This window comes from Argopecten irradians, chromosome 3, assembly GCF_041381155.1.
Source record: "Argopecten irradians isolate NY chromosome 3, Ai_NY, whole genome shotgun sequence".
NCBI lineage: Eukaryota > Metazoa > Mollusca > Bivalvia > Pectinida > Pectinidae > Argopecten > Argopecten irradians.
Window position 1 is genome coordinate 2837754 of NC_091136.1, and position 72089 is coordinate 2909842.

General features: G+C 34.9%; 1 protein-coding gene across 1 annotated transcript; it reads left to right on the forward strand.

Moving 5' to 3' along the window:
- Window positions 1-8638: 8638 nt before the first annotated feature.
- On the forward strand, window positions 8639-48144 carry LOC138317151 (hypoxia-inducible factor 1-alpha-like). The gene is made up of 14 exons (XM_069258710.1): window positions 8639-8802; window positions 22336-22532; window positions 23168-23307; window positions 23769-23959; window positions 29165-29292; window positions 38701-38848; window positions 40432-40616; window positions 40964-41047; window positions 41845-41984; window positions 42335-42469; window positions 42771-42886; window positions 43441-43685; window positions 44211-44332; window positions 44965-48144. The coding sequence occupies exons 1-14, from the start codon at window positions 8780-8782 to the stop codon at window positions 45121-45123; spliced, it is 2013 nt and encodes a 670-aa protein (XP_069114811.1). The 5' UTR covers window positions 8639-8779; the 3' UTR covers window positions 45124-48144.
- The last annotated feature ends 23945 nt before the right edge of the window (window positions 48145-72089 follow it).

Consider the following 72089-nt stretch of genomic DNA (forward strand, 5'->3'; position numbering starts at 1 on the left):
TCTGTACACTTTAACATGGTGGGAACACAGCCGCTTGCGATGTTTGTTTACATTTTATTGTAATAAATAGTACGGCAAACCGAGAACTATTGCGTTATTTTAATTTCAAAAAGTGTAAATAAAAATATTTTACAATAATATACTAATTTAAACATATGGTATTCATATATTTTACTCTGTTTATACTCCATTTTCGACCGCTACGAGAAAACACGGTCGCCATTACGTATAACATTGACAGACATATTGCAAATATCAACTTGAAATTACAAATTAAATTCAAAGTCCACCAAAATATTATTATAAGTTATTACTGTTTTCGAAGTGTTACTTGATAAAACACCTTACAATGTATGATTAGTGCAAAATTAGTCATTTGCTTTCGTCAAGGACGTATATCTCACTTATAAATCCTTGCTTTCGTAGATTACCCCAAGCCACGGCAGCCATTACAGTACAGCCGAGAACCCGAATTTCGTCCATTTTCAGTGTCAAAAAAATACGTATTCTGGTTAATTTTTTTGTCATCAATTTTGGGAATTAGTTTATAACATACAAATGAGTCAGTTTGCAGGTTCATTTTATCACATTTTTTAAACAAAACTAGAGTATTTATGATTCTCGAAGTCGTGCGCAATGTATCCTGGTCGGCATTTATATATAAATTACAGTACTACGATCTGTAATTTATATGAATTTAAATGAAGTTTAACTAATATGTATTCAAATTTTCTATAAGTAATATCACTTCAATTTGAGATTTAACATAGCAGTCTATGGGATAAAAGCGGCTGAAAATGAAATATTAAAAATGAAATCTGCAGCATTAAAACTGAACGATTTCACCATTTTATTTTTCGGCAGCCATACGTGCACGTGTAACACAGTAGTTTAATTACTATTCGTCATTTTGTTACGATTCAAGAGCATTCCATTAAAACAACATGTACATATTAAATAACAATATATATATATCTTAAACAAATCCTTATTGAGATAAAAGTGTTGGTAATTATTAATATGATTTATTTTCCAAACAATGCTGTGGCTTGCGGTGATCTACCAGCGACGAAGCCATGCACGAGCGGCCGTTGTCTAGCCAGATATGGTCCACCTTTCGTTATGTTATATAGTGTTGTGAGCAGCTTTTTCATGTACAACAGAAACATGACACAATAAAATCAATTATCTATTCATAACTTTTTCACAACATGGATTTCTACGTGTGAACAAAAAACGGGTACGTGTGATGTGACGACCCGGCACCGCTTCGCAAGCTGGCTTCAACACTAAATCTACAGAAATATATTTAGCAATTAACAATTGTAAATATCAAAATATAAATGTCTGTAGCCTCTTAAACAATAAGAAACCATTTTAAAATCAGAATTTGCAAGTATGAAAGTGTATACTTTTGCCACAGTATCGATTGTGTTGCAGGGCTGTACGTATCTGTTATTGTTTTCATTAGTCACATACAGTGTTTGTACCTTTGAGGACCCGGATGTAAATTTTCTGTGACGTCACGCCATCTTTTCTGAAATCTCCTATAACTGCAATTGGAAAACGATCCAAAGAAGACAGGACTTAAACAAAGGCTGAAAAACTAATACAAGTAATTGTTTTTTATTTGGTCGTAATAATTTATCACATTGATTTATTTTCTCACATTTTGTGCAGGTCCAGTTATTCTAAATACACATAATGCATTTCAGTGCAGAACCTTCAATCAAAGAGGAAGTATTTATGTTGTCAAGTTTATATAAAGAAAAGTTTCAGCATTATGGTGACTTGTAATGTCAAATTAATTTTTTTTGTTAAAAACTAAACAGACATATATGTTAAGTGTAGGATCAGAGATTCTTCATCTATCAAGAAAAGACCTACTGGTTATATTATATAAAATCTCATATAATGTTTAAGCAATACCATACACGTATTTGACCTTTAATGACTAATATGAATGACTTCAAGGATTTCCTTTTTAACAAAAATGTATCTAGCAAATTTAAGAACACCATACTATCTACATGTATAACTACAAAAATTAATGGTGGTCAGACCGTGTAACATATATAACTAACGTATATTGTCATAAAGGATGACCTTCATGCTTCATAACTTCACTAATACTACTTTGGCAACATATCAGGGAGAGAGAGGGGGAAGAGAGGGGAAAGAGAGGAAAAGAAAGAAAAAAAATTCTGTCAGCTATCAGCTGTTTATCGGTTATATGCTTTATCAAGTTTCAAGTACATGAATGTATATCTATTAACTATAAAACTAAATAACCTGAGTTAAGTAACTAAACGACATGTAAATGACACGAAGGATGATTTTTGTCAAAAATGTTAAGCATTTTTTCTCTATGTCTATGAAGTTTGTAGTACATCACAACATATATTCTAACAAACGGTAACGGCACGAGTTAACTAAATGACAGATATTGTCATCAGTGTCCTTTTCAAACTTCAATTAGTAAAAGTTGTTCAGCAAAATTCGGAGCAAGGATAGGTCCGAAATTCTGATCGCAAATTCACTCAGAAATTTTACTTTGACATGATAATTTACTTTGAAATTTGACTATTGGTTCCAAAACTGTTTTTATAAGGCTTGGTTCAAGAAAAACAAAATTGTGGTATATGATTTAATGAGGGATAGTGACACGCTTACTTTTTACTTGATGAATTGATACAAATCTATCAGATTAGTACTAATTTTGTGGAATATCACGGTTTTATTATCTGCTATCAGAGAACACCTGAATTAAGCTGACTCTGAAATATGTCAAATTTTATTCCTACTAACATTAAATATTTCATATTGATCTGTACAATGTCACGGCTTTATTATCTGCTATCAGAGAACACCTGAATTAAGCTGACTCTGAAATATGTCAAATTTTATTCCTACTAACATTAAATATTTCATATTGATCTGTACAATGTAATAAAAAATAACATAACTCCTACCGGGAGGAGAAGATGGGAAGACTTAGTTCAGTCGAATCATTTGAAATGGGTTGGTATATCTAAAATTTCCTTTACAGTAACGAAAATTGTAAGCTTCAGTGGTTTCAATATAAATTATAGCAGATTCACTCAGCAATTTTACTTTGACATGATAATCTACTTTCAAAAGAACAATGTGTTACAAATTCTATAAGTACATTTACCTAGTGCAGAATATTACGTACATGTATTACAATTTCATTTATATTTTAGACACCTCCGATTTTTTTCATTTAATTTGCATAAACAACCAAACGATAAGATTTCGTTATAAAATGAAACTTAATCCTCTAAACAATAGAACAGCCAACTTTAGATCACTGCTTATTGTTTTGATGTTGTCATGATCAATGTAACACATCTTCACGCTTGGCAACACACTGTTACAGATACGAAGAGATGTATATATGGGTTCACGTGGTTATCTATCCTATAATCTTTGAAATATTTTTCTTGAAAACACAGCTTCCTACCGCTCCGAACCGCTGTAAATGAAAATGTGTATGAGCAAGGGACGTCAGAAACATTATATAACATGTGTTGAGAATATGTATAACAGTATTTACATTAAAACCTATCTATTAAAACCACCCAGTGGTCTGAGTAAAAGTGGTCTTAATAGCGAGGTGGTCTTAATTCTGAGGTGGACCAGGTTTCATCTATGATCATGACGATCAAGAACAACAACTCTGTATTCTAGCTGACCGGTACAATACGTATACGTGTACTGTAATTTTGTTTCAAAATTGAAATTTTATGAAAAATGTAATATACATGTATATGTATATTATATATACATGTATATTACATTTTTCATAATTTTTATAATAAATGTATATTATATATATATATTTTATATTTTTTTGTTCCATTTTTTGCATATAACACATTTACAAATCAACATAAACTTGACATGACATATACATTACATTTCTATAAAAAAAAAACCCATAAGAAACATAACATAGCATGCTGAGTATGTACATATACGTGTGGGGAAAAACCCAGTTTGATATATTTTGGTTAAGATTAATGTGCAAATTACTATATTTGATCAATTAGTTTTGTCGGCCATTAAAATCTTAATTATATCATATTTCAACAAAAGCCCTGGGTCAGATGGATTTACCGTAGATTCATTTTTTATTTTTCTGGAAGCAGTTAGGAACATTTGTGGTTAGATCAATAAATTATGGTTTTGAAAATGGAAATTTATCTTCAACACAAAGACAAGGAATCATTACTTGCTTACCCAAGGGAGATAAGCCAAGACAATTTTTGAAAAACTGGAGACCCATCTGTCTTCTTAACATTGTATATAAAATTGCTTCAGGTTCAATCGCATATAGACTAAAATCAGTATGAGATAAATTAATAAATTCAGATCAGACAGGTTTCTGGCAGATTCATTGAAAATAGAAAATTCTAGATTAGTATATGACGTCATGCATTATGCTGAGGAACATTACATACCAGGCATGCTTTTAATTGTAGATTTTGAAAAGGCATTCGATTCAGTGAGTTGGACTTTTATTGATAATGTACTGAATTTTTTAAATTTTGGTCAAGATATTAGAAATTGTGTGAAAACTTTTCATAATAATGCAATATCTGTCATAAATCAAGGCGGCAATCTATCCACATTTTTCGATATCAATAGAGGCTGTAGACAAGGAGATCCCATAGCCCCATATATATTCATTTTGTGTGCAGAGGTTTTGGCCATTAGATTAAGAAATAACGTAGATATTTGTGGTATAAATGTAAATAACTGTCCCTTATTAGTTTCTCAATATGCAGATGATACTACTCTCATCTTAGATGGTACAAGAAAATCTTTGAAGGGGTCCATAGATGAACTCACTAGGTTTGCCAAAATATCAGGTCTAAAAATTAATGTCAATAAAACTCAGGTAATATGGATTGGCGACAAGAAATATAGTGAAGATATTTACTTTCCCGATTTAAATTTGCAATGGGGAAATAATTCTTTTCTCCTTCTTGGAATACAATTTCATGTGGATTTGCACCAAATCCCTTAATTAAACTATGACAAAAAACTTGTAAAGCTCAAGGCACTTATTAAGATATGGAACAGAAGAATTTTAACACCAATAGGAAAAATAAATATAATAAAATCACTACTCATATCACAGTTTAACCACCTTTTTATATCCTTGCCAAATCCAGATGAAGTTTTTATCAAACAAATGAATTTTGAGTTGTATAATTATCTATGGAACAGCAAAACAGACAAAATTAAAAGAGATATTATAACTAGAAATTATCCAGATGGAGGACTAAAAATGATAAACATAAAATCTTTCATTGATGCATTGAAACTTACTTGGATCCGTAGACTTTACACAACAGAAAGCAAGTGGCAAATATTTTTAAGTTTATATGCTAATAAAGATAAACTGATTAATTGTGGAACTGAATACATTTCCAACTGTCAACAAAAATGTTCAAATTTATTCTGGAAAGATGTCTTCTTGGCCTGGAAGAAATTAAATTCTCAAGAGTCTATTATCAATGACCAGTCTGATGTTATATTAAAAACTCCTATCTGGTATAACAATAAGATAAAGATAGGAAATAAGGCAGTTTTTTACAAAGATTGGTATCAAAAGGGTGTTATTATCATTAATGACATGATTAAAAATTATTCTTCTAATACACTATTCACTTACGAGGAATTTATACAAAAATTCAACATAAGAACAGACTTTCTTAAATGTCAAGGCATCACCACAGTAATAAGAAATTACCTCACTCCAGTTATATCCAATACATTGCTAAGCTATCGATACATACCTAAAAATTTAGAAATGTTTTTGAAGCATAAAAATGGTACGAAAGATTTTTACAACCTCTTAAATAAAAATGCTACAATCTCTACCGGGAAATCCAAATGGAATAATTTATTTAACTTTGATGATGATGTTTGGAGACAAATATATAACAATCCTTTTGGTGCAACTAAAAACTCCAAACTACATTGGTTACAATATAGAGTCAACCAACATATTTTAACATCCAATTCTTTCTTGTCTAAAATTGTGCTTGCTGAAAGTGCTAATTGTTATCGTTGTAAAATGGAAATAGAGACAATAGTACATATGTTATGGGAATGTATAGAGGTGCAGAATTTTTTAATTAATTTTGAATCCCTATTAGATAGATTACTTATCCCATTCGCCTTTAACAAAGAAACATTCATTTTTTGATTATTTAATCAACCAATACTACATAATAGGGTAGACAATATGATTATTTTAGTATTAAAACAATACATATATAGCACAAGATGTTATCAAGAGAATTTATCAGTATGTGCCTTAACTAAACTTATAAAGGAAGCATACTTTTCACAGAAAAATATACTGCAGTCAGCAAAGGTGACATTCATATTTACAAATTAGACAATGATTGGAATAAATGGAATAGCTTAATCAATATGTAACCCTGGTTCAATAATTTCAAAAAGGAATATTAACCAGTAAATCATAATTAAAAATTCACATACACATGTAACATTAGCTGTATCTTCTGAGATCTTTCTTACCATAACTCTCTCTCTCTCTCCTTTCTCTACCCTCTTATCTATCCACTATACAAATCCTTTCGCTTTCTCTCTTCTTTCTCTTCTACTTTAGAAAAACAACAACACTGTATTTTCCTTTTAAAAATAACTGATTTAATATGATGTCTCATCACGTAATCTCAAGATAACATATATATAATGCATGTCAGGTTTATATTGTATATTAGACTGACTATGAAAGAATATAAAAGTATGTATGAATCGATAGCAAGAGTGTGAATGTTTGGATGAAAGAGAGTCATTATGATGTCATACTTAATATATATATATATATATATATATATGATATCAACCAATAGTAATGCTTGTACAAGAGGCAAAACTGAAATTGAAGATGAATGGGTCATATGAATGATTACTAGTAGCACAAACCAGGGTGATTGAAATCGGTGATGAAAGAATGAGATGAATGATGTATAATATGTATTTAAAAATGATTATGTACAACGTGTTGTTTCTAAAAATAAAAAAATAAAGATACAAAAAAAGATCAATGTGCAAATTACTATATTTGATCAATTAGTTTTGTCGGCCATTAAAATCTTAATCATATCATATTTCAATGCATGCGTATCTAATCAAAACCAATAATTTACAAATATTTTTTAAAGTTTGATTAATTAGGGTCATATAATGACTATACCAATTATTTCTAGAGCATAAATATATTTTTTCATTAAATAAAGTTAATGGTGTGTGCTTATTTAAATCTTAAACTGAATTTCACTGAAGTAATTGTTGACAATCTAAATGAAAATACTTTTTCTAGACATTATTTTCTATTATGTTTTAATCATAATTCAAATACATATCGTAAGTTTAATCAGAGATTTAGATAGTAATTAAATTATTTATGTCTCTGGTTTAATTATCACATAGTATCACCTGAGGTAAATGAGAAACTATGTGTTTTAAAATTGGTATTGATCTGTGTAAATTATCATTAAATATTTACGTTAATCGATTTTAATTATCCCGCCACGTGCAATGATTGGTCAAATAATAAATTACGATCACAATCGGTAAAGTGTTTGAAAGACTACTGTGCAATAGTCAAGCGTACTTTTTTAACTAATGCAAAACACCGATTGTTAGACATATGTTTACCGCAACAAAATAAATGACACATCTATTGAAATGAGATGATTGACGAACGGTACTTCATAAATATCTGAAATAAGATAAATATATCTCATACATTCAGAGATTTATATAGTAGGGATAAGAAGGTAGCTCATAGCCTTACTTAACGACGCCCGCAGCGGAAGCTATCCCAGAGTGCATCGCGTGTCTAAATTACAGTCGAGTACAGTCTAACGACGCCATATTGAAACTACGCTTCGTCCGATGAAGCGATCTAGGCTATAATTCAGGAGATGAACAGGAAAAACCCCGAATAGCTTCAACTTTGCTCTTTATTGAAAATGTAATTTATTTGAATAATCCATCACATTTTCATAAATGTAGAGGTGTTACACTTAATAAACGTACTGTTAACTGTGAATGTCCTCATCCCGGCATGATTACTTCCTCGATCGGTACGATCTATCGCCCCGTGAAATATTAATATAATAAAACCCACGTACTCTGATTTCAATAGTTGACCGATTTCCATTTAGTTTTCAAATATTTGTTGCTTGGTAAATTTTAAATGTAATATATTAAATTGATCTAATTTGAACATATTGAACTTTTTGAATTTTCAGAGGTAAAACTGTACACAAATTATCGAAGCTACCCTAAATTTATAATGCTATACATGTTTCTGTTTGGAATAAACTTATGGAAAATAAAAAAAAAAAGACAAAATAAAAGAATATTTTCAAGCATGGTGAAATAACAACAAATAAAAATATGAAATAAAATTAAAAATGATGTGCAGACGATAAGGGTTGTATTTAGGTTCCTAAATAGCTAGTTCCGGAATTGCGATCACAAGAGCTGGTAAAACCAGTTTTACCGCTAAAAACCAAAAGACTTATTCATGGGATATTCCGATTACTTCCCCTTGCAAGGGAGTGTTCATTAATCGGAAGCCAAACCGGAACCGCACACGCAATATACAAGTTTATGCACACTACTGATTGTGATCGAAAAACATTGACTTGAGAGAGAAACAACATTTTCTAAGGAGTTATAACGGATCTACATGTGCTAAGCAATGACTGCCTCAGGAAAGCGGAGGTGAGTTAAAGTTTATTAAGGTAGATTTTTTCTGAAAATATGACTGAAATGGAGGCCATGTTGTCAATACTGATAATCTGAGGTCATGGTCGTAAGAAATTACTGTTTACAGACTGTTTCTACAAAACAATCACACACAAAACTAAATCAATGATTAATTCTGTTAAATACTCCCAAGTTTGATCTCATTTGTACATCATTGTTTACGTTATATTCACTAAACACTTCACTTCCTTGAACAATTATTTACCTTATTTTCAACCGATGTTACACAGACCATAACACATATGTAATTCAGGTAACAGTGAATTGATTGTTGATCTAAACCTTGACCGAGATATTACTTGCAACATATGTTTTCCTTTATATAGGCTTATGTGATAAACAAGAAAATAAATCCCTTCTGTCCCCTCGTATACATGGAAACATTTTTATAACAGGACAAAAAACTAGTCATATATTTTTTATTGAGGCAGGCAATCTGCCTTAGGGTCTAGTGAGGGATATGTTTATAAGTTGTCAAACACACTTGGCTTGCTAACAAAATGTTCTCCCTAGAGTTGAGATATCCTTAAGCTACAATATATGTATAGCTGTCTTATCCCGAATAGGTGGAAACATTTGTTTTCTCTTACCCTGTGTGCACCACATTGTGTACCTGATTTAGATGTGTCAGCAGTCTTTGTGCTGTCCCTACACTTTTGTTGTGGTATGTTATGTTACTGCTGCCGAAGATCTCACGAAGCTAATTGTCTTGAGCATAGATAGGATGAGATTACAGTAATTATAGCCTCTTTCCCTACCTTGATTATAGGACAGAACTAAATCTCTAGCTATCTGAGGAGGAGACTCATGACTATGTTTAACCTGAGGTTTTCCCCGTCCTTCTCTCTAGGTACAATCAGGGATCAATCTAGGTTTTGGGGGAAACTACTTTTTTTTAAAATAGGGGAAAAGTTTGGCAAAATATAGGGGAATTTGAATCTTCTTATTTTGGTCCAAAATTACATTCATTTTGACAAAAAAGTACTGTAAAACAACTAATTTTATATTTAGATTTAGTAAAACAAGATTTTAAGCTCAATAATGAAAAATTTGAGTTTATCATAAAATATGCAGTAGTTGTATGATAAATATGAAGAAATTTGCAAATAAAAGTCTAAAAAAAATTAATGAATATTAAGTCACAGGGGAAATTTAGTTACAAAAGGGTAATTTTTTTGCTTCAAATGGGGAATTTTTAAATCTTCAGGGGAAATTTAGGCCAGAGGGGAAGTCATTCCTTGAGGGGAAATTTACCCATAAACGGTAATAAATCAGAGCTAGGTTGATCCCTGACAATGTAGATTGGAATGATCCTTTTACTGTACCTGTAATTTCCAAAACTCAATGACAAAAAACTACAGATACACCAATCAAAAAAGAGTAATACATTATATGTTAATTAATTAAACTGTGTATCAAATGGGTTTTTACTTTAATTTATTGTCTAACATTAACTGATATAATATCAGTTAAACCGATGCACTGTGAAAAACAAGATTAAATCATTTTGAAATAATAAAAAAAATATTAACAAATATTGTATCAAAACCAGTCTTTTCTTCGGATAAACATCAAACAAAATGTGAGAAGGCAGGTTGACATCGACCTTGTCTAGAGTGTGAAAAATGGAGGTTTCCCAACAAGTGAATGTTTATTTTCATGTTTGTCTAATACTAGTTTGTCAATTTTGAAATTTTGAAAATGCACAAGCTCTAGCAGGTGTCTCTTTTTAAAATTTGAAAATTGTCCAACAAGCTCGATAAGCTTGATAAAGAAATAATTTGTTTGGGAACTTATTTACCACATAACTTGAACTTTATTTTATACTGTGATTGATGATGTGTATAGTTGTTTCGCATCTACGTATACGTTAAGGAAGCTAATTCCTATTGCATCATGCATATCTTTCCGGCAAGTTTTCGCTGTAAACTATATAGTGCCTAAATAGAGGCCAATATTTTTTTCTTGATACTTTAGAGAAACAACAATACCTCTTAATTTTTTAAGTACAGTTTAAAAGAAAATAAAACCATGAAAAGGAGCCCAAGACAATTTAAAAGCCATGCACAAGGTATTGGAATCAAAAGAAGACGAAAATACCAATTGATACAATGTGTGACATGCATGAGATGTAAATAGTTTTACGTACGTCCTATCAACAGCCAGGGTCATGTAAGGACTTGCCAGGTTTAATGTAGGGTGGCGGAAACCTGGAGTACTCAGAGAAAAACTATCTACCAGCGGTCAGTACATGGTAACTACCCCACATGGGATTCTAACTCGCATTCCAGAGGTGGAGGGCTTAAGCTTATGTTTAGTAATATATCGGGACATCTTAATAAATTCGGTCACTAAGGCCCCCGAAATACTAATAAGAGACACTGAAGTTGTTTATGCAGGAGTGTGTGTAATGTATTTAAACATTCCATTGTGAAACTTGCATGTTTGTACATGTGTTGTAATGTACAGATAAATACTTGAATTTTCAGAATATGGGTAAATGGTGAAGTGCACGTGGTATATTCCTCTTCCTATTATGTTGAATATTAAGAAAGTTTAAAGCAAAGTAATTCTTAAAATAAGAAGGAATAAAAAGTTTCATTATCAATATAGTATGAATTGAAGTTAGTTATGATAGAAAATCTTTAATTAATACAGAGAATGAATTCATTTCAGCACACTGTTTATAGATCATTATGGTGGGATGTCACACTGATTTTCCTATATATATATGATGAGCGCTGACAGTGCTAAGTAATTTTTACTTATTTGAAGTGATCATTACCCAAGATTCCAAATATGCTTCCCCTTCATCTGTACTTTGACTAATTATACAAATTAGTTAATGGGTTCGACATGTACAGTGGGTTTGGTCTCAGTAGACTGTCCTGTTCTACATGTATATAGTTAACTGTTAGGTCATTTAAGGACAGCCAATCCTGTATGAAATTGAAATAATGTGCGCATATTTGTGTGAATGTCTATAAGTTTGGGTTTTTCGGAGGCTAATCTGCAGCTGTTTGTGTTGAGTCTCCAAGGCTTTGTAGTGTAACTATGGTAAACTTGTTCTAGTGCTATCTCACTGAACCACACAGCTGATCAGGGTAGCAAATGTGTGTACAGCCCCCACCCCCAAACATGTACAGCCCCCACCCCAAACATGTACAGCCCCCCCCCAAACATGTACAGCCCCCACCCCAAACATGTACAGCCCCCACCCCCAAACATGTACAGCCCCCACCCCCAAACATGTACAGCCCCAACGTTAACCCCCAAACATGTACAGCCCCCACCCCCAAACATGTACAGCCCCCACCCCCAAACATGTACAGCCCCCACTTCAAACATGTACAGCCCCAACGTTAACCCCCAAACATGTACAGCCCCCACCCCCAAACATGTACAGCCCCCACCCCAAACATGTACAGCCCCCACCCCAAACATGTACAGCCCCAACGTTAACCCCCAAACATGTACAGCCCCCACCCCCAAACATGTACAGCCCCAACGTTAACCCCCAAACATGTACAGCCCCCGACCCCAAACATGTACAGCCCCCACCCCCAAACATGTACAGCCCCCACCCCCAAACATGTACAGCCCCCACCCCCAAACATGTACAGCCCCCACCCCCCACTCCAATCTGGTCACATTATACAGTTGTTGAGGGCAACAGTTTGTTTGAGGGCCCAACAAATCATCTAGATCTGTTTGCCCAACCCAGTCAATAACTGTTTTGTTATACCCCTTTGTGACATCACTCTGGTCCAACAGCACATTTTAGAAGTCGATTTTAACAGTTCCTTGGACTGCTTGACGGAACAGTTCATATATTGGCATTTTTGTCAATAAAGTCTACATAGAAACTATCTTATAAGAGTATTACAATTTATTCTGACATCAGGCATATTTCCAGAAATTTTATGAGTTCCTTGAACTTCTTTCAGAATTCTATGCATAGAGGAGTCGGAAGAAGGTTTTTCAATGCATAATTGGTATATTGTGAGTTGGAGGTTTTATAAATCAAAACAAGCTTTTGTTTATTAGATTGAAGTACATGTACATCATATTATCATAAGAAGATAAAAAGATATCAAAACATGTTTACTGTAACGATGTTTCATTGATCAGGGCAATTTTAACAGTGTCTGGTATTTTTCACTAATAAAGGAATGATGCAATGATAAACTGTGTGACTTAATTAAAGTGACTGGTGCATTTTGATTTAGTTCGACCGCAGTGTCATATCAAGATTGGCATCAGCGTTATACCATGAGCGGTGTTGTTTTGACTGGATAGCGGACATGTATGAACAAAGATATCACTTTACTGATGACGTTCTTGTATTGTCCGTTGTCATTATGTGTATAATTACAGGCCAAATTATCTGATTTTTAAAACTTATTTACATAGAACAGTTCTTTCATTATATATGAACTTGGTGCATGCTATTAATATCTGCTCGTCTCATTCAAAGGTGAAAGTTCAAGGTTGTTATGCAAACAAACAACTCTACTTCCTTTTTCATACTGCTATGCAAGTGCAATTCACCTATTCGTATGAAATTCAAGCTAAATCTTAATTTATGATTAGTTTAAGTTTTTTAAATACGATTTTACCCTAAAGTGCAATTTTTATTCTCATCAAGGCCCACTATCTCCCCGAAACGACTATTGAATTTTAAAACAGGAAAAGAAATTGATGATTTTGTAAAGTCGCAAAATTTATATCGATCGTCGCAGATAATATTGATGGCAACGATCAATTAACGATCATTCAACACGTAATTAATCATTTCAATACTACAGATAGTTTTAAATTCCATGATTATCCGTAAAGAGACTTCAGCAACAGAAAATAAACTAATTGGACGGTGGATGGTCCAAAATTTCTAATCTACATGCATATGTATGTTGATCTGGGGTCTCAACCGTGAATGTGTTGGGCTTTATGACATACCTCTAGATCTATAAAAGACATTTATTACAAAGAAGTTACGCCTATTTTGTTTTGTTGTAAACAATATTTAATGCAAATTTTGAGCCTCCAGGAAGATGAATTGTGTATTGTCAGATCTTAATTGAGCAAAACAATTTTTTTGCGTGTACATGTATATACACATCTATAGGAAAATCCTCACCCAAGAATGTTATAAGGTGATCTAGATGTTGGACAGAATGTCTATAGCTATGCCTGTCTGCGTGTATTAAAACCACCATTGAGGTATTGTATTTGACTGCTTAAGTTGTTTACTGACCTTGGGGGAACTTACTATTGAAGATATTTATAGCTTTATTATTCAAAAGGGCCTAGATGTACTTATCTGCCTGTAGTCATGTTCACTGGACTGGAACGGGATCACATTCAGTGTTACTTTATAAGCTAGGGGTGTAGCAATACATCAAACTATCAATGTCTTACGACTGTATGCCTCAACTCATCAATTGATGCAACTTCGCTAGCCAAGGGTATTAGTCCGATTCTCTTTCTATTACCCTTGGCATATCTCACTTCAGAATGGGTGGTCCCGCACTGCGCCACCTGCTGGATCACCGCAGTTGCTCCCCTTCCATTTACGTAATAAGCAACCAATTAAAAAGCTCGTATCATTGTTGTATGGTTGAAAAAATGGCAGCGCCCTATGAAACAAGCGTGTTGTTTGCGACAGATTCAAAATACCAAAGATGAACATGTGTGTGAGTCATTTGTTTATTAGTGAGTTCGGACACCAGTTTTTGCGTTTCATGCAGAAGTTCTGCAGTGTCCAATTTTGTAACGAGATCGTAGTACATATGTATATCTTTTAATTGTTTAATTTGTGAAACATGAACCACGCACATACTTTCCAATCTGTTTGGAGAGCAACGTCTCCAAGACGTTCATTTAGCTGGTATAAAACATCTAATTGATTAAATAGATAGTAATATAATTTCGCTAGGAGTTGATGTTGACAGACATGCCTGATGCCTCATTATACAAATGTAGGTCACTATACTACCGCTTCAGTTCAGTTTTGTTGACAAATCAAAGCTGCGTTTTCATTGGTCGCCTGAACCTAGCCGCATCCAATCAGAATTTGAAAGCAAAAACACCTGTTCTGAAGTGAGATATGCCAAGGGTAATAGAAAGAGAAACGGACTAATACCCTTGGCTAGCGAAGTTGCAATCGATGGCAATTTCAAAAAGTCGATAACAATCGCTGATAGTGCGCCAAACTATCGATAAACATCTAGTTTCAATTGTCAGATATTTTTCTGTAACTTGGACTAAAATCATATGTACTCACAGAGGATTGATAACCAGACTAACAGTCACGATAAAATGTCACTTTTTCCATGCAATTTAATCAAAACACAAACACCGACGTTGCTCTCAATCACAATCTTCATTGCATTTGAGTTGGTACTGACGCTAGCAAGTAAAGGGAAGTAACTCTAAACCAATGCTGCACTAGATGTACTTCATGGCGGCCAATTCATTGACCGGATTTTAATATAACTTATAATGCAATACTATCACAATACTGTTGCAATTGTAGTCTGCAATAGTTAAGTTATCGCAATAGTGTTTTCCCTGATAGCAATAGTACTGTAATAGTTAAAATTGTAGGCGATAGTCAGCCCTACTTTAAACCATAAGGTTCATTAAAATCATGACCAGTGGATCTCAATGTCTACTATAAATATTGATTGTTGATTATGATCAAACAGCTGCAGCTGAAGTTCTGATGCATCAATTAATTTAGTTCTCAATTATTATTTCAATTGCTACTGTATCAGTGTTTTTCCAGGGTATTTTTTGGAAATTGCCACCTGGTGAAAATTGGGAAATTTTGTGTGATAAAAGTAGGAAATGAAAAATTTAAACAGTGTTTATGGAAATTTTGGAAAAGGTTAAAATAGACAATTATGCTTTTCTAAGAATCAAGTGTAAGAATGGCTACTAAAATACGATGTTCAGACTTGGGATTTTTCGGAATTTTTTAGTTTCGTCGCACAAAATACGTCTCGTGATCACTGATTTGGGAAATTTAGACATAGATTTGGAAAAAAAACAAACAAGAAATACAATTGGGAATGAGACCTTAGCTCGGTCACAAATATATAGGCACGAAAAACACTATGTATATATATATACGTAGTCATATTAAAGTTGTCCATTTTGTCAAAAACATCCTTGGTGAAGGGGAACTTACAAATGTTAACTCTGAACTGTTCATTAGTTACATATTGACAAAACGCAGGAGATGTCCTGTTGTTAAAACATTGTCCATTTCTCGTCATTGTAACACACATATGTTTATATTAGGGTGCTGGACTGACCACTGGTCCTCTTTAAGGCCTGACCGCTTCTCTTATCACTCTGGGTCCACTAACGTACTTTCTTTTCCTATATCTTTCCTTTAGCTCTCTGTTTCTTCTCTCATTCTTTAAACTATCATACAGGTCCTCGACTGGGTTTTAGACAGAGATTATAGGATAATCTGATACAATCACATATCTATCACTAAATCTTCAGGATTATATAAGTTCTCCTCGGGTTATGGCTGTAAACAGGGTTATGGCTGTAAACAGCTGAAACATGTACTGCATGAGCCTTGAGCTACAATAGCCACTATTAATACTATTAATTAGTTAAATTACCTTATTCTACATAATGAGAGCCCAGGGCGCTTAAAAATTAAAGCAACTCAGGGGAGCTTAATAGAAAGTAGAAACAAATTTGGACTTACATGCCTTTCATAAAATTATTCTACAAAGTAAGCCATTAATCAATTTGTAAAAGAAATTGGTATTTAGAAAACCATTGCAACAAAGTTTTCATATTTTCAGTCTACATTTAATTCAAATTTAGTGAAATTGAAGCCTAAAAAAAGGAGAGGGGCACTTATAGGGATAGGGGCTCTTATTGGGTCTAATACAGTAGTAGGTTCTGAAGAGATCTCTATAGGTGTTGTTTTCATAGGTGTCATTTCAGTTGACACTTCGCCTTTAACATTGATTACATCATTGTTGTTCCGTTAATTTAAACGTTTATTGCATAATTCCAGTGAACCGTGGCCACCTGTCTGAGATAAACAACTAATCCTATACTGTAATTAACGTGTAATTAATCTCTTTTGCCTCACAGGTTAATCAGACCTAACTAATGCAACACAGGTATCTTATGACTTTTAAGCACTACTTTTAATTAACATCGTATTCGACCCAAAAAGTGCCCATTCATATAGTCCAGATCTACATGACTGAAAGATATTTAGCCAGCAATAGCATATGTAGGATAAAGGACCCTCATGCATTCTTACAGAAAAATAATGTTTGTACAAGGCATTGCAAGGGCAAAGGGAGCTTATTCTGCTCTGGATTCCGGAATTCAAAAGTTAATGATATATAATAGACATTTAATCCATTCATGTGGATCTGGACTATGAATGTTATTTTTTCCAATCTCTACTGTTGGTTGCTGTGTTATATGAGAATAATCAGGAGCGTAGTGGAGTTTAGACACTTGGTTTCTGAGGGTGATACTGCCCTTGAATGGTTCTTCCTCTATTTATAATATACACTGGTAAGCCAAAAACTAATAAGAAAATAAGAAAAATGTCGTAATCTAACTGGCAAAACTCGTAATTTAACTGAAAATTCGTAAAAAAAAATTATGTGTTTCCGGTAATTTTACAAATAAGAAAGTTATTTTAAGAGATGTAAAGTTAAATTATGAGTTTTCTATAAAATTACAACTTTTTTCTTATTTTACGAGTTTTTAGCTTACCAGTGATATCAGGCTTTGATTTTAGACCTCTAGCATTTTCCAATGTTATAAAATGTTCACATGATTAAAAAAAAAAAAAAAAAAAGGAGAAAAGATCTGTCAATTTGGGTGCACTATCATTGAGTCATTGACCAACGTTCATCTGCGATCTCTTTCTCTTCTATCTACAATGGAATGAAGTTATCTCCCTTTTATGATTACACCATGCATATAAATATATTGTATATATATGGTATATATAAGTACTAAAAAGTTAAGGGAGTGTTTTAGTCTCTTGCATTGGCATCTGACAATAGTTGTTTCGTCTACGCACGTCTACTCATTTTACAAAATGTACATATGCAAGGGAGTTGATATATATCAACAGTATTGTGGATTTGAATGAATTAGGCCAAAAAAGTAATATTTTACTGTAACAGTTACATTGTACTCTGGGTAATTGGATGCTCATTTAGATTGAGGCCACACAGAGACAGATATCCAATATTACGTGGAGTATCTTATGCAAATCGTGGGTTACATTCAGTTCAGTTCTTATTCCATTGGAGTGACACAGATATGTATTATTGTCCGTTTCCATGGAAACATGGTATTTATATCCATCATGTTTCACAGTGAATGAAAAAGTGTGATAATATCTGCTAACTGTATTATTGGGCTGCTTATGTTACATGAAAGAGCACATGGTTTGGCTTTTCTGCTGAAAATTTGAATCTATATAGCACACCAGCTATACATCACCACAAAAGAAAACTTGATGACAAAGAAATACAGTTTAATGTTTGAATTGAGATATAGCTATTCTAAAAAGCTAGATTCCTTGAGAAACTGACTACAGGTGTAAATTATAACAGGATTTCTCTGGACTGCTAATGAAGATCGAGTATGGACCTATATATTAGATATACGGGTGACAAAGCATGGATTGTGCCCAGCACATTGGCGGGAGTGCTCTAATATTTTCATGTGTATAACAGCTCCTATCTATTTCATGCTCGAGTTGGTGGCTGCAGGTCGGCAAATGGAGAGAAAATTTCAAATACTTGAATGGGATTTTATTTCAAAGTTTTGATTTAAAGTAGACTGAGAATAAAGCCATATTTATAGTGGATGTATCGGTGAATGTTGGAAGCAGTTATTTGGGAAATATTAAATAGCAAAGTGGAAGCTGTCTTTCAACCAATGTACACGATTTTTAGTTCTGTTGACTTGTGCTACTTGTGGAATTAAAGTTTGGATGTTCGCTGTATTTCCGAAGACAGTTTGTTATTTCGTTTAAAAGATAGACATTGATATTTTCATCAAGCTAAATTGTATTTGGTATTGTAAATTTTACCAGATTTTTGTAGTATATATGTTTGATTTCAACATTGGAGATAATTGTTATATTTCCTGAACATTCTATAAAGTTTATATATATTTATACATTTGGTATCATCAAACTTATGGTGTAGCCTTCGTGTGTTACATGGGAATAGACTAGTTATCTTGTGATCGCCAGCCATGCCATACAAGTAAGTATCAAGTTTACAGTCGTTGATTTAAGTTGCTTTCCGTTTTAATAAAGCAGCAATTTCCTGCCGGTCTTTTTTTGTAAGGTATTCTAATCATTAGTACTATATTCAGTTACAAAAATGTGATGTAGCCATTATTTCAGTTATAATTAATAATAACAGCTTTTTATAAGATCATGGTCCCCCAAAAAACTAATCTAGGCAACTGTATATATATATACAGTATTTTCTAGGTGTATACATTTTATCATATCATTAGTAGAAATTGCATGAATGGATATATTTGTGTGTATAAGATTTGTAACAAACACTTCGGTTTGAACACGACCACTTCACATGGAGACTGTTAATTGCACCCTACGTCTGTCGATTAACATTTAAGTTAAAATAATGTCATATTTTTGTCTCGAGTATGATCAAGAAAAGTTCTCTTTTTATACCGATCAAGAAAAGTTCACTTTTTATACCGAATGAAAAATTGTGCAGATTAAAGTATCAAATTTGATTTTAATCTATTGAACTCTTAATGTGCTTAGAATTATACATAGGTGATCACTGACCCATATCCCATCGTGCAATTCTTATAAGTACATCCTGCATAAAAAGTATCAAATTCTGAGTAAATGAGGGTACCAATACATATCATATGGTGTATATTACCTTAACATACCATCTCCGCTCACCTATGTAAAAAATGTCTGGCGTCCAAAAGAATTTGAATTTCTACTTGCTTACATGTAAAATGGTTGAATTATGTATGCATGTTCAGTCGACTGGGGTGTCACTTACAAGTGGCGGTGTCACTCAAACCGTGCTCAAGGACAATAAAAATAGGTAAAAAGAATCAAACATAAGGACTAGTTTGACTTTAATAAACATATGAAACATTAATTTTATTAAGAATTGATGTTTAATATTTTGAATTTTATAACTGGGGTATGATAAAAATGACCTGATGAAATTAAAAAATAGTGACATCATTTCTTATACTAAATATATCCGACTACATGATAAAATGAAATATGTTTTAATGTACGATTACTGTGATTTATCATGAGATTATTTTTCCCACATGATGTATATCAATACTCATTGTCAATATCTATAATTCAATGTCACAATAACGGTTTTTCATGCCTAAAAGGTTGATGTTGTATGGGAAAAATATACCTTGAATCTGTATTTTATTCTCTACACCCTGGGGGAACATTTAATCTGCATAAAAAATACACTCTGAATTAGGTAAGAAACTTATTAAGTTAGTTAACTAGAATGGTAGAGGTTAGCGAACTAACTAGAATAGAATGGAAGAGGCTAGCGAACTAGAATGGTAGAGTCTATAGCTAATTAGAATGGTAGAGGCTAGCGAACTAGAATGGTAGAGGTCTATAGCTAATTAGAATGGTAGAGGCTAGCGAACTAGAATGGTAGAGTCTATAGCTAATTAGAATGGTAGAGGCTAGCGAACTAGAATGGTAGAGTCTATAGCTAATTAGAATGGTAGAGGCTAGCGAACTAGAATAGTTAAGTTTAGCTTACTAGAATTACAGATTGCTAGCTAACTAGAATGGTAGAGAATAAATTAACTATACAATGGTAAAGGTTAGCTAACTAGATTGGTATAGGCTAGTGTACAAGAATGGTAGATGTTAGCAAACTAGAATGACAGAGGTTAGCTTACTAGAATGGAAGGGGTTGGCTAACTAGATTGGTAGAGGTTGGCTAACTAGATTGGTAGAGGTTGGCTAACTAGATTGGTAGAGGTTGGCTAACTAGATTGGTAGAGGTTAGCTAACTAGATTGGTAGAGGTTAGCTAACTAGATTGGTAGAGGTTAGCTAACTAGATTGGTAGAGGTTAGCTAACTAGATTGGTAGAGGTTAGCTAACTAGATTGGTAGAGGTTAGCTAACTAGATTGGTAGAGGTTGACTAGCTAGAATGGTAGAGGTTAGCTAACTAGATTGGTAGAGGTTAGCTAACTAGATTGGTAGAGGTTGACTAGCTAGAATGGTAGAGGTTAGCTAACTAGATTGGTAGAGGTTAGCTAACTAGATTGGTAGATGTTTTACCATAGTTTTATTCTTAATGTTATACTGGTTCACCATAACAGTATTATGAAGTGACCACTACATATGTAAATCAAAGGTGGAAAATCTATATACATATATGTCAAGCTAATAAATCTGATGAAAGTTTACTTGACTTTGTAGACATTTTGATTATTATCAGTATTAGGAAAGATTTGTGCAGGCTCTCTCCAGATTCTGTCATCATCCTTCAAATATATGCCAGCGTTTTGGCTGTGAGCCATAATAAGATTGGCTTCTAACAGTAAAGGTCATTATGTGGAAACACAATCTGTGTTGTGCTCATTGACCTTTGGTAACTACGGTATCAGATGTATATCTAGTATAATCCTAATCTGTAAGCTCGATACTGTCCGTTGACCTAGTGATGGAGTCCTTGTAAGGTGGCTGGGGCCACGGTTACCTATCAATCGTTTGAGGTGTTTACATGAGGTATAAAGAATTTATTTTACAATATACTGTGGTATCTTTCTTTGCGCTCAAATTTTGTCTGTTGTTGTCTGTCATAAACATATTTTATCTTCAAGTTGTAAAACAAAACTTGCGATACTAGTCTGTAGCATGCTTTGACAAAATTTAAGGCTGCAAAGTTTTTTTTTTCTTCAATTGAATGATCTTCACCTTCATTCAAGGTCATAAGTTCATATAAGCTAAAATGTGTATAATTTACTTTCCAGTAACTAGCATGACTATGTATATACGTAGAGACATGATATTGGACCTGTAACATGCTGGTATGAAGGGCTACAAAGTTTGTTCATTTGAATGACCTTGACCTTCATATAAGTTTACAAGGTTTAAATAGGCCAAAATGTTTAAACAATGTCTTGTCAATTGCTTTTATAAGTATGAGTAGAAATCAGATATTGGGGTGGTACCATGCATGCTGACAGAGGTATATCAAATCAATGTAAATATAAATATATATAAATAATCTTGATCTTCATTCAAGGTCACATAATGAGGTGAAATAGATTTGTTATAAGAAAAGTTCTTATGAATATGCACACCCCTCTCCCCCATATATTCATGATCATATTCTTAAATAAACTTTGTCATTTATAGAACATTGAACAAAACGAAACCTTAAACGTTAATTCTGTTGTTTTTCTCAGGAATTCAGAGAAAAGAAAGGAGAAGTCTCGCGATGCTGCACGGTGTCGTCGTGGGAAGGAGACCGAGGTGTTTTCAGAACTTGCTAAAGAGCTGCCTCTCCCACCATGTCTCAACCAGCTGGACAAAGCATCTGTGATGAGAGTGGCTATAAGCCATCTCAAGATACGCCAGATCATGCAAAATCTTGAAATCCAAGGTCAGTTTCAGATTATAATGCCCCCACCATGAAACGTTGATCTCATCGATCTCATGGTTTCTTCTAATTGCAGTACATTTATTGAGTTGCATCCTACAGAGGTAGGGTAAAAAAAAATCAGATTGCAAATACAGTTCTTTGACTAAAATATAATACAGTTTCTGGTCATAGGACTTTCACGCTATCAAGTTTCCCTAAAACTCTTAAAACATTCCTGTGCACTATACACAGTTACGTGCTATACGCTCAAAAATACGGTGTACCTGAGCTGTATTCATATATGATGGATTCTAAACAAATTGGCATACTTTTAGAAAATTGTCTACTCTTGCAGCTCATGATGATAGTATTTTTATATACAGGTATTTTAGAAATGAAACATACTGGAAATTTATGCAAGTATTATTTTAAAATAAGCTGGGATGACGGACAATTTTCTATATGGTTAAAATTTGTCTATAAAAAAAGTCAAGTACATTAAACGAAAAATTGTAATATGCTAACCAGTAACTTAAGTACTTAAAAGAATGAAATGCTTATGGCCAGGATGACAATTATATTCATAGGTATAAAATGCTAATGGCCAGGATGACAATTATATTTATATGATTGTATGTCTAGAATTATTTTTACAGATTTGGGTTCGCATGAAATGCTGGACGATGTTGACAACCTGCATGGAAAAGCATTAGATGGATTTGTCGTCATCATCTCAGAGCATTGTGACATGGTATATGTCTCAGAGAGCGTGGCCAAATATCTCGGCATCCCACAGGTACAGAATTTATCATCTATCTCAGTTTGAAGAACCAGATGACATTCTGTAAACGTTTAATTTTAAGCAAAGGGGAATTCACAATACATGTTATTAGGCAAAGAATTTATAGGCTATAAATTCATGAAAATACCAAACACTTTCTTACCATTTCCATATTTACATGTATACATATAATGTGACTTGGGTGGGGATGCTCTAGATATTTTATATATGTGTTTCAGGGCATTGACAATGTTAGGTAGACAATACTATATGTAACCCCTATCACAAGGAGACACAATAAAAACATGCAGCAGTCCCAAAAAACATTAACACATTCACTGTGTGTGCCTCCATGAACAGCATTTACAGGGAAGGCTGTCTTTCGATGACCTTTATAATTTTGATAAAATAAGTAAAAAATTAAAAACAAAACAATACAGAGAAATATGACATTTTAAAGTCTTTGATCTTTCCAGATTGAGATGATTGGCCAAAGTCTCTATGACTTTACCCATCCCTGTGATCATGATGAGCTCACAGACATGATGTCAGCCAGGGCCCACAACAAACACGACACCCAAGAAAACGGGGTCTTCTTGAGGATGAAGTGTACACTGACCAGCAAGGGAAGGAGTGTCAACCTAAAATCAGCCTCGTACAAGGTATAGTCCTGCAGCTTATTTCTCTTGTTACAATTGTGTGAACCTAAAATCCACCTTGCACAAGGTATAGCACTGTAACTTATTTCTCTGGTTACAATTGTGTGAACCTCAAATCAGCCTTGTACAAGGTATATAGCACTGCATCTTATTTCTTTGATTACAATTGTGTGAACCTCAAATCCACCTAGCACAAGGTATAGCACTGCAGCTAATTTCTTCGGTTACAATTGTGTGAACCTCAAATCCACCTTGCACAAGGTATAGCACTGCAGCTAATTTCTTCGGTTACAATTGTGTGAACCTCAAATCCACCTTGCACAAGGTATAGCACTGCAGCTAATTTCTTCGGTTACAATTGTGTGAACCTCAAATCCACCTTGCACAAGGTATAGCACTGCAGCTAATTTCTTCGTTACAATTGTGTGAACCTCAAATCCACCTTGCACAAGGTATAGCACTGCAGCTAATTTCTTCGGTTACAATTGTGTGAACCTCAAATCCACCTTCACAGGTATAGCATTGCAGTATAGCACTGCAGCTAATTTCTTCGGTTACAATTGTGTGAACCTCAAATCCACCTTGCACAAGTATTAGCCTTGTACAGGTTACAATTGTGTGTATATCAGCACTGCAGCACTGCTTATTTCTCTGGTTACAATCATGTAAACCTCAAATCAGCCTTATACAAGGTTTAGTACTGCAACTTATTTCTTTGGTTACAATTGTAAATAAGCTCTGTTTGAATTCTTGTAATCTCTGGGTTTATTAAAGCCCACTGACAATGTGAATTTTAAAATTCTTGTTCAATGCATACAAAATATAAATACATCATACCTGGACAGTTTTATCATTTGGTTTTCTTTACAAATGGATTTGTGGATCGTTTTGTGCAATAGTTCTGTGACAGACCCAAACATTTGCTCAATTTAATCATGATTTAAGTGCTGTGAAAACTTATTAGGCCTAATCAGGTCATCTTAATGCTTACTGAATTATACAATTACTAATGGTTTGCTAAATTTGTGTGATGGCCAATTAACATGTGACTAGCTGTGATCATTTTGTTTGGCTTTCTGACTTCAATCAGAGAATAAATACGAGATAATGCGTGGATTGATTAAGCTCGTATAGAAAGCATTTAACAACTTGTGTTATCATTCATATGAAGGAAAACCTTTCGAAGGTATTGGAATGTTTTTATGGTAATCTCTGTCTTTTAATGGGTTTTATGTGTCATTACTCATGACCTGTCTCCGATAGAAACAGGATGAGCGAAAACACCTCATTAGGGTGCTAATTGCATTGTTGATAAAAAGCCATTTGTTACCATAGACACGGGTCTCTCTGATTGATCTGTTAAGTGAAGATGTACAAATTGGCATTTCTGTGTGAATATTTTTTTCTGTAACACCTATTTCTATAAGAATTAAATTCATATCAAGGGACTTCCCCTTAATATATATACACATATAAATTTTTCCACATTTTTAGCCCACCATCATCAGATGGTGGGCTATTCAAATCGCCTTTCGTCCGTGGTCCGTCGTCCGTCCGTCCTTCCTTCCGTCCGTCCGTTAACAAGAAGTTTTTCTTGGATTTTGATAGTTAAAGTTTTTTACCGCTAATTTCTCTAAAAGTACTGAAGGGATTCTTTCTCAAATTTCAATGTAGGTTCCCCCTTTAATCATGGCCGCCAGGTGCATCTTGGATTTTGATAAGTTTGTTTGCATTTTTTCTTGAAAGCACTGAAGGGATTGTTCTCAAATTTCATAAGGTTCCCTAGGAAGTTGTGTTGTCAACAAGATACCTTTGGATTTTGATATAAAGGTTCTTTGTTACGGCATTCTCAGAAAGTACTGCGAAGGGTGCATATTGCATTTTGGGAACTGATCGTGTCAACAAGATGGCCGTGGTAATTTTGGATTTTGAAGAAGTTTGTTACCGCAAACTGGATCTTTCTTCAAATTTCTGTAGGACCCTAAGATCTTGGATTTTTGATAGTTAAAGTTTGTTAGTGCTATTTTTAAAGTTTTAATCATCGGTCAACAAGATCGGGCCGAACAAGGCCGCCATCTTGATTTTAATTTTGTTACCGCTAATTCTCAGAAAAGTTGAAGGGATCTTTCTCAATTTCATATGTAGGTTCCCCTAGGACCACTAGTTTTTAGTTAATGTTAGCGTATTTTAGTATAATCAGAAATATCATATTGCAAGTTGGATTAGTATCGGTCCAATCTATCATATATAGGTTACTCAGAAAGCACCATTTATTGAGTTATTCGCCATTTATTGATTGAGTGTTTGCTGAGTTGTATCATTAATAACCTGAATTGTATACAATCTATACCTTAACCCATATCACAAAAAAATCAGGTGGGTGCTACAGGCCCTCTTGGTCTCTTGTACAGAATGAAAAAATATTTAAGCAACTTCCACAGTGAAAATTACCAGAGGAGTTCTAAAATCTAGAAATTTTAAATAAGACAAATTATTTTGCACAGTTGAAGACTGTTTAAGATAATTCAAATGCACCATGCGAGTTATTCTATTTAAAAAATCACACATAAGAATTTAGATTTAATTTGCGATATCCATTTAAATGGTAAATAGTTTTGTTCGTAAACCAATATTTTATAACACCTGTTTACAGGTATAGCTATTCAAGTAACAAAATATCATGCTAATTTGTCGTTGAACGGTTTACAGCTGGTTTGAAAATTAACTCCTTATATGGATATGCCTATATCAGTTGTCAAGTTTATGGCATTGTATAGGTCTTGTTAACTCGCTCACCATAGGGGCTCACCATAGGGGTTCATACAGGGGAAGGGGTCCCAATAGGGTAAATGTAAGAAAATCTTTAAATTCTTCTTCAGCAGGAGTTGGAGGATTTGATTCCTGTCTGGTCTGAGTTATCTTTTTATAAGGTTTTTGAATGATGTGATTTATGTGTACATCCCCGCGTGTCATAGGTAACACTTTATGTGCATTTATCATTTTACATATGGTTAGGATAACCCTCGGAGGGGCGGGGCTAAATTTTCTGTAGTTGTATCATATAACTCTGTGTAACTAATCCATGGATATATTGCTCATATTTTATTACATGTATTCTTCCATGGGAAAGGGTTTTTTACATTTTACAAATAGTTTCCGCTGACCCCTATATATACTGTAAATGTACGTTTTTTTGGTGGTAGTTTATTTTACCGCTTTTCGCACTGTCTTTGAAGCACTAATTCATGTACAGGGCTAAATTTTGTAATAGAGTGTTTCCGGTATTGAACAGCCGAATTGCACAAATTTATATGATCGTTAATCGATTATACTTGACATTTTTTCGCATTAGGGCTAAAATTTGACCACACTAAAATAACTACATTTACAGTATGTGGGTCTGAGAGATATGTAGGTCCAAAAAGGATCAGTTTGGCTACATTCATGGAAGCAGTTGTAGCAGATTCAATACTAAAAACAAAAATTTGTTTTCCATAATTTTTGGCAGTGAGCGATGCAGGCACTGTTGGCCTCTTGTAGCCACCTTTAAATTAAAAATCTAATCCGTGAAAATTTGTGAATTTGCATAAAACATGCCTACAAATTAAAACAAGCTAACAGTTGAGTTGCTTCATTATGTAGAAGATTTTAAAATCATCGCACATTTTCCACTTGTTTGAAGACAAAGATATGGTAGTCTTTGAATTTGACATAACAGGAATGAAACTCAGATCACTGTCTCAAAAATCTCTACCTTGCTTCCTGATCTACAGTACTGTATACATCATTTGTTACAAGCTCTGAGACAGAGATTATATCTAACATATATTTACATGCTACACAAACAGATTCTTAATACAGTATTTGCCGTAATTAGCGCACCTCCCCTATTAACGCCCCTCCCCTTTTATTGAGAAGGAGTTATATAACCACTCCATCCCATGGAAATAACCCTGTTTTACAACATTCAATACCACTCCATCCCATGGAAATAACCCTGTTTTACAACATTCAATACCACTCCATCCCATGGAAATAACCCTGTTTTACAACATTCAATACCACTCCATCCCTTGGAAATAACCCTGTTTTACAACATTCGATACCACTCCATCCCTTGGAAATAACCCTGTTTTACAACATTCGATACCACTCCATCCCATGGAAATAACTCTGTTTTACAACATTCGATACCACAGGCTCCATCCCATGGAAATAACCCTGTTTTTTACAACATTCAATACCACTCCATCCCATGGAAATAACCCTGTTTTACAACATTCAATACCACTCCATCCCTTGGAAATAACCCTGTTTTACAACATTCGATACCACTCCACCCATGGAAATAACCCTGTTTTACAACATTCAATACCACTCCATCCCATGGAAATAAACCCTGTTTTTACAACATTCGATACCACTCCATCCCATGGAAATAACCCTGTTTTACAACATTCGATACCACTCCATCCCATGGAAATAACCCTGTTTTACAACATTCGATACCTACTCCATCCCATGGAAATAACCCTGTTTTTACAACATTCGATACCACTTGACCCACTCCAACCCATGGAAATAACCCCTGTGGTTTTTACAACATTCAAGATACCCACTCCATCCCATGGAAATAACCCTGTTTTACAACATTTCAATACCACTCCATCCCTTGGAAATAACCCTGTTTTACAACAATCAATACCACTCCCATCCCATAGGAAATAACCCTGTTTTACAACATTCAATACCACTCCATCCCTTGGAAATAACCCTGTTTTTACAACATTCGATACCACTCCATCCACATGGAAATAACCCTGTTTTACAACATTCGATACCACTCCATTCCCATGGAAATAACCCTGTTTTACAACATTCGATACCACTCCATCCCATGGAAATAACCCTGTTTTACAACATTCGATACCACGACCAAGGTCATAGTGACATGTATTCAAGGTCATATGATCTGTGATTAAATTCAATACCACTCTCATATTATCGGTGTCAAACGTCATAGTGACATGTGTCCAAGGTCATAGTGGCAATGGCATTTATGAATTAGTTGACATTCATAGCCAATATGAATGCCAGATGGACAGAGGCAAATTCTATGAAGCACGCTAGCACATCATGTTGACATTTTCATTGACGGAGTAGTTTTCATATGTGTGTTTCTCTTTGATGTTAGTGTAACTGTAACATTCTAATTGTTGTTACATTTGTGACAGGATGAAGGAATTGGTTGGATATAGCAGTGACGAGTTGATTGGTAAATCTATCTTCTCCTACCACCACGCCCAGGACAGTGGCGTCATAGACAAGGCCTACAAGGACTGTAAGTATAGCTCAACTGGCATCATCAGGGGATTAGCGTCCATCCTTGTATATACATATGCATCCATTTGTCTTTCCATCTCTATATATGTTCACTCATCCATTTCTGTATTCATCCATCCTTGCATCTGTCCATTAAATGTTAAGTACTTTATATATATACCTAATGCGTCTGACTGTCTAAGAGGTACATCTGAAATTGACAGACTTAATGATGTATATCTAATGCGTCTGACAAGTACTATGTGTGACTAAGAGGTACATCTGAAATTGACAGTTTGATGTATATCTAATGCGTCTGACAAGTACTATGTGTGACTAAGAGGTACATCTGAAATTGACAGTTTGATGTATACCTAATGCGTCTGAGAAGTACTATGTGTGGCTAAGAGGTACATCTGAAATTGACAGTTTGATGTATACCTAATGTCTGAGAAGTACTATGTGTGGCTAAGAGGTACATCTGAAATTGACAGTTTGATGTATACCTAATGTGTCTGACAAGTACATGTGTGACTAAGAGGTACATCTGAAATTGATGTCAGTTTGACTGTGAAATTGACAGTTTGATGTATACCTAATGTGTCTGAGAAGTACTATGTGTGGCTAAGAGGTACATCTGAATTGACAGTTTGATGTATACCTAATGTGTCTGACAAGTACAATGGGTGACTAAGAGGTACATCTGAAATTGACAGTTTGATGTATACCTAATGCGTCTGAGAAGTACTATGTGTGGCTAAGAGGTACATCTGAAATTGACAGTTTGATGTATACCTAATGCGTCTGAGAAGTACTATGTGTGACTAAGAGGTACATCTGAAATTGACAGTTTGATGTATACCTAATGTGTCTGACAAGTACTATGTGTGGCTAAGAGGTACATCTGAAATTGACAGTTTGATGTATACCTAATGCGTCTGAGAAGTACTATGTGTGACTAAGATGTACATCTGAAATTGACAGTTTGATGTATACCTAATGCGTCTGAAAGTACTATGTGTGGCTAAGATGTACATCTGAAATTGACAGTTTGATGTATACCTAATGCGTCTGAGAAGTACTATGTGTGACTAAGAGGTACATCTGAAATTGACAGTTTGATGTATACCTAATGCGTCTGAGAAGTACTATGTGTGGCTAAGAGGACATCTGAAATTGACAGTTTGATGTATACCTAATGCGTCTGAGAAGTACTATGTGTGACTAAGAGGTACATCTGAAATTGACAGTTTGATGTATACCTAATGTGTCTGACAAGTACTATGTGTGACTAAGAGGTACATCTGAAATTGACAGTTTGATGTATACCTAATGCGTCTGACAAGTACTATGTGTGGCTAAGAGGTACATCTGAAATTGACAGTTTGATGTATACCTAATGTGTCTGAGAAGTACTATGTGTGGCTAAGAGGTACATCTGAAATTGACAGTTTGATGTATACCTAATGCGTCTGACAAGTACTATGTGTGACTAAGAGGTACATCTGAAATTGACAGTTTGATGTATACCTAATGTGTCTGACAAGTACCATGTGTGACTAAGAGGTACATCTGAAATTGACAGTTTGATGTATACCTAATGCGTCTGAGAAGTACTATGTGTGGCTAAGAGGTACATCTGAAATTGACAGTTTGATGTATACCTAATGCGTCTGACAAGTACTATGTGTGACTAAGAGGTACATCTGAAATTGACAGTTTGATGTATACCTAATGCGTCTGAGAAGTACTATGTGTGACTAAGAGGTACATCTGAAATTGACAGTTTGATGTATACCTAATGCGTCTGAGAAGTACTATGTGTGACTAAGAGGTACATCTGAAATTGACAGTTTGATGTATACCTAATGCGTCTGAGAAGTACTATGTGTGGCTAAGAGGTACATCTGAAATTGACAGTTTGATGTATACCTAATGTGTCTGAGAAGTACTATGTGTGGCTAAGAGGTACATCTGAAATTGACAGTTTGATGTATACCTAATGCGTCTGAGAAGTACTATGTGTGGCTAAGAGGTACATCTGAAATTGACAGTTTGATGTATACCTAATGCGTCTGAGAAGTACTATGTGTGACTAAGATGTACATCTGAAATTGACAGTTTGATGTATACCTAATGCGTCTGAGAAGTACTATGTGTGGCTAAGAGGTACATCTGAAATTGACAGTTTGATGTATACCTAATGCGTCTGAGAAGTACTATGTGTGGCTAAGAGGTACATCTGAAATTGACAGTTTGATGTATACCTAATGTGTCTGAGAAGTACTATGTGTGGCTAAGAGGTACATCTGAAATTGACAGTTTGATGTATACCTAATGTGTCTGACAAGTACTATGTGTGACTAAGAGGTACATCTGAAATTGACAGTTTGATGTATACCTAATGCGTCTGACAAGTACTATGTGTGGCTAAGAGGTACATCTGAAATTGACAGTTTGATGTATACCTAATTGTCTGAGAAGTACTATGTGTGGCTAAGAGGTACATCTGAAATTGACAGTTTGATGTATACCTAATGCGTCTGAGAAAGTACTATGTGTGGACTAAGAGTACATCTGAAATTGACAGTTTGATGTATACTAATGCGTCTGAAAAGTACTATGTGTGACTAAGAGGTACATCTGAAATTGACAGTTTGATGTATACCTAATGCGTCTGAGAAGTACTATGTGTGGCTAAGAGGTACATCTGAAATTGACAGTTTGATGTATACCTAATGCGTCTGACAAGTACTATGTGTGACTAAGAGGTACATCTGAAATTGACAGTTTGATGTATATCTAATGTGTCTGACAAGTACTATGTGTGACTAAGAGGTACATCTGAAATTGACAGTTTGATGTATACCTAATGTGTCTGACAAGTACTATGTGTGACTAAGAGGTACATCTGAAATTGACAGTTTGATGTATACCTAATGTGTCTGACAAGTACTATGTGTGGCTAAGAGGTACATCTGAAATTGACAGTTTGATGTATATCTAATGTGTCTTAGAAGTACTATGTGTGACTAAGAGGTACATCTGAAATAGACAGTTTGACATATGCATGATTTAGCATTATTATACTTTCAATAACAGTAACTATAGTCTGAGAAATGATAATATTTATAACTCGTTTGAATAACCTTTGATGATTTTATGAATAACAAGGCTCAACATGTGTATATATAAACAAAATGATCCTTTAGTAAAATGATGTGAAATATATTGTGTAGCATTTTCTGGACAAATAAAAAAGTTTAAAGATTTGGCATTTACTTAGATAAAGATTTAGTCATCATGAGGCTTGTTAATGGTCATTTTATTACCTAATAAAGCCATTTGAGTACTTCAGACTCTTTTGCCGGACCTCTTCATCTGGTTTAGCCTGCAGATCCTTGTCTAACTGAAAGCTGATTGTTTTAAAGTTTTGATGCTAACCATACATATATTATCTCCATTCAAAGGATACAGGGGGATTTTTACATTTGGATTTTGTGCTTTACTGTTGCCTTAGTGTATAAATGTGTGTTTGACTGAAGAAACACCCTAGTTATAAACCTATAAACTGGTATTATCACGGAGAAAATATCCCCAGTTAGACAAGGTCAAGGTCATTGTTGATTACTTATCAAGGGAGGGACCGTTTTTCTGTTACCAGATAAAATATATTCTAGTTGTATCTCTTTACTGCACTTCCTGTCATATATACTTCATACAAAGTGGATGTTCAGTAAGATAGAAATGTCTGGAGATATGCCCATTGTGACCGTTAACTGATCCACCCCCACAGACATATTTGAGCTTTTCCAATTCAAACTGATGGAATAGTTCATTGTGAATTTTCAGGGGTGCATAAGTTTAGGTCCATCTGTTAGTAATACTCGGTTATAACTTGACACAAAATTGAAATTATTGTCTTTCATTTTCTAGTTTACTTCTGATTAATCTACCGTAAAACATACTAATTTAAGTAGAGTCAAATTTTAGCACAAATGCGAAAAACTGAATTATGATTTATTATGGTCCGGATATGAATTAGCGCAATTCGTTGGTTCAATACAAAGAAATAGCCTTTTACAAAATTTACATGAATTAGTGATTCAAAGATAGTGTGAAAAGTGCAAAAATAAAACTACACTAAACTTGTGCACACAAGGGGAAAAATGTTATTCTTCAGATGGATTTTCTGAAAACTAACATTCTGTTGAAATGAATTTATAACTAGACTTAATTTATAATCTGATCTGACTTTTAGTGAGTACAAGTAAAACTTGCGCATACAAGGGGGAAAGTGTCATTCTTCCGACGGATTTCTTGATTTTGTAAAATTTGCCTTCTGTTGATATGAATTCATAACCAGATGTAATTTATAACCTGACTTGACTATATAAGATTAAAGAGAAAAGAGGCCCTGGTGTGTATGATACAGAATGTGAAGTTCTACAGATGGTATAGCCCAGATCACTGTAAATATCGTTTACACACAAAGACACTAGTGTCTACCGAAATCCTAATACACCAAAGCTCATTCACTTAGCTGCTCTGGACCTCATGGGAAATCCCGTTTTTATTCATTCAGACAGATCTGGTATATTTACTTCTGTCATGATGTTGCATCACGGTAGTGATTTAAACATTTTAACGTCTTCGATACAACTAACAATCTTTAAGGAACTGAATTCATTTAGCTGTAATTTTTTTATGGTTGGGTGGATTAACAAATTTTTATGTTATTATCTTTGAAATCTGATGTTTTACTCAATATGTAGTTATCTGTTCGTGTACTGTAATCACCGTAATTAACCCCCCTCCCCTTTTCTGGAGAAGAGTTGAAGTTTTATAAACACCCCCATCCCATGGATTAAACAATGTTTTACAACCTGTGATACCTCTAACATCAGCATTGTATCCCATATTACATGAGCTTGCGAGGCTTTTGCATGTGAATCACGACATTATAATGCATCTCAAAGGCTATTGCATGTTTACTGTAACGGATTAATGTACCATGTGTACAGAAATATTTTAAAATATGGCTGACTTTTTCACCTTACAACTTATATTTTGGTTCATTAATAATTTATAAGTGCCCCTTTGTTACAATTATTTAAGTGCCCTGGGCGCTGATTACAGCAAATACGGTATGTAAATTCATTCTGGAACTGTTACATTTGATCATTAACAACTTTTACCGTGGGGCCAGTGGGGGTCCTGACATATTACTACAAACCTTCCATCTCTTGATCGTGAGGTCATGACCCACATAGGGTTGACTGATGGTCTGGAGTCAGGAGTTTGTGACCTACATATGGATGACCTGACCAGATGACCAATGGTCTGTCAGTCACTTTGGCCTTCCTTCACCCACTTAATCTGCCATGTCCTTAAATGACCCAGCCTGTTAATAGAATGTTTGACCAAACAAATTACAAGAGCCACATTGACTGAGTGGTTAAATTAGTTTGACAATGTCAATAGCAGCTGCACTAGCCAAGCCTACTTGAGGCTGACTGTAGATCACCTTGTAAGCTTTGCACTTCCATCAATGACCCTTCACTGTTATAAGATTGCTAAACAAAATAAACCCAAACCATTTTGGCTTTATCCCTAAAATAATAACAATAATTTCTTTATGTCTGAATTCACTCTTCTTGGTACATCTTACACATTATTGTTCTATTGAAATTTACAATGCGTAGGTATATTTGCTGTAGGTGGGGTGCTTGGTTTTAGCTCCACTGCCTTATTGATCAAAGTTTATACCGTTCCTGATGCTGTGCTTCATGCATCTGTAAATTGGCAGCCGATCATCTTTTCCATTACTATTTTTTTTCTCAATAAAAGGACTATAAAGGCCTTACTTGCTCAGGTCTGTTAAATATGCTGGGAGAAACAGCTATACCAAATGTACATATTTTTATAAATGAATGACCTTGACCTTTTACTAATGTTACAGAGGTCATATAGTGTCTGATTTTTATTGCCCGATACTTTTTATCCCCTGCCACGTACCACCTCGGCCAGTTGTGCATCCTTAAAATAATCCTGGCTTATTCAAAAGATATGATACACAAACCAATATGTGTATTACTAATTACTGAGCACTAAAATGCCCCTCTGACAGACACAGCAGATAAGGTATCAGAAAAAGAATTTTCCTTGAACGCTTTCTCTAAAATTTTATGGAAACAGCAGCTGCTGTTTTAATGTTCCTGTTTCGGGTATTTACTTCTTTATCCTCTGGCTTATTACCCAGTTATCATTTCTTTACAAATGTTTGTTTTGTTGGGGCTGCAAACCATTTAAAATGCCTCTTCTTATTTTTATGGGGTCCCCATATGGTTCTGGCTTAATGGCTATAGAAAACCATTCAGGAAAAGCTACCTATTAGGAAATAAAATTCCTGAACCACATCAGCATAGGAAGATAGCTGGTCTGTTTCTGAATGTGCATCTAACCCTTCAACTAAATAATATTTCACATTTAACCTTATCCCAACTCCGTAATAGGAGTATTATAAGGTTGTTGAACTAGTGAGAGAGTTATCGCTGCACACGATAGAATTCTAATTTTGTTGATAAGTGTTGGTGACCATATCTTAAGAATCTTGACAAATTTAACAATTTTGCCCTTAATGTACTCAGATGTGTGACTAATTAAACTTAGTTGTAAACAAGATGTTGACTTCCTGGGAAAGACTACCTACTTACTAGTCATTGACGTCAGTGCTGTGTATGATTCGAAGAACGAGTAGTAAAGCAGTAGTTATGTAACCAACAGTATACGCTTTATATTTGCGTAAAACCAGTTGATGGATTGGCAGCTTCCGTGCCATAATTTCAACCTCACAATCCCCAGATATGTGTCGCTCTTTATGTTTTATACCATTCAACTCAACAGAAGTTACTTCTGTTTTCAGCCCACCTATCCTAAAAGGCCAGTGGTCTTATGTCATTGCATAGTCCGAGATACTCTGGCCCTGACACCAGACTTAGACATTATGACAGATAGATGTCTGGTTTAGGGCCAGAGCGCAGTCCTATATCAAAACGTGGAATAATCCGACACCGTTTGGTATTGGGCCAGGTCATCTCCGATTCAGACTACTTACAAAATATTACCACCGAGAATCGCCACTAACCTTGGTCTTTTCAACAAATGAATAATTTACCTACTCATAGCCATCCATTTCATCACGCGTGCACGTTCTACTGTGTCAACACAGTAGTTTCTTTTCCGCAACTTTAAATTTCCCTCATCGTCGTCGCCATTTTCTCGTAGTATGCAAATCACATTTAATTTCGACGGATTGCTATATTTGGGTAGATATAATATTCATTTAAATTTGTTGAATAGACAAAGGTAAGTGGTGCTTCTCGGTGGTCAGTCTGAATCGGAGATGACCTGGCCCGATACCAAACGGTGTCGGCTTATTCCACATTTTGATATAGGACTGTGCTCTGGCCCTAAACCAGACATCTATCTGTCATAACATCTCAGTCTGGTGTCAGGGCCAAAGTATCTCAGGCTAGTCATTGCAATGCAATTCTGTTCATTGTCGGTCACCATTCCTAAAATAATTTCTTTATAAAATCACTGCACTAGTCATCTATAACTTGTTGCATTGTTTCTTAAATTTTGGTCTGAAGCATATGTTTTTGAGATTGGGAACTATTCATTGTGCATTAACTTGCCAGTCATTCTGTACTATGTGCCCTACAATTTGCCTTCTGTAAACTTTTCACATTTTAAAGCTCTTTTCTGGTTCCACCAGTGGGATTGAGGTGGAGTGCCTGGAACAATACTGGAGATGGTGTCCTGACCTGGAGTTGTAGTGGGTTTTTTTGGGTGTGTCCAAAAGCCAAGATGGCCACCACATAGCTCGAGACCATCTTGAAAAACATGTTATATTTTCTGCAGTTGAACAGTTTAAATAAACTAAAGTTGATTATATTTTTTTCTGGAATTAACAAAAAAATATAAAGAGTTGTAACAAAAGTAGTTGTATACCACCAACCAGAAATTCTGAGATTGCAATGTAGAAATTGTTTCTTTCCGGAACTGAAAGTTTCCTGGGTGGAGAATTGGCTAGCTGATTTATTCCCCAGTGAAAGAACTGGCTAACTGATCACTTCTCTCCCCTCCCTACCCTCCCTAACATTCCCCCTCTACCCCAGGAAGATGGAAGATCCTGATATTATTTTCTCTTGGATATGAACCACTATATCATCGGTCATTTGTACTGGTATTTTACTTGTATTACTACAGAAATGTAATTAACATTTTGGTTTAATATAATTATCAATTTTCGTCAAGAGTGAAATTATTTAGACCTGTTCAGGGAGATAAATGCTTTTGTATATAATTTGTGGTAAGGGATAATGGGTGTTGGAGTGAGAGGTGGTTGGGAGGGGGGGGGGGGGGGGGGGGAGGGGATGGAAGGGGGCTGAGAGAGGGTTGATGTTTAATTTGATGAGAGTTAGTTTTTACCATACTGATATCTGAAGCGATTACCATTACGGTACTCAACTAAAAGGTTTCTGAAGTAGCTTTCTTGACATACTGATAAACACTTACAACATTTAGTAACATTGGTGTACTATTACAGCTGACAGCCCCATGTCAGTCAGTCCTCCAAGGTCACATAGGTCAAACAAGGTTACAGAGGTCATTATGTAGGCCAGGTTATAGCAGTAGGTTCTAAACCTCCTGTTACTGCTTGACTCACTTGTAGACTACAACATTGGGGAATTTGGCAACACCTATGAATGTTTGTTTTCTATGCCCCAATTGGGTGTGTGTGTGTGTGTGGGGGGGGGGGCATCAGTGTTCATGATTTACTTGATTTCCATGAAGATATTTGATCACTTCCTTTCACCAGTCAGTACAAGCAATAAAATTGACCTTAAATCCTTCGTTAATAGCTTAATTACAAGCTCATTTATTTGTCAATAATTGTATGTTTAAAATTGACAAGAACTTATAGTGGTACATTGTATCGGTGTTGTATGTGAATTGTTTTATGTCTTTTGTCTGATTCTTTAGGAGTCTGCTGCAATTACTTTCACCAATGTCCCAAATAATACCTATAAAAAAAGATAGTTGATGTATCTTGTTTTTACAGTTGATGCCAAACTGATATTATGATTTTAATCTAAAAATCAATAAAGTTGATGCAGACTGGAGCCCTACAGTAATTAACAGTTTAACGACCTCTGGGGACCACAAAAATACTTAGTGATCTGCACTGCTTGTTATACAATACAAACATCTTATCTTGTACAGTACCTGGCGTACCTTGACAGGAAAAGAAAAATGATAATTATAACCATGAATTGTTGTAAGTGTGTTCGTTATGTTTTACTGTATGGAATTATAGGTTTCTATACTACAGCTGTTTTAATTGTTTTGTTTGTTTCAGTGTTTGCTAAAGGCCAGATGATGACCGGACATTACAGATTCCTGGTCAAGCAGGGTGGCTACGTTTGGGCCATCACACAGGCTACCGTTATCTACCACAGTCGCACACAGAAGCCCCAGTGTATCGTGTGTGTCCACTACATTACTAGGTATGTACACAGAAGCCCCAGTGTATTGTGTGTGTCCACTACATTACTAGGTACGTACACAGAAGTCCCAGTGTATCGTGTGTGTCCACTACATTACGTGGTACGTACACAGAAGCCCAGTGTATTGTGTGTGTCCACTACATTACTAATTATGTACACAGAAACCCCAGTGTATCGTGTGTGTCCACTACATTACTAGGTACGTACACAGAAGTCCCAGTGTATCGTGTGTGTCCACTACATTACTAGGTACGTACACAGAAGTCCCAGTGTACGTGTGTGTCCACTACATTACTAGGTACGTACACAGAAGTCCCAGTGTATCGTGTGTGTCCACTACATTACAGGTACGACCAGGTACGTACACAGAAGTCCCAGTGTATCGTGTGTGTCCACTACATTACTAGGTACGTACACAGAAGTCCCAGTGTATCGTGTGTGTGTCCACTACATTACTAGGTACGTACACAGAAGTCCCAGTGTATCGTGTGTGTCCACTACATTACTAGGTACGTACACAGAAGTCCCAGTGTATCGTGTGTGTCCACTACATTACTAGGTACGTACACAGAAGTCCCAGTGTATCGTGTGTGTCCACTACATTACTAGGTACGTACACAGAAGTCCCAGTGTATCGTGTGTGTCCACTACATTACTAGGTACGTACACAGAAGCCCCAGTGTATCGTGTGTGTCCACTACATTACAAGGTACGTACACAGAAGTCTCAGTGTATCGTGTGTGTCCACTACATTACTAGGTACGTACATAGAAGCCCCAGTGTATCGTGTGCGTCCACTAAATTACCAGGTACACAAAGTTTTAGTGTATTGTATGTGACAGTTATATGGGCTGATATGGTCTTGGATTTAAGCTTCTTCTAATATAGTACCATCAGCTTTTTCAACCTCAAACACACACATATATATACTATCTCCACACACAAGTATCTTATACCCAGTGGTAGCCCATTACCGGTACCATGGATTTCGTATGTTTCTTAAAGGAGGGATTTCAGCATTAATTTGCAAGGAGCGCCATGTCAGAGTATTTTTTCGTTCATTTTGATTCGTAAATTAAAAATACTACAAGGTTGGTTTGTATTGCTACACATACCATAAACAAGCTTATAGTTATGGTTTAAAATGAAATGAGATATACAATATAGCTATAATATGCATAATGTTCAATCGACCAAAAACACAAAAACATCAAAAAGATTATGAACAAAACATTTGATATTATAGCTAAATATTTCAATACAGTGGCTATCTATATTGATGTCTTGAGTGATAAAAAGAAAGTTGAAGCCTGGAACAATTTTGAGATCAGGAATCGCAAAAATTTGTGTTCTCTGATATCTCTCAACACTCAATAGATTTTAGCTTACATATTAATGCATATAGAATCTCCCATCAATTGCATACACAATGTAGATACTCCCATAAGTTGCACAGAATCTTATAAGGTGCATATAGATACTCGTATGTAGAAGAATATTTGTCCAAAGGAAGGAGAACAGACAGAAACTCTATACCTATTAACTTAAGATAATGACACATTTATTTAAAATTTCTGTTACAGTGGAGTAGAAGAGGCCGTCATGATCATGTCAGATGTACAACAACATCCAGTAGAGGTGAAGGAGGAGCCGCAGAAAGACAACAAAGAGGTCATCCAGTGGAGCTTCGGACCGAGCACAAAGGATGTGTTTGTTACCAAGACAGATGAAGACGAGGCTGACTTCTACTTCAGTGAGGCTCCAAAAAGTACGGATGGTTATGTATAGATATTCAGGCAACTATAAATTCAGTTTACACATATTTGTTAAATCTTAATATCATACCATACAACAGCAAGTTCTATCCTGGGAGGTTTGTTGGAACTGTGAAATCAATAATAGGTAGCTATGTCATGTATCACTTAACAATAAAGACAGATACAACACACTAATTAACACTAAGTTTTCAAAGAGTAATGAAGACAACAAAAATAAAAATCATTCATCATTTTTGTTCTATAATATTTAGGTGTGATATTTAGGTACCAGCTATATACTTAAATAAGTAGAAGTTGGTCCAGGGGAGATAATTCTGTTATTACCTTTTTAATACAGCTCGCAGTAAGCAGTTGGATCTTCAACATCTGGCACCAATTGCGGGAGATGCTTGTGTTCCGCTGAACACAACTTTCTTCAAAGGTATTTAACAGATTTCTTAAATCAACCCAATAATTCTTGAAATAAGTCTGATTTTATTGTACAAAATTATATGTAATCATTTCTGAAGCCAAAAAAAACAACAAGTTTTTGTCTCGCTTGTGACGAAAAGTCATGAGATATCATTGAATTTATTGATGTTGCAATCAGGAGAAAAGTTTCAACCATTCTCACACATCAATCTTTTTATCTACCAAATTTGGTAAATTAACTAATGCCAACTGTATAGAGTAAAAATGTCATACTACCAACTGTAGGGTATGATAGTGTATTATAAAGGACAAATCCAATAGGTTTAGCTCTGCTGATTTGGTGTGATTGGTGAATCTAATGATGACGTTGTCAATACAATGCAAATGATGACTTTAATGTCAGATGACTTTGCCAAAATCAATTCATTTGCCAAAATAAATCTTATGAAGACTGCCGAAATCGATACAAATGATGAATCTAGTGATGACTGAATTGGTTAATCTACATCTACACCTATGGATGACTCTGATGAATAGATGAATCTATTGATGACTCTGGTGAATAGATGAATCTGTTGATGACTCTGGTGAATAGATGAATCTATTGTTGACTCTGGTGAATAATTGAATCTATTGATGACTCTGGTGAATAGAAGAATCTATTGATGACTTTGGTGAATAGAAGAATCTATTGATGACTTTGGTGAATAGATGAACTTATTGATGACTCTGGTGAATGGATGAATCTATTGATGACTCTGCTGAATAGATGAATCTGTTGATTACTCTGATGACTTTTGATGACAGGAGATGCTAAACAAGAAAAGGACATGCCGATGGTCATCCTGAAGGAGGAGCCTGGATTTTCACTGTGCAGCAGAAATGACCCTAAGATGATCAGCCCCAACAGTACTGCCTCCTCCACCCCGCTGTCCGGCTCCCCAAGGGTCAGTGTCCCTGATAAAGAAAAATCTGTATTTTTCATTACATCAGTTTGAATCATCTTGGCAAAAAAAATGATCATTTAATACTGTAAGCCAATTTTCTTACACATCAGTTCTAATTATATTAATTTTGTGACATCTTTTTCAAAGCAATTTCACGGAGATTTAGTTTTGCAGGTTTACAGTTTAATAGAAATACCTTTCAATATAATGGCGGAAGATGCCGTTTAATATAATCGTTTTTAGATAGTGGTTTGCAGAGATACACTTTCATGGTTTTGCCTTAGCAACATGGTTTACAGTAAAAGTTTTGTCTGTACGGTAAGATAATTTCTTTTCTTTTGAATTTACAGCATAGCCCAGCACCTCCCATCACTGATGATTTCCTGATCACCATAAATCCGGCAGATATAGTCGCCATGGATCAGTTTTTCACCTCGATGGACATGACACAAATGCCCATGTCAGACGGTTGCTTACCAGGGGAGGTAACTGCAATTTCTTTAATCCCTCCTACCTTAAAACCACACCAGTAGTTTTGTTATGGTAAATCTTTGCTTTACAATTTCGAATGAAGAATTTTGAGCTTGGGTAATGCCGTCTAAAAAAGCATGCAAAATCTTGTAAAGATTATAAATGTGAACAGAGAGCAAGGCACTTGTAAATCTAACTTGATTAAGCAAATTTCTTCCAATTGAAAAAAAAACATAGACATCTAATACAGCGTAAATGGTTTAGGTATTGTTGTCATCTTTCTGGTTATTCCGTAACCTTGACCTTTGTGTACAGGAAATAGATATGGATACCAGAGCGCCCTACATCCCGATGGATGCTAGCGATGACTTCAGCCTGCTTCCACCTGCACCTGATGAACTGTTCAACCTCAATGCAGACTTCAACCCTGGGTAAGCACTCATTAGATTTGCTCTGTCTAGACAGGTCAAGTAGTCAATGAGTCAATATTTGAACTACTAATACCTTGTGGTCAAGTACTGGGCACATTGCCAGGAACTGCTATGTTAAGTTAGGTCCCTCTTTTGGCCGCCCAAGACAAAGTCCCACTTTTTACATGTTGCCTTTTGTCCATTACCAACTGTTTCTCATTGTTGGAGTTACTGTCCTTTGGTGGAACTCTCCAATTTCTAATTTGAGTTTGAATATATGATGATCATGCCTACCTTTTGACTACAATTTTGCTTGTAAATTCATATTTGAAGCCAGAAATGAAATTTTTGTTCTTAAATATTTCAAGCTGTGGATTATACCAATTTTCCAAGTACATAATGCTTAAGGGCAATTCGTTATGGCATTGAACTTTCAGGATTCTAGAGAAAACAATAAATAGCAATTATATATTTACATGATAGATTGATAGACGGTACTAAGTATGAGTCCTCACAGAGACAATTATTGCTTTGAAAGAGGGTTAGAAAATAATATGATTTTATTTTGTTTGTAGCCTGTTTGGCCGAACCGAGTCTGTGTTCACTTCAAAAGACAAGCTGTTCCCTGAGGAGCCACCACAGAAGCGCCGGAGCCTGTGGGATATGTTGGAGGGAAGTACAAGTGTGGCCACGATGAAACAACCGGTGGACATGGGCATGCTGCAGATGAAACGGCCGCTGGACCAGACCAACCAGGAAAAGGGACCCCCTATCGCAAAACGATCCTGTCCTGATGTAGGAAAGAAGTCACTGAATTGTAGTAAGCTCTTGTTTCTACCTACAGTTAATAAAACCTCTTTTTTTTTTTATTAATTTAATACAGTAAATAATTTTATTTTACTATATTCGCAGTAATAGTGCTCCTCTTCCTATAAGCATCCCTCCCCTCTTCTGAAAAAGGTGTTAAGTTATACACATGCCCCTAATCCCATGGACTAAACTATGTTATACAACAGTGTGATGCTTAAAACATCAGCATTGTAACCCATATTATTACATGAAATTCTTTGTTATAAACTGTTATGGAAAAATGGGTCTCAAAGAAAAGAAAGCATTTGTATGTTTACTGTGATGGATTAATATGAGTATTGAAAGATTTAAAATACCCGGGTAGGACTTTTTTTTTTTTTCTGCATATAGGTTTTGGTCCCCTAATAAGCACCCTGGGCGCTAATTATGGGGATTACAGTATCACATATCTAATATAGAAATTACGGACCTTTGATTTGGTCAATATGATGTTATATTGACCTGTATTTTTGATTTATGTTTTTCTCGTCGACAGGACAGTTAGGCAGTGACAGCGTACTAATGAACTTGCTGCTGACAGGTGAAGACCGTTCTCATGGATATAGTGTATTCAACACACTCAATGACAAAACAGCTAAATCAGCAAAAATTAAACAGGTACATGGTACACGAACATTTGATGTTGTGTTGTTTGTTTTCATTTTCAGGAGATTTATTTTTGTGGGGTGTTCAGATATACCTTAGCCATGCAGTAAAGCAAGCAACTCGCTAAAATAACAGTATTATCAGATATTGGAAAGGGATTTCTTAGATATATTTATATGATACATAATATGATTATAATTCACCAGAAGCAGATATTTTTCATTGTGTAGAGCCTGTTTTGTAACAAATGTTTATTAAGCATTACAAATGTTTGCTTGTAACTTTTAATCGTCTCTATAACTTTTTTGATTAAAATTGTTGGATTTATATAGAGTTTTAAAGAAAAGAAAAAACATGTAAATCTGTTGGATGAGTTATGGCACATATAAGTAACAGTTACATCTTATCTCTCTCTCATAATTATCAACTATTTCCAATTTTAGTAATCAGTCGACTCCTTTTTTTTGACTGACTACCAATATATGAGATTAAGGTTTTAACTTTCAGCATTAATTAATAATGTACAATATATTTGTACCGGTAGTCATTTTTTATTTTCTGTATGGTAAAGTTTATTCGTGATTTATTTCAAGATCTGTTCTAATCCGTTAATGATCTACATTTTTGTCTTGTCTTTGTTTCAGTTGACATCAAATTTGAGCCCCTCAAAATATAGTTTCCTGCCGAAGATTACCCAGCACGACTGTGAAGTGAATGCTCCCTCCAGACCTAACGACGGCCTGCTCCAAGGCGACGCTATAATGCAGGCTCTTGATATTGATTCGTTTACACAACAGATATGATATTGACAGAATCACAACCTATGACTCTTTTTTTTTCTTACATAATGGTACCAGCAATCATAGGATTTTTTTCAGACTTTTCAAGCTTTTTTTTTTTGACACTTTTTTTTGTCAAGATTTTCGTAACAAACTGAATATTCTCTCTTTTGTTATTTATTAGAGTGTTTAAATTCTGATTCACGGAACCAATTCACCACACACACATGAACAGTCTGCTTTGATTGGTGTTAGGGTTGAGAGGAGCTTGTTCTGATTTTTATGACCAGCATTTGTTCTGATATTTTTTTTTTTTTTGTTATTGATATTGTTTTATATTTGTCATTTTACCCTACATGTTGCTCCTAATATCTGTACCTACTGTATCAGTACCCTTTATCAGCCTTCACACTTCATTGCTAGCCTGCAACTGTAATCGCACACACAGTGCCTTGAGATAAACAACTTTTATAATTATCATCAGATAATTTCTCTTCAATCCTCACTCCATTATTTCATCTCGTACTAACATTTTTCATCATATTGCATCAAAATGTTTTTTTCTGTTATCATATTATGTAAAAGTAAATATTAACAACAACAAAAAATAATTAAAAAAAAAAATTTAAAAAAATATAAAAAAAAAATATAAAAAAAACAACTAAAAAAAAAATAAATAAATAAAAAAAAATTATGAGAGAGAATTCTTATCTGGAAATTTGTTTTTCCAAACAAGGGCATAGATTTTTCTGTATGCCTATTGAAGAAAATTTACACTTATTAAGAATGAAAGACTATACCGTTTTGTGTTTTGTAGACTTGTATTGGCTAATTTTGAGATTATGATGTGTATTTTATGACTATGTGTAGTATACCTATGATATATTGTGTAATACACTGGTTTCTTTATCGTATGAGTGTAACAAGTTTTTCATATACCGGTTGGTACCTTTTGAGATGCTATTTTTTTCTCCTATGGACATGTCATGTTTGTTGTTCCTTTGTATAAATCCATTCTTTCATTATTACAGATACCAAGGCAACGACACACATAGTAGTTGTCATTAATTTTCAAAATTATAGAATATTTTTACATACCTAGTAAACATCCTATTACAAACGAAAGAAACTTTTTTTAGAGGACCATGCAATTGCTTTATTGTCTGGGAAAAATTCTTATTAGAATTCCCGAAAATTGTAACATATTTTTAGCATTTGATTTATGTATTTTGTTTAAATATGTAAAACTAATCAAACAGTTTTTAAATATATGCAGTAGTAACATGTGTATACCGAACCTTTTAGGACCATCAAAATTACTTAATTAAAGCATATACATGCAGCTGGTTATGCACATAAAACATAGATATTTTAGAAACATTGACCGAATGAAAATTACTACAGTAATTTTATAATTAGCCATAAATTTGTTATAAACGTGTTCGTTATAAAAGTGTTTTACTGTATATACACATGTTTATACAAACTACATCACATCATCACATGATATCATTTTGCTAACAATAAATCGTAGGCATTGACATTTGATCATCTCTGGACTAAAAATAAAAATATCAAGCTTTGCAGGTGTTAATATTTGCTATATTTCAAGGTTGCTTTCTGCCAAAAAAGAAAAAAAAATTGAAATGTTTTTCATACAACTTCTGCTTTTTTCGGCTCTTTGTGATAATTTTCGAGCAATATTCAAAGAAATCCTGATGTTTGTAGGCTTACTAAAATTTGAATTAAAAAAAAGTGCATGCATAAGCCTTGCAGTATAGGTCAATTGAAATGTTTTACATTGATCAGCTGAATTAATATGAAAATAGCACTGAAGTTTCGCTACACTTAATGGTATAGTGGTTGTTGCGAATTCAATGACATTAGACAGAACTTCTTAAAATCAAAATTATCTTTCAGAGCCCTTCATAAAATAATTTTATAAAAACTCTTAAAAAGGTAGTTTTAATGAATTAAGATATTTTTCTCCAAATTTGATAGTGATTTTCTACCATATTTAAGATTGATAAAAAAATGGTATCAGGGACAATCTAATTAGGGTAGAAAAATTTTTATAAATCAATAATAAATCAAGACAGAGCAAATGATAAATATAATGTTTCAAAATATTTCTAAATATCTTAACATTATGATACATGTATATGCTTTCCTTGCAGTATTGTTATGTTTTGTGTACATATACACTTATATTTGTCAAACATTTAGATATTTTCTGATACACCTGTATTTGTCAAGCATAAGAATATTTCATGATACACCTGCATTTGTCAAACTTCAAGATATATTTCCTTTTCTCAAATCATTATGTACATATAGATACACATGTATTTGTATGTTACATTATGTACGTATAGATACACATGTATTTGTATGTAACATTATGTACGTATAGATACACATGTATTTGTATATTACATTATGTACGTATAGATACACATGTATTTGTATATTACATTATGTACGTATAGATACGCATGTATTTGTATGTAACATTATGTACGTATAGATACGCATGTATTTGTATGTAACATTATGTATGTATAGATACACATGTATTTGTATGTAACATTATGGACGTATAGATACACATGTATTTGTATGTAACATTATGGACGTATAGATACGCATGTATTTGTATGTAACATTATGGACGTATAGATACACATGTATTTGTATGTAACATTATGTACATATAGATACACATGTATTTGTATGTAACATTTAGTTGTTATCTATACATAGTATATATTTAGCTAACAAAATGTTGTACATATATACGTCTTATCCAAAAAAAAAGCAAGGTTCGCGGATTTTATGCTGTTTTACATATATGGTCATATTTCACATTTGATGACTTTTGGAAAAATTGTTGGCAAAATGTGCATGTATACTGATATAAATTTCATGGTTTAATGGTTTATCACATTGTTATTAGGTAATGCATCAGGGAGTTGAACTCCTGATCTTAACATACATGCTTGTTGTCATTTTACTAGTGTAGTGATAAATAAAATATAACTGTAACCATGTCTTCTGTTTTGTTTCATCTTTGATACTCCAGGGTTTCCAATCACTTACGATCTCTTCACCCCTGGACTAATTCATAGTAAAATTGGAGGCAGCTCAGGGAAAATAGCTGAACCAATCACAGGCGTGCAAATATTTCCTTTGAAGACTACAGAGAGAACAACACCCAACATCAAAGCCACACAGCCAAACACAGTGTACTGTTGCACGGCTCTTTTGATGTACATCAAAAGACTAAATTACCTGTTTTGTTCTGTTGCCTCCAATTTTACTATGAGATAGTCCAGGGTTGAAGATAACTTAAGTGATCGGAACCCCTGGAGTATGTTGATGGTGTTGTTTGTAATTAAGGAAATCAAAAAAACCTTCGCTGTCAATAGAATGTGAAGTCTTGTAAACCAAACTAAACTAAGGAAATCTAGCCTATGCTTTTTTCTCAGAGTTTATTAATTAATGTAAATTTCTGAAAACTTTACAGAGAATTTAAGAAAGGAGTGCTGATCTGAGCTTGGTTATTCAAAGCATGGTTAACTTAATCATTTGACAAGTGAAATATTCATTTCTCATTTGCAGCAAAATTTGTGATCATATCTTCACTAAACTTAACAAGTAAGTAAAGAGTTCTTAAGATTTTTTTTATAAAATTTCGAAAAAAAAAATTCATCAGAATTAATTTCATTTTGATTTGAAAGTTGTTGTTAAATAGATGATTAGCCTAATCACCTTTTTAACAACACTAAATGTACAAATTCCATTATTAAGTGTCCTCTATCAACCACGTGAAGGTTTATTCAGTTACGGGGCCATGCCATTTCGGGCTCACAGACAGGCTCCTTTGGTTTTTCACCAAGCTGTTGCTGGTTGTCGTGGGCTTTCTGCACTCCAGGGGAATAGATGTTCACAATCTATTTCGACGATTCCCTCATGCTCCACCTGTGCGTGGAATATTTGGTGCTGACAACCGTCTGGTCCTTGAAACTTTTGCATCAACAGTCGGCTTCATCCTTCCAGAGAGATGTCCGAGGTCTCCCCTTCCGCGAGACTTTAGTCTTCCTCGGAGAAACCGTTTCAAACATCGGTTCTGGGCATTGCCCGTCCACCTTGGAGAAGTTCGAGAAGCAGAGATCTTGCCTCTGACCTTCATCGATTGGTCCACACGTCCAGGTTGCGTTGGTTTCTCGTTTTTCTGGGTTATCTCAATCCCTGGCAGATGTTAGTCCACCCTTGGGAGACTTCACATATCGGGACTTAAACGGTGGTGGACTCTCAAAGACAATGCTTCTATAGCTTTCCCACCTTGTTGTTTGTTTCAGTGCCGGTCACGTAAAAATATAGGGCGCTGTTCTGTTGCTTTGATTGATCTTCGAAAATAATCAAGTGTTGTGTTCCTCTGACCAATTAAGGATTTTTCTCATCATCACATTAAATATGTCCTTTCGCTCATCTTAGTCTCTCCGGTGCCAGGACCAATAGGTGACTTGGGATTGGGAGGGGAATTACGACTGTCATTGCTCCCTCCTCTTAAGCTATATTGTATTCTCATCACGGAAATGCATCAACTGTGACTAAGGAATTTTCTTCGGGATGGCAATGTTAAATGTTACATTTTTTTCTATCAGATGATTATCATAGATATTAGCATACAGGTGCATGATGTAGGTTCCTTCCACACGTTGAAATCAGTATGGACAGGATACGGCAAGTATGGGAAGGTCACGAAGGGGGCTCTTTTTGACACAAAGTTTTTAAATGCTAGGAGGATGTGATAGATCTTCGTGGCCTTTCGTTGGGCCAGAGATATTTTTTATGTCAGGTTCCTGGTTTTTCGGCCCGAGCCCATTAGGATTCCTTCCTCAGTTTATCATTTGTACCACAACTCGACTATCTTGCATTGGCAGGCGATATTGATTTCCAGGGATGGTTATGTAGGTGATATAGAGCTTTACAGGTGAGTGGGTCAGAAGCTTAGAACAAATGGGTCCCTTCATTCAAAAATCATGTACACAAGTCTGTAATGTATTACTCTCTTTTCTCAAATGTCTGGATTTGACACGACTCTCTTTTTATCCGTGATGATAACCCGTCTGAGCCATTTTGCCCCTGTGGCTACTGAGGAAGGGAGACCAACTCTATGTTTATCTCATTCTGACGGGATCTCAAATACAAGATGGGTGTAGGTAGAGTTTTTGTTTATCTTGAAAATATACATGTTACGCAACGACATCAACAGATACGTTACTACTATGTACTTGATTACCTAAGATGCCACTTTCCCACAGAGATAAATTCACATCACAGTTTGAAAAGTATAGAATACTAAGTGTTAAAATGTTTGTGGTTTGGTCGACAAGTCACACGGTGTCATTTAAATGATGAGAGGGGTTAGTGTCGGTCAGTACGTTACCGACAGATACGTTATGGAAAAATACCCATATCGACAGAAATTCTCACAGCTTGTCATAAAACATTCGAAATTAGCTTAACCACGTGGCAAGTGTCCGAGAGTTTGTCAATAGTTTACAAGCGGGAAGATTCGTTGTGTTGCCAGTGTTGGGAAACTCGAAATAAGAAAAACCTTTACTTTCCTTTAGTATATACCTGTACATAGTAACATATATATACATTTCTGATAATAATCACGTGATCTCTAACACTAGTTAGCTGTATTGATTAAGCTATTAGGTATATAATTAATTTTTAAATGTATAAATCACATATCAAAATAGTAACGTATCTGGTATAAAAGATCACGTATCTGTTTGATGAAAGATGTACCGCTTACTCTAATATCTAGTGTAAAACTAATAAAAATACTGTTACATCGACTAATTCAAATACATTTTATAGCCAGATATTGTTAGAATGTTTGTTATACTAATGATACGGTAATGTGATATATAAACATGAAATAACGTATCTGTTTATTTGGTAACGTACCTGTCATATTTGGTAACGGATCTGTACTTTTGTACGTAAACCTTAATTTGAGTGAACTTGGTTTCATTTGTAGCAATTTGTTTCAGACTAGATATGGTCAGAAAATGTAAGTTTAGGGTTGTTTGTGGCAATCAAGTATGACGGAGACTGATACGTTTCTCGGTTGAAGGAAGGCGAGGACAATGAGAATGAATTATTCCTTTGCTTCATGTCAAAAAACATCAACAAAGGACAAGTGAGGTTTCATTGGCCAATAATATCAGACGAACTGTTTATCATGAGCTATCACATCTACCTGTCAGCCGTGCGGGTCGTTTTTTTCCCAATTAAATGACGAAGAACGCTGAAACCATCTGCAGTCAATGGGAATCGGTGTAGACAGTAATCATCTCTTCATCGACGCCGCTTTCAATAGTTTTGATCTATCGTTTGATAATTTGATGTTGTAGTTTTGACCACAAGTTTTGAAGCAGATTCGTGTTATTGAATTTGTTTATTTTCTAATACTCCATAAAGACATATACCAAGAGAACAGATACGTTATCGCTGCTAATTTAGGCAAAAATCATCTAAAGTATTGCAGAGAAGTGAAACCGCTGAAAAGTACGTTTTCTTTAATGCATTTTGACGAATTTATGAAACAGAAAAACATAATAATCTTGTCAGATTTCTACAGTCATATGTTAAGTATGTTGTAATATATACGTTACTGTTTAAAGCAGGAATTTAATGTCCTATACAGTAATTTGTGATTTATACAAATACAAAATTACTGACATGTACTGATGCAGATAAAGGTACAGTTTGATAATAAGGAAAAATATAGAAACAAAATACTTTGGTACTATTTTTATATGAAACTATTCGAACACACTTATGAATCATACAAACCAATATACACAAATGAACTTTTCATAACTGCAATTGATAAAGACAAGTTGCTTTCGAGACGGACAAATGGCTTTGAATGGAAAGAAAAGTCCAAAACCAAAGCAAAAATTCAGTTAAAGTGTATATTTTGTGGCATTTCTAATGACAAACCTCAATTTAGTTCATTTTAACAAAGTCACGTATCTGTTCTTTACCAAAATATGATGGTTGACTGTAACTATTATAACTTTTCTTTGAGTAAAGATAGGAGCCAGCCCTTTTGGATTTAAAAAATAGAGATATTTGCCAACCAAATGACAATACATAAGAACTTTGTTTTCAATTTTCATATTTTATGTTTTCATTTCTGAAAACATGCAAATTAGTGGAGAATGAACGATATATCTGATGAACACAAGAGAAGTACATATAAGGTTTTTTACCCAATAAGCGCCCATGTCCTTATTAGCGCCCCTCCCTCATTTTTATTACTCAATTTCAATTGCGAGGCGTAAATAAAGACTAAAACTATCAAAACAGTATAGGTTCATTTTTTGCTTTGCAAATATTTTGGTCTTACTAATAAACATCTTTTCAATTTTTAAACTCTCTGGACACTTATTGGGTCGAATACGGTAGAGAATTTTAAAAAATCAATAAAACACTACAGATTTCCCATTAATTCCAATCTACAACAAAATCATGGACAGCAGATACCTATGATTAAATGTAGAGAACTTGATCACTATGTTAATTCTTTCTGAGAACGATACAAAGTAACAACATCCTAGTATCAAGATCCATACTTCCGCCAATAGGCCCCAAAATAGAAATCACATTAATAGCTGGATGCTTTTAAATGAAATTTTAGAAATCTGAGCGAGCCCTTCTGAAGATAAAAAAACCCTGTGTACAGACAGAAGGACAGACCAAGGGAGGACGACCAGACCCAATAGTCAGTAGATACATTTGGCCGAAAAAAGATGTAAATTGATTGGAGTATGCTGACGGTGTAGGGGCCTATTCAAAATTAAAGATGCTCCACCGTTGACAAATGATATTTTTTCATTATCAAAACCAGGAGCAGACGAAGTTACTTACTTTACACAATTACCATCATTGAAAAGTTTGAACTTCTAATTTTACTTCAAATTAAAAATATGAAAAATAATTAATTGCATCCCGAAAAAATTCCGTGGCACTATATTCTATATGAAATGAAGTATTGATTGCTCATGCACCAAAGGCAAAATAAATTATTTTTTATCATTTTTGTGTTCATTAGGCATATGTATACACGATTAAACACAAATTATTGTTCGAATGATGAATATTATTTATGCTCTGTCGGTGGTGGAGCATCTTTAATTTTGATACAAAAGACATTTTACGGTAAGTCTGTTACTGAAAATAATGATAATTGAGGGAACCGAAATGTGACAAATGTCCAAAAAAATTTAAGAGAGTGCATTTTACATGTACATTACTGAAGTCACTAGTCTTTGTGGTCAAAATCGCCAATATATGGTAGATCGCATGGGTGTGGGTGTAGGGAGGCATACTTGTCCATTAGAGTTGCTTCCCTTTAATTTGTTTCTGACAAAATCGGTAGTTTTTGTCATTCCTAGCGTTTTAGATAATAAATCTCTACTGCCTCCCAAGTGGGACCAATCTACGTCTTTAACGCGCGATATTTCAATGTAATATTCTTTTGTATGTCTTTTTATGTACCTGATTGAAAATGAATGTATTTTAATTAATGGCAACCTCACTTTGAACCGTTTTCAATTCCCTTTATATTTACACTTTCCAATTAATTTGTGCAACGTAGCTTCTCCACGGCAAGATTAACCATGATATGTATATATCTTAGACACAGGGGTCCGGATACATATTATTCATTTTGTGGGGAAAAAATATAAGAATTATCTTATCTTAGATTTTTTGTGTTAGTTACTTACGACACTGCAATTTTCTAGGAAATTTAACAATTTTCCAAAATCCCTACATACATTCTATAGAATCTAGTTTGTTCTACAATAGATGCATTTGCCTTAGTATATTATTGATACAATTTGAGAAATGTGTCATGGATTTCAAGTTGAAATGTAGATCACATATATATATATTCTTGTCCTCGCCATCACATGGAGAAGTTTATACTCATTTTGGAGCCTTTGATCGTCATCGAGATGACACCAACACAGGGAAATGAAAATTGGAAGCTTCCATTTTCCCTTATTCCGAAGTAAAACATCGACGTCAACTCTGCGGAGACGAAGCACATGGAGAGTACCACATCACAAAAAAAGAGCGCATTACATTGTCCAGCTTTACCAGGTTCAACGCCTACTGGCATGCTTCCCTTAATGCAATCGTTATTTGTGACAACTCCAAAGCGACAGCTTGATCAAAATTCTAGGAATATTTTGATCCAAATGCGCTAAAAGAGGAATTACTTGACTGCAAATTGAGCGAATTGAGAGAGAATGTGAAGAAAAATTCGGCATACCAAAAGAATAGTGTAGAAATGTGTCGAACATCACAAAATAGCGAACAGATAGAAACAATAACACGCCTCGATGATTAAGTAGTATGGCTGGCTGCATCGTACATTGAATCTATTTGCACTTTTTAGAGACAGTCACTTGCAAAGTCGACTCTAAAAGCGTCTGAGAAAACGCCAGATTTACTAACAAGGCAATAAAATGACAACACAATTGGCAAATGTCTAGAAATGACAGTAATGTCGCTATATGTGAAAAAGGGTGAAAATGTCGTTTTAGAAAAGAGAAGAGTGTATTTTTTTATTCAATAACAAAATATCCACATGTCATGACACTGATGCAGGAGCTAAAATATTTCTTTGTGATGGGAAGCATAAAACCAAGCCAAAACTTTCAGAACTTTTTGCGAATGAAAACATCCAGTTTTGCAAGTAACATGGCAGTATTCCAGGGGAACGGTGACAACCAGTCATCAGCTAATGTTATCAAGACACTTTGTCAAGTCCAACGATCAAGATTTTTCTTGTTTTCTAGTGATGGCTTTATTCCCGATAGAGCAAAAAAAAGCCATTTAGTTGAATTGGTTTCAAACGAGGATTAGTGGGGTCAAACTCCGATGGCACAACTATATTATACATATATCAGTGAAATGGGAACCTGTTTCCAAGTGACCCAAGAGTTGCATTGCATTTATAATATGGAATAGAAAATACCTGTCCATATATAGTATTTCTAAGGCACTGACGAAGATCGAGATATATTTTCTGGGAACTACGATTGTCCTTCACGGCAGTGCTTGCGTCCTTACCTGCTCATATTTATGTGAGAGAGAGACTTAGAAATATGAAAAAAATCAGTCAACATATTTAAAGTCGGATATTAATAACCCAAAAACTAACTTGGTTAATAATGACAGGAACAGATCGACCATTGTCTTGTTCTGTTTGTTTATTTTATTGTTTGTTTGCTAGGCCTTATGTTTAAGTTGCTTAAGGTATTAGAATTAGAATAATTGTGTGGTGCAGTTAAGCAGAGTATATTGTTCAAATATGAACATGCATCATGGTTTACCTTAGGGAATACTGATGACTCTTAACTTGTTTTGTGGTTGCTTGTGAAGTTTGACGAAATATTTAACAAAATGTACTTTCAGGGGAAAAAACTTTTTTGTTGACTAGTGTCTTTGACAGGTACTACAAATATCCGTTTGACCGGATTCGACTAATCATATATATTGAGTCCGTTTGACCTTGGCCCTGCTCGATATTCCAGGGGTTACTATCACTTGTTAAATCGCCACAGTAAAATTAAGCTCAAGAGAAAATAAAATGAAACAAATGACCAACCACAGGCCTACAGAAACGAATCATTTTAAAATTACAGCAAGTGACGTCCAACTTCAAAGCCAAATAACTGGTATGCGATTATATTGATGTACATCACAGGACCAATCTACCTGTTCAACTGTTGTCGTGCATAGAACTTTCAGTTTTGCAATGAAATAGTTAAAATGTGAATGTGATGACAGTGATAGTAACCCTTGTTGGGATATCGAGGACAACATGACTGTAAAATGCCACCATAGTATACCGACATCAGTGTGTAGTTAAAATGTTTCCGGGAGGACTGGCCAGACAGCTGAGGGTATTATTGTTATCAAACAGTCAAACTCCTTTACAGTATGCGTAGGGGTAGAAACACTTTTAACGTCTCTACCGCTGCCTCCGGAAAAAAACCTATCTTATTAAAATAAAAATAAGCTGAATGAAAGTTCTCACCGTAAACCTGGACTTTTCTGATTCAAACGACATGGTAATTGAGCCATCCTTACTATAAAAGCCGAGCTGCGAGGTCGAGCACCGACAATAAAATTTTAATTGGATTTGATATTTTTCTTCGGAAGCCTGTTTTTGACAAGTAATTTCAGGTATCAGTGGTGCCGTCAAGACGATGCTGCATTTGTCGGATCTCCTGGGGCATTTTATCGATCTAATAGGATTAGATAACATTGATAATTTAATGTGAAAACAGCAAAGTCCTGCTCATGTGGCTGTAGCTACTGTCAGATACACTGAAAGAGAAAAATAGATACAAAGATGGCAATGTAAGCAGATCAGTTATAACATGTTGACACCATTTGGACTTGTGAAATGATAATTCTTTGAATAAGCTATCGTTATGTTCATCCATGACAATTTGTAAAACTATCTGTGTCTGTACACAGGTTTAGACAGTGTTAAGAAGTTAAGGAAATAATCTCAAGTTAAGGAACCTCCTTAAAATCTGTAATGCTTTCCTGTGGAGAATTTTAAGTTAAGGGATTCCTTGAATTTAAGGAATGTTCATGAAACTAAGCCCTGGTAGAACATGTCATAAACACTAGCAACCATAATGACATGGCTATTTAGTAAAAGTTACGAGTCAACAGTAGTACTTACAGTTAGCCATGGTACAGGAATACTTCATAACCTTCATAATGTTCAAGTGCACCTAAGACGTGAAAATATATCTATATATATATATATTATAGGCGTACAAATATCACTAGTTTAAACGGTTATCGACACTGAAGGTTGTGGATAATCCTGTCCAGCAAGGACTTTATTGAATTTATGCTACTGGCGTAACTTTTAGCTGTGGTCATTTCGACTGGACACAAGAATAATGAGTGGAATGAGGAGTAATCAGCAGTGTCTCATTTTAATCGGTCTCTGGGAAGGCCGCATTTAAAATTTGGTACAGTCTTTAAGACTGCGGAGTTCTCCTCGCAAGTCATCTTTCTGATGTCGGTGAACTATCCCTTTTATGACCGGACAAGATAAAAGTGATTGTTGACAATCGTATTAATAACGTAATCACACATCTCACAGGGTTGCTAGTATCTTGGTACACTCCTCATCGATTTAGATTTATATTCAGATATGTTTAGTAATGTGTCATGCATTGATACGTAAAATACATGTAAAATTCACACAAAATACAATAATTTTATATTAAAAATTAAAAAAGCATTAAAGTGTAATCAAATATATTTGGCTTATCTGACCGGCGCAGACAATCCGAAGCGAAGCATAGCAATGACGAAGAATCCATATTACAACTAACATGCCCTTGAAATATTTATTATAATCTATTATTTATCGTTATGTGCTTTTGGCACTATATATAAAGAAGAAAGAATTAAAAATCCGCAAATTAAGTAAACATCATCGGAGTAAAGAAAAGATCGAGTGCACAATCTTCCGAAAATCCAATTGAATGTTCACGGGACAGTGGCGTAGGAAGATGAAACGTAATGGGGGGCAAAGGTCCTCAATATTTTGTAACACCCCCCCCCCCCCCCCCCCGCACCTACAGGAGGAGATTAATTCAACACACAACCATATATATACTTTATTTACTTTTTTCATATATCATTAAATATAATCCTTGTACACATTTATAGACAGTGGGTCGCTAAAAGGAAATTAACGAAAACTGGCCAAATTAGCGTGTGTCAGCGGTCTGGGGGTCGACCCCAGGAAAAATATTACGATTTAGAATGGCTGAGATGAATTTTACAGTGTATTTTGATGATTTTGCGAGCGCCCGAAAGCGCGAGATTTTGGTGTTATGGGGGTTCGGGGGTCTTTCCCGGGAAAAAATATTACGATTTAGAATGGCTAAGATGAGTTTTACAATGCATTTTGATGAATTTGCGAGCGTCCGAAGGCGCGAGATTTTGGAGTTTGGGGGGTCCGGGGGTCTCCCCCGGGGAAAAAAAATACGATTTTAGAATGTTTAACGATGTATTTTAATGATATTAAAGCGTTCTTACCATGGTAATTTTTCGATTTAAAGTAACCTGCATTTAAAAATGATATTTGTGATAATTGTGTCGTCATATCATTGTGCAGCCCTGCTCGATCTGAACATACCGGCTTCACACCATCGGCACATTGTTTTGTAACTCAAAATAATAATGAATTAATTGTCTTGCTAAGACATATAAACAAAGTAATCTTTTAAGAGACATTTTTGAAATACAAATGCAGTACGTAGAATCCCTTAATGGACATTTTTAGTGTAGTTCATGTGTATTGAATTACTTCTATTAAAGGTTTGAACATTATGTGCTTGAACGTTTCAGGAAATGCGCCGCGCAGCGGAAATTTTTTTAGAATGAAGTACGAAAATTGTGCAGGAGGACTCTTTTTTCTTTCAAATATGCATTTTTAGAACATTTCAGTCGGCGAAAATGGGGGGGGGGCAAAAAGACATGTTTGCCCCCCCCCCGTCCTGGGGAACGGGGGGGGGGGGCAGTTGCCCCCCCCCCCCCCCCACCCCCAATTGAATGTTCACGGGAAAAAGTCAGTAAGTTGCAAAAAACTCTTCGACGATTAAATTGTGAAATATCTTGTTCGCAACATGCAAATGGAAAACTGTCCGTAAACACAGATGTTCTGTTTAGGATGAGGATTTGCAAGTACCTCTCGAAATTTCTGTTACTTCAAAGTTATGTGTAGCCAATGCTATTGTCAGTATTTGTGAATTCAAAACCATTGGGGATCTAATGAATGTTATAGATAATTTCGATAGACGAGGAACTTTATATTACTGATTCGTTTCAAGTCGGAAAGTTTAAAACTTCAATTGTGTTGTAGATACGATAACGTTGGGTTTCTGCAGAAACTTCACTCTAAGAGATCGTCCTTGTTTTGTGTCAGATTCCCATACAGGATCGTCAGCAACACATAGGCAGCCATAAAATCAACTGGATGGTATCTTTGTGTGTTTTGATAGATAAGTCAGTCCAAGAAATGGACGAAAATAGATTCTCTCCACGCCTCTGACACCAATGTAGTTATCTACAATGGGCACTTATGTTTTCTAAGCTAATTAATTATGGCTGTCTCGTGGGGAATGGCTACCACTCCAATTTATCTATCTGCTGGCCTGTGGCTTTGATACTGGTGTCGTGGTCGTGAGACAAAAAACCGAAGTCCTTAGTCGTGTCTCTGAAACAGCATTCCGAACATTACACAGATCAGGGTAGAACTACCAATTTAGAATAAGTATGTTGGTTATTGTCAAGTAAAACATTGTCAAAATAGAATTTCGTATCTATCGATTCGTGTAAACAGAAAATACAAACGAATTCCATCATATGATTCCAATACAATAAGCATTCATTTCTGTGCTAAGAAATACAATTGACTATTTAAAGTAGAATTTTTCACAAACAGTGACAAGTTTAATATAAAAATACATTGTACACGTTTGCAGATGGTATCAATTTTAATTTTAATAAAAACAATCTGCGTGATTTTGATATTGCTTTTAAAATGCAATTGGTGTTAATCACCTTTGCCTTTGGAAACTATATAGTTTATAGGGTGTCATTGAAACGAACACTTAAAAGACAAAAATATTTTACGAATAAAATATTAAAACCAGGTAATTGGTGCTTAAAAATGACGCCTCATTAGATTCAATTAGTTTTTATGACGTATGAAATTGGAAAATGTATTTTTTATTTCCACGGACGCACACAAGATTTGTGGGCAATGTGCATTTATATCGGTAATTATCTTTGGATGATGTGATTTTACATTGCCTTTTCGACTTGATATCTTATTGGATAGAATAGGTCCCACGTGAGGCCTACACGGGTCCCACACGAGTAGCACTTCCGCTTAGCCGTCGGTCAATCGTTACATATTTTTTACGACAATGCTTTCTATAGAGCTCTAAAGTGATTACCTATTCACTCAATTGTGGTAATATAGAACGTCTCTCTTTGGCACTCCGGCCTGGCCGCTGATTTCGTTAGTGTTATAGTGGCGGTCATTGCTAAGCAAATTACAGACACAGTTCTACACGCAATGCAATACGGAGAGAAAAGTCACGAAATACTGTCCAACTCGGTTTCCGTTTGTGTCTTGAAGGTAATTGACCGGAAGGAGTATTTCTGAATGTGTCCAGATTTCAATGGTGTTATGGCGAGAGTATTGAGAGATGACAAGCCTTATAGTTGTTCCTACGATAGTCTGGTCTGTAAAACTAGTTCACGAGTTGCAAATGGTTAAGAAACTTTTGAGAAGATTAAAACTGTTTCTAAATATGATTTTACAACTTTGTGAAAACACGGGAGAGCATAATTTTAAAGCTTTATATAATAAAACTTTTGAGTTATAATCAGCACCTTCTTATAGTCCAATGTATGATCCCGGGAGTCCAGAAAATTATCGACCTGTGGTTAGTAAATGAAATGACGAAGACGTGTTGAATGCAGTCATCTATTGCTATATAGGGCATTGCATGTATGAAACAAAAAAATCAAAATAGATAAAAGGATTTTTGAGAAAAAAATGTGTTGAGGATAGTGATTCATGGCATGTCATATAGTAATCATTCGTTTATTTTTTTTCACACTCTACTTTAGTCCATGTTCGGAAGGGCATTGGTTGAGAGAGAGAGAGAGAGAGAGAGAGAGAGAGAGAGAGAGAGGTTTCTCTTTAATCAGCAAAACAACAATGATAATATTGTTTAATTGTTTTAAAACATGACCAAGGGTAACCTGTCATGAACTATTACTGAATCGGTGTCATTTGATACCGATCCCTGTTATCGGACTGTTTTTGATTGTGTGTTTGTTATGCTGTGGGGGTTGCTTTTGTAGGCTTGGTATACACCAATGTTTTAAAATTCACTTAAGAAAGGTGTGATTTCTTCACTGAATGTCCATAACAACGGTAATGTCCCACATCACCAAATTCTAAGTGGCGTAAATTTTCACTATCTTGAGAAAGCTTTATTATTTATTTATGGTTTGTATTCGTGATTGAAAAACAATATGTTTGTAATTATATGGGATTGATCAGACAGGCTTTAAATCGCCCACAGGACAGTCAAAAGATGCTGACAATGACAAATGGAATTCCCGAAAACAGAAATCTTCACATGACTCATAGCAAAGATGGAATTCTAACATCCGCCACTTTGGCATCGTTTGTTAGCATTGTTTGGACACTCAACAAATGCACTTACCTGTGATCTGATAATTCGCATGACTAGTCGTCCGACTAGCTAGGTTAGCTATCAGAAAGCGATTAATGTACATATCGTGATGGTGTATCATATTTCATGTCCAGTTCATCCTTTTGTACAGTATTTGAATAGAAACACGAGATATGTTTGCATATCTGTTGGTCCGAACCCCGAACTTCAGATAAAACTATAATTTTATCATGTAATATAGAAACTAGATCTTCACATGACTGGGGAAACGAAAAACAGATAAACATCTGAATGGAAACCCCAGAAACTGTTGTAAATCATTTGAAGAGGAGAGACAAAATGGCTTAATCCTAACTTATGCATTTTTTCTTTTGGTGGAACGTGAAATATTCTGTATAAACCCAACACAGTTCAGCCGGCCATTATGCCACCTGGGGATATTATGATAACTTAAGATGATTTGTTATGTTCAGTTATCATATCTTCCGTTCGGCGGTTTTAAATAATTGATGAATAATCACGCGTTATATTCTTTATTTGCTTTCAATATCCAATATGCCTGATTTAATTTATCTATTTTTCCGTGATTTGTCTTTCGAACACATGAACCTTAAACCGACACCGGAAAAGATTACATTTGTTGTTATAAACGACATTTTATTTTACAAACATTGTGAAAGAAATCATATCCGCATATTACTCTTAAAGGCCCAGATAAAAGAGGTCATAATGTTAGAGGAAAAGTCATCGTTATCTACTCACATTTGAGTCCAGTTGTTCAAACGGGGATTCACTTAATCAAATGATTAATGAAACCGTCAATGCTCATTTACTGCGAAATCAGCGGTTATGATTTATCACAATTAGCAAGTAGATAAAAAATTCAATTTTGGGAAATATTAATGTAACGTTATTATAAGAAGTTATATGGAAAGCAGTAATTTAGACATAAATATATATATGTATTAAAAGAAAGAAAGACAGAAAGATAGAAAGAAAGAACGAAAAGACAAATAAATAAAGAAAGAAAAGACATAGAAAGAAAGAAAGAAAGAAAGGACAAAGAAAGAAAGAAAGAAAGAGAAAGAGGAATAAAGAAAGAAAGAAAGAAAGAAAATTGTGATGAATAATAGCCCCCCTGTGAGGGAACATCTGTTTATATTTAGAAAGCTGACTCAAGGCCCCAGTCGTGGCAGCTTTAAAAGGTAAAATTGCTTTGAGGTATATTTTTTGGTTAAAAAAAGAAAGAAAGAAAGAAATATCTAGTCTTGATTTTAAACTGTGATTAGTTTATCCATCATTTGAACAACCAGGTCCTGGTGGGGAAATCGAACACCTGACATCGTCGTAAAATCCAAATACGGCTCTTCGTGTCACCCATGTACAGATTTGCCCACTTTCATTATATCAGCAATAATTTTAAAATGGAGGAATGGTGAAATACTGGTAACTTTATATGCATAATGGGAGTGCTGAGACACTGGTCCCTATAATATTTGAAGGCAATTTTTGTCCCATTGCCTCATGGCATGTTATAAGACAGATGGTTTATAGGATTTCCTAGCGCTGTATCTGACGTAATGTAGCTTCAATGTTATAAAGTGTTCCTTCACTATAATCACGATTGTGGTTTTATCGCTTGAAGGTTAGAACTTGTGGAAAATAATTGTGTATAATGGTTTACAAGTTGTGTTATGAATGAAAACTGATTTTACTTTTTACTTTGAAGGAAAACTACTTTCTTGTAGCTCTTTAACATATTTGTTTTTAAATTAATGCAATTGAAGATGTCCTAACTCTAAAATAAATTTTGCTTGAAATTATACGAGCTATATACATCATCAACCATGATCGGGCGTTTCAACAGGGTGTTCCCTGTTCCATTGCCTATAGCATATCAAAAATGAACATAGCTTTAAAAACTGGAGTATTTGGCTAATCAGAAAGATATTGATCTCATTTTTGGGGGAAAATCCGAAACACAAACCCGATGATGCCTTCTTGCAATTAAATGAAGTGTCATTTTGTGTATTTCTCACTTACTTCTATCTGACTCAAATTCCATCGATTTTGTGCCTGTGTGCTACAAATGTTTGTATACATATAGGAACTCGTGGTACGGTTGATTTCATTTTTTTCTGTGAAGTTTATAATAAGATCAATTTTCCTTGTGGCAATTTGAAAACAAAAAACACATGACTTCCCAGTTAATTCCTCAAAGGAAAATAGACTTCTATAATAAGCATTTTAATTCCCTGTCCATACCTTAGTCATCTCTTTATATTTATTCTTCTATGATCTTTTGCCCAGATTCATTTACGACATCAAAGCTATTTACTGTTACACGTTAAGAGGAAATGACTTGGTCAGTATACTTTTGCTTGATAATAAACAAAGCGATTAACCCTAATGACTTCTTGTCAACATCGTAGAGCAAGAAATGATAATGGGTTAACGCTGTACTACAGCCCACTATATCAATAGCCTCTGATGAAGCTAGGCCAGCCATTGGTACTCTGTCTGTTCATCGCAGCGACGAGTCATCGCCTGAAGCGGCAGCGCATAAACTATCGCCTTGCCTCATCATCAGAATGCAATTGTGGCTAACAAATGGATGTTACATATAAAATATCATATTAGGATAAGCCGATCGGTAGATAACGCATCAACGAATAGTCCTTTATTTATTCAAATATGATTCTAAATCGTAGCCAAACACGAAAATAAAATATTCAATATTTTTTTTAACTTTCATTTCGAGACATTCAATGTGTATTTATATATTTTCTAGCTGTGGATGTAATGTATTGTACTGTTATCTAAAAAGTTACAAGGTGCGGGCTAATATAGGCATTGCCTGTTGCCCAATTCCTTTTTCTATTAGACCATCTTACAATAAAACAATCTAAAACGAAACATTCAATGTGTACCAAGGGGTAGCCAAAATCATAAACATGGCAAAACACATTATTAATAGCAATTATGTTTATTCAAATTTTATTAAAACATATTTTTTATTTGCTTATTGATATACTGTAGTGATGCTTCATTGTTGTTGTTTTACTTTCAAAATAAGTAATCATAATAAAATCAGGACGAGGTAAGAAATCGGTTCAATGTTTTTAATCTTCTCTCAATAAATATATAATAACTCGCCTCTTGACACGCTTTGAGTAAAGCTTGGAGTTACAACCACTACACAATGATATGGTCAGGTTAAAGATCGTCGCAAAATCAATACACAGGGTAAGAAAATGCCTCAATAAATAATTTACAATGACCCCTTTTGGTATGACAAAAACAGTTTTATTACATACATGCGACGCTTGAGTTCCAAGACAAGAGTCGTCGTACATTTTGTAGACAAAATCCCAGGGTTATTCTGGAACTGAAATGTACAACAAACAGACATTAGCAGTGGCGTAGGAAGATGAAACGTAATGGGGGTGGCAAAGGTCCTTAATATTTTGTAACACCCCCCGCCCCGCACCTACAGGAGGAGATTAATTCAACACACAACTAAATATACTTTATATACTTTTTTTCATATATCATTAAATTCAATCCTTGTACACATTTATAGACAGTGGGGTCTCTAAAAGGAAATTAACGAATACGCAAATTGGCCAAATTAGCGTGTGAGCGCCGAAGGCGCGAGAGTTTGATGTTTTAGGGGTCTGAGGGTGACCCCCGGGAAAAAATATTGTAATTTAGAATGTCTTAGATGAGTTTTACAATGCATTTTGATGATTTTGCGAGCGCCAGAAAGCGCGAGATTTTGGTGTTTGAGGGGTCCGGTGGTTCTCCCCCGGAAAAATTTTACGATTTAGAATAGCTTAGATGAGTTTTTACGATGCATTTGGATGAATTTGCGAGCGCCCAAAGGCGCGAGAATTTGTTGTTAGGGGGGTCTGGGGGTCTCCCCCGGGAAAAAAAATACGATTTAGAATTGCTGAGATGAGTTTTACGATGTATTTTAATGATTATAAAGCGTTCTTAATATGGTAAATTTTCGATTTAAAGCTACCTGCATTTAGAAATGATAATGGTAAGAACATTATGCAACCCTACTCGATCTGAATATACCGGCTTCACACCATCGGCACATTGTTGTGTAACATAAAAAAAAACTGAATTAATTGTCTCACTAAGACATATAAACAAATTGATCTTTTAAGAGATTTTTTTTAAATAGTTCATAGAATCCCTTGATGGACATTTTAAGTCTAGTTCGTGTGTATTGAATTGACATTATGTGCTTGAACATTTTAGGAAATGCGCCGCGTAGCGGAAAATTTTCTAGAATGAATTACGAAAAATGTGCAGGAGGACCCTTTTTCTTTCAAATAAGCATTTTTAGAAAATTTCAGTCAGCGAAAATGGGGGGGGGGGCAAAAAGACATGTTTGCCCCCCCGTCCTGGGGAACTATATATGGAATAAGGGTTTTAATGGTAAATAACGTTTTATAAAAAATTGGGGTAGTAACCTTATATATACTATGGAATAGTTCCACAGTCGACACCTATATATATTTCTATATTGTGGGTACGTTTTATTATTAGTGATATATTTTTGTGTTTCATTTGTTTGGCAGCTCCACAAGGGAGAAACAAAAACTGTTTGATACTATTTGATGTTTATTGTTGGGATAGGCAATGCGGTTAAGCCTGCGGTCATGTATGGCTTCTTGAAAAATGTTGAATTAAAAAATTCAACTGATCCGGATGTTTAGCATTGTTTATGTTTTGCCGTCACGTGGAAGATACAGACATGACGTAGCGGCGCGTTCGTTGATACGTAAATACAGAATTAAAATCATTGTCAGTTTGACGCTAAAATAATCATATCTTTAGCCGTTATTAAATAAAATTAGCTTGAATATATCAACTCGTCTTCCAATACCTTTTATTACAGATTTTTGTGCTAGATCCACTTGTGTTCTTATATCGATTTATATCATTAAAATTATTCTCTATGTATTCAACATTTTGTATTTGTCAAGCTGACAATGTTCTGCGTTCAGTTATCAGCCAACTGTTGGTGACGTCGGGTGTAAAGGTAAGACATCTTGGCAATCCTGGAACGCCTAGGAGACAAATCTGCAATGCATGGTCAGCATACAAGTCTGTAAAATCATTTGTAAGAGAAGCCTCAAGTTAAATCAACATTACTTCATTCGAAACCGAAACAAGCTGTGGAAGATACACATGAAATATTAGACACATAGTTACATTCAAAGTTAAAGTGATTAAATATTATGCAGGTATCGCTTGACCCGAGGTCAGTGGTCAGTACGCCCCTCCCCTCTAACCTCTCGTTCCAACCGTACTAGAATGGTAGCGTTGCTGGGTGGCCTCCCCGACACACGTACTACGTGTGCTATTGATTGTTAACAATTTGTCACCACACGGACTGCGTGGGATTGTAAACCAACGCCGGCTCAATGTGACGACATTGGTGACAAAAAGGTAAAGGACTTTATTCCTTGTGTTTTAAAACCTCAACACCTTCAGAATAGACGAGATTTCATCGTACCAAGGGATCCAACCGTGTACCTTTATCCTGCTATCGAAGGTAAGATCTTAGACGTTTGGTGTCCGTGAAGGCTATCATCAATACTTTTACAGTAGTCACATGGTTCACATACCATGGTACTTCTTAAATAATCTTATTTATCGCTACATTATCATTATTATGATTTAATTGAAAACGATTATACACTGTATTATATGTGACATTTGAATGTGTCCCAAACCTTACATCATATATAGAACGTAGTCTTTAAAGAAAGAACTGTTGATTTGATATGCCTTGTAAAGAACCGTTGTGCTGATGTAGCCGACGGAGCGCAATTTTCATCAAGTTAATGAAACACTATGCATCTTAACAGTCTTACAGTTGATTATCTTAATCCTCACCAACTTATGAATTCCACGCCAATACTCTACCTTGGTAAAGCGTATCATACCAGTAAGCAGTGCAATGTAAAGATATACCCCATATATCTCAGCTGGCGCTCTGTGTTCCCTACCATAGCAGTGACACTGTCAGGCGTCCAACAGCCCGTGTACTTACTGATCGAAGCTTTGTCCACAGATTACGGATGTGTGCATGTGTATCAAAGACTTCATTAGATAATTCCTTATAAGGGAGCTGTATACTAATTTTATTGACCTGTGATTAAAGGGAAAACTGAGTTGTCTTTCTCCATGGTTTCATTAGAACTGTAAAGAAAGAAAACATGCTTACTTGCTTTGTTTGATACCTGTAGATTGCACCTTATATTGAGCATAATTTGTCTGCGGTTTTTCAAATATCGCATTTTTTAATGTTGTCATGATAGTATTTATTACGTTGAACTGTTTATGAACAGCAACCATTTGAAAAGGGTTCTGACTCGTTTGTAACATGAATTCTTCAGCATACCTATGTAAATTTGTATGGATATACATATCAATTAGATGCATATTAATGAGTTATCATTGCACATGTATATGTATTGATCACTGATCATCGATAAATAAACCAGAGCTACTTGAGAACAGCAAAGCTTGGCTCTGACCATCATTACTAGCAAGGTCTTTATTAGGCCAAAAAATAACATTTCTATTAAGGGTTACCCAACCGACCCTAATTTTTGACCCCCGACCCGATCCCCCCCCCCCTTTTTTTTCTACGAAGAAAATTAAAAGTCGGGATTTCGATCTCAGTTTTCCGGCCATTATTTTAGAGTTTAAGACTACAAAACAAAAATCATCCTACCTACCGACCCTATGTTTTTGCCAATGTAACCCTAAACAGATATATTTTTTGGACTTATGTTATTTGTATCTCTAATTTTAGCTCTAAGCTAAAGTGTATTTTGGCCTATCAGTTGTCTTGTAAATTCTCTATAACTATGTATTTCCATAACAAGCATGCCTGACCAGGCCTGCAACTACACTACCAATATCTGGTATCAGTGCAGAATGTGGAATGTTAAGACATGCAAGCAACAATTTAACACTTACAACCAAATCTTAATCAGTTAACTTGCCCCTTGCACTACTCGAAGTATCGATATTCTTTCCCTACTTTTATGTTTGTTCATACACTTCTAAAACCTATTATATCATTAGATAAATATCGGTTATCGAGGATAACAACATCTCAACAAGTACAACAAAACATTAATAAATCACGATAAGTGCTACATTTTGTGCAATTGGAGCGTCATGGAATCATCAAAATACCATATTTATTTCCATAAAAATGATTGTCCATCTCCTTAACAACACTTACAACCCTGTGTCATTAGTAAATCAAAGTAAGATGTTATGGATAATTACATTTCAACACTTGCATAAAAACCTTAATCTATGAAAGGACTAAGTATGGTTTTGGCTCTCAAATCCATCAATTGTCCACCAAGCCCCTTGAAATTCTCAAGATCGTGGGTTTTCTATTTCTAAATGTCTTCTATCCCCATGATCATCTTATACAAAGTCAGTAAAAAAATGCCAATTTGGCAGAGAAAAACAAAACATTTCAACAACGACGACAGCGACGCTACAACTTGAGTGATTCCACAAGCAATTCTCTGTTCTAAAGGCATCTAAAACATAAATATTTTAAAGTAAAATGAAAAAAAAACAACGTCACTACCTTATTTAATACAAATTTGTTTATGGATGGTGAGCATATCATTCCTTATTAACAACGCCTGACTGGTAAATCGAGCTGGAATCTTCTACATAAAAAACCGCACACGGTATAAGGAAATTCTGTTCATTATTTAATTGAAAATTGTCTGAGATTAGACATGATTTAAAAAAGAGATATTCAGGCAAGAAGTAATATGTTATGATTGAATCCTGCAGGATAATTTTGCAATATGATCACTATTGTGGTAGGCAAATAGTAAAGCAGGAGTTCCTTAACAATAGCATCGTTAGTATGAACCTTGGCATGCAAATAGGAACAAGATTTTTTAAAGATACGGTCAGTGCCATTTGGCGGCAAAGAGTGGAGGCGATATTTGTTGGCTGATGAGATTAGCATCATAATTAAAGGACGCTATTCCGTGTATGTGGTGGCATGCGTGTGTGACGTGCATGAGTGTTTTGGGGAGTTGTCAGTGTAATAGTGTTGTGTCTCTTTGTAAAAGTTGGACTCTTGTCCTTTTTATAGTGCTAGCTCACTGGAGCATACTGCTAGTGACACGGAACAAACACACGGTACACGGTCACATTATACTGACAATGGGCAGAACAGCCAATAAAAAACTATGTGTGTATCGAGTCATTGGTACGTACCTGGCAAGCAAATACATATTTTTTTTATTTATGAAAGTCTGATTCATCAAATTACCATTGCTATGATTTTTTAAAAAAAAATGTAAATTTTCATGTGCAGCTCAGCTATATATAACGCGCTGATTTCCCAGACCTGATTTTTGAAATGACATCATATAACAATCAGTAAAATGTCCCCGTCTTCTTCAAGAGTAATTTACTGAGTTCAGTATGGCGACTTCACTCGACAATTCAAAAATATAACAACGGAATATGACAAATGACTTTACTGAAACAATAGCAATTTTGACTTCATTTTCAAAATTTAAAATTTCTAGATTTCTTTATATAAAAAAGACTATGTCAGAAAAACTAATGCATAATTGTATTTAGAATCAATAACACATACTAAATATTTAAATTTATATAAAAATACACAAAAATGTATGTTTAAAACTTTTTTTATACCGGCATTAGCATAATTTTAAACAAGTTTGAAAGTGCGTACCATTGCGTATTTGATGTTCTGCTATGTTCATTCTAGCTATAGATAGTGTCGCAGTCTAATGCGGTGATATGGGAGCTAGTTGTATCAGTAGGTATTACAAGCAAGTCTGTGTGAACATAAAACCGCTCAAACAGAAGTACTCTGCTACCATTAATGAACAAAATCAATCCCTTAAAAAAATATAAAAAAAACGTTTCATACGGGTGGTCTTCAGAGTTTACAGTCGATGGCACTGCCAGCTTGTGTTTAAGCCTGTAATTGGACGCGCTTGTGTTATAAGCATGGCAAGAGAGGTAGAAAACACAAAACTGTATTAAATGGGTCCGGGAAAACGATTTAGATATCTGCTTCCAAATAAAAATGAAATAAAGTACACACAGGCCATAAATTCCGCCTTAAAGCTGATGCGGACGAAAAAACATGCGGTTAAGAATGACAAATAAAAAGACTTAATGAAGTATAACACTTAGATAATGGGATTTCTAGGACATTCTCCAGTTTTATTGCACAAACCTTGCCAAATTCAAGGGGAGTGCACTGTGTGGTTTGACTTATTGAGCACAAGTTGTACTTCAACAATTCAATGCTGAATTGCAAACCTGGGAAGAAGCAGTTTAGTTCCCATGTATTCGAATATAAGTGTTGAACGTTGAGTTTGGACCAAGACTGATGTTGCAAAAATGGCCATGCAGATACACTTTTCAGTTTCTAGGACCATTTAATTCTCAGCCCTCCGAATGTCTGTTAAAAATGACAGTTGAAATGATTGACAACATTTTACATTAGCTGAGTCAATAGTTATACATGGTATAAGTTAGGCCTGATGATTACACACTTTTTATCAACTTAGGAATGTCCGACTATACTTAAGAAGTGATATATAGGTATGAAAAATATCACAAGTCTAAACAGAGTGTAAACTCTTCAGTGATCGCCTCTCCCCTTATAAATGCTTCTTCTGTTTTAATTTCTAAATTTCTGAAATTGAAATATATATTTTGTATGCAAGTAAGTTTTTTCTCTAGATTTTCTATTGCAATAAGTGGATCATAATCCTGTGAAGCATCTTAAGATTTCTCTCTGTCTGAACCGTTTATATACGACTTCACAGATTATGTCCTACATAATGACCTTGATCCTTACAGATATTGTCTTCATAGATTTTGTAATCATGATGTAAGGTCTTTCTGAATGCGTCTTTCCCGTGTGACTAACGATAAACATGACGTACACAACATGTCCGCGCGTATCTGAAATAAATGATTCCATCTTCAACATCAGTGTTGTGAGATGAAAATTGCAACCATGAACTTTTGCCATCCTTTTTTTATTCATAATATATATATTTATCATATTTTCGCAGTGAAATATAAGGTTTTACGTTGAACATTAAAGCGATATACTTCACTCCACTGAAAATATCGATTTTGATATTTTCACTTGCTTTGACAAATCGGAATACAACATTGACAATAAAAATATCGATTTGATTGTTACCTCAGTAGTTTGTGTGCGAAAATGACTTCAAATTTTTTGTGTAAGAATATGACGTTATGCTAAAAAAAATAAAAACCCCAAAAAACAACACTTAATTATCGCAAGGGCAAAAAACTCTACAATACAATGGCGGAGTAACTTTGGCGGAATTAATAGTGATTGTCTTCTGTAAATGGAAGTGAGAAAAAATGAAATAGATAGAATATTCATTATTTTCTGACCAACACCATAAACATTTTATCTCAAGAAAAAAATGATATTTCACTCGTGCTTTGCAGTTGTAAAAATATCAAAGTTTCCATCTCCCTCAATGAAATATAACTGGTATTCATCAAGAAACAATGAATAAC

Excerpts from the sequence above, each read along its gene's own strand:
- LOC138317151 (XM_069258710.1), top strand. The coding sequence starts at position 8,780 with ATGACTGCCTCAGGAAAGCGGAG. Across the intron at positions 23,308-23,768 it reads AATATCTCGGCATCCCACAG|ATTGAGATGATTGGCCAAAG; the intron begins GTACAGAATTTA and ends TGATCTTTCCAG. Across the intron at positions 23,960-29,164 it reads TCAGCCTCGTACAAGGTATA|TTGTTGTTACATTTGTGACA; the intron begins GTCCTGCAGCTT and ends GTAACATTCTAA.